Source organism: Rhamphochromis longiceps, linkage group LG5, assembly GCF_057381845.1.
Source record: "Rhamphochromis longiceps isolate RC_006_pf linkage group LG5, R_longiceps_female_GT1.1, whole genome shotgun sequence".
Taxonomy (NCBI): Eukaryota; Metazoa; Chordata; class Actinopteri; order Cichliformes; family Cichlidae; genus Rhamphochromis; species Rhamphochromis longiceps.
Window position 1 is genome coordinate 38917369 of NC_140561.1, and position 71706 is coordinate 38989074.

Consider the following 71706-nt stretch of genomic DNA (forward strand, 5'->3'; position numbering starts at 1 on the left):
GTTCGATATTTTTTCGATACAAAAAAATGTTCATGCCTTTTTAATTTGTCATTTATTAAAATTATAAATATATATTTTAACTCAAAAGTACAGTTTTTAGATTTAACCCTAACCCTTGTGCGCGTTTTTTATTTTGACAGCGAATGCGCACCTGCGGACCACTTATGTGCAGCCCTGGTTATTTAGCTCGTCATATTGCAGCCACAGAAATTCTTTTGTCCATGAAACCATAAAGCTGCACTTTCTTTTTGCCTTATAGTCTGATTTGTCATAACTTCTCCGTTTTGTGGTAAGCTTTTCTTTGGCTGTCACTTCTTCACCCTGACCTGTCTTATTTGGCTCAGCAGAACTAAAATATATATCTGTCTGTGAAGGTTCTCAGTCATCCAGGTCATCGTAGTCAAATATAAATCCTGCTGCTTTTACACACGTACTCACATAAGCTCAGCGATTCTCTGCGCGATCAACCTCTCACATGTTTAAGCTGCGGGAGATTTCACTTGTCATGTTTGCATAGTAAGCTAACGATTAATAAGACGATGTCAGAGGAATTGGTGCACAAATTATCATCACTCACAGATCAGTGCTGTCATTGCAAAGTGAAAGCAAAAAAACAAGCGCAAATTCAAACGCGATTTCAATATGAGGCTCCTGAACTCTCTGCCCCCCTCTCACGGACAATAACCATATCCAACTTCTTAATAGCAATGAACTGGTCTGCATTGGTGCATCATATCTTTATTCTCTTCCCCCTCCTGCCCCCCCCTCTTTCTTAAATAGATAACTATCATATCTGATATCATATCTCACAGTACAATAATATTGAATGGGTTGCATTGTTGTATTTTGTCATGTTTCTCAGGTCTTTGTCTGAATTTCTACGAACATTATTGCTAAGGATTGTCTTATTGCATTGGAGTCACACTGGGTTAAATATGTACACTTGGGTTTTAAGGGGTATTTATTATTTTCTTCTTTTTTTGGGTTGTATGGAAGCCCCAAACGCAATTTCATTGTTCTTGACAATGACAATAAATAAATAAATACTAAATACTATGTCACATATTGACAGTGGCTCACCGATGCCAATGACATAATTACCCAGCTACATTTCTGAAAGAATGCAAAAGCATTGACATATATTTTTCCTACAATAGCCCGACGGGCAGGGCAGAGAGATTTTGGTAGCCCGACTGGAAAAATCGCTAGCTCCGGGACGTCGGGCTAGCGATTTTGCAAGCCCTGTATCTGATTGAGGAATCACTCATCTTTGGAAAAGAGAGTTTATTACAGAGAAATGTCTCTTTCCAAAATAAAAGCTATACTATCCGCTTCTTCTGGGCTATATTCTCAGCAGCATAAGAAGAATCACGTGCTAACAGCTGTCTAAATGACTCGGCTAAAGTTAGTAGCATGCTTGTTGTTTTTGTCTTTGCACTAGGATGATGTCGGCGTAAATGTGCAGTCATATTCGTTGTGTTCCCACTAGTGCTTTCAGGTTAATCTCGTTGAAATGACCTTAACGCCACAACACGGCAAATCTCCGTTAACGAGCTACCGCCGATCGCCCCGTGCATGGGGCTAGACGGCCAACACGTTAACGAGCTAACTGCGCTAACACACTAGTTCACACCAATGTAATTAAGCATTGCATGGCACATCCAACATACTGTTTTACTTTAGTCCATGACTCGCTTACCTTCAGGGTCATACGTCACATGAAAACCAAAATAATTCCAAACGCCAGATCTGAATGAGGGTGGGGGAGGTCCATCTTGCAAGGAGAGCTTAACTTCTGTCTCGCTAGCTTGCCCTGCGCTCTTCCTCCTGACTATGCTGTCTGTGTTGAGCGCTCAGTGGATCTGCGCTCGACAGTGCAGCCTAGGCGGAGTAGTCGAACACAGATTCACTGAGCGCTCAACACAGACAGCATCGTCAGAAGGAAAGTTGATAAAATAAATTACAAATGTTGTATTGTTCGATACATATGCGTACCGAACCGAAAGCACTGTATCGAACGGTTCAATATCGATACGAATATCGTTGCACCCCTACTAACTACAGTAACACTACTTTTCTAATTTAATAGTAAGATAAATGCCAGTATAAATATACACAGTATACTGCCATCACTACAATATACATGTTTTACACACTCCTTTTGTTGTTGACATTTACAGGCTGTGTGCCACACTCTTCAAATTCATGCCAACTAATATTTTTAGGTCCAGTAGATGTCCTACTAGAGCAAATGAAGCTTCCAGAAGCTTTGCGCAGGGATGAACCAATTGGATGAAGTGCTTTATGAAGCTTCATCTGCCCATCACTACCTAAAATGCAGGCAAAAGACTGATGATATGAATGAACGTTTATTTACAAAGTGGCAGAATAACAAAAACAGGCAATGAGGCATGAGAAGTTAGTGAAGAAAACTAAAGAGCAAACCTGAAATAATAACGTGACGGGCAGAGAGATGCAGCCTAAGGAACAAACACCCCAATGAAACGCAGACGAGCAGAACGCACCCACTATATATACACACACAAGGAAATCAGGTAATGACACACAGGAGGGGAGCACAGCTGATCCCAATTCACAAGATGACAGGAAGAGACAAGCTAACACAGTGGAGTAAAACAGGAAATTCACAAACACAAACTCAGGGACATGAACGAAGCACCAGGAGAATGACACAGGAAATAAACCAAGAACTGGAAACCCTGAGAATGAAACCTACATACTAATAAGATAACCATGAAGAAATTAAACATCAAATCAGTAATAATAATAAACATAATGCCAAACACAAAACGCTGGGTCAACGACCCAGCACCATGACAATTACATATTTGTATGTAATATGAAGAATTACACTATAAGGGTAAAGGGATTTTGAAAAAGCTTGCAAATCATTCAAATCATGTCAAAATAATAAGAATTATTAATCAGATGTTAAATGTTTTTGATGAATGTTTTTGTCAACTGCATAAATCTTTGACAGAAACTTAAAGAATCCCACCAGTGATGCAACTTGATCAAAGTGGTTGGTTGAATGAAAGACCAAGAAATAACTGGATCATTAATATTTAGGGTATCAGCATCATTAACATTATTAGCTTTGCATCATTAGACGTACAAAAACTTATGTTCCAAACTTTAAATATGTGTTTGCAGTTTCAGTTATAGTTAAAAATGAAATATATAAGGTAAGTTAACAAGATGTGGTACCTTAAGTTGAGCAGGGTTTTAAGCCGTATGGAAGTAGTGATGTTATGATCTTTCTTTATGTTCACAGACGGTACAACACTACTAACACGGACAGATGACTTGTACGTGTTATTGTTCTTTACTCTGCTTTGGGTTGCACCTCTGTTTGCTTCTGCTTCTTTATTGTTATTTAGTATTTTTAAAACAACATTTGCTTCCTTAACAATGCTCTCAAGACTTTTTTTAAGCAAACACTGTAGCAATCAGACCTGAATTCTTAGCCCCACTCTCGGCTGGAGTACCAGCTTACCTTTGCTGGGCGCCACACCCACCTCCCTGGAGAGGCCTTCACAGAAGTGAAGTCTGAGTGGTGTTCCAGAAACGATGTGGGCTTCATAGATAATTGGCAAACCTTCTGGGTGAAACCTGGTCTTGTTAGGAGAGACGGCATCCATCCCACTTTGGATGGAGCAGCTCTCATTTCTAGAAATATGGACAAATTTATTAAACCCCCCAAAATTTGACTATCCAGAGTTGGGACCAGGAAGCAGAGTTGCAGTCTTACACGCCTCTCTGCAGCTTCTCTCCTCCTGCTACCCCCCCCCCCCCCCCCCCCCAAAAAAAACCCCATCTCCACACAGACTGTGTCAGCTCCCAAACAGACAAAAAACAAACTAAAAACCAGCAACAAACAACTTAAACATAAACAATTACAAAGAAAGAACAATACAGTATCCACATCTGAACCAAAGAGTAACACAGTGAAATGTGGATTATTAAACATTAGGTCTCTCTCCTCCAAGTCTCTGTTAGTACATGACTTAATAATTGATCAACAAATTGATTTACTCTGCCTTACAGAAACCTGGTTGCAGCAGGATGATTATGTTAGTTTAAATGAATCAACACCCCCGAGTCATTCTAACTACTAGAAACCTCGAAGCACAGGCCGAGGGGGCGGTGTGGCAGCAAGTTTTCACACCAGCCTATTAATTAATGAAAGACCAAGACAGACTTTTAATTCATTTGAAAGCCTGATGCTTAGCCTCAGAAACCAGTCTTACTTGTTATCATCTATCGTCCACCTGGGCCTTACACAGAGTTTCTGTCTGATTTCTCAGACTTTATATCTAATTTAGTTCTGAGCTCAGATAAAATAATTATTGTGGGTGATTTCAACATTCATGTAGATGCTAAAAATGACAGCCTCAACATGGCATTTAATCTGTTATTAGACTCAACTGGCTTCTCTCAAAATGTAAAAGAACCCACCCACCACTTTAATCACACTCTAGACCTTGTTTTAACATATGGCATAGAAACTGAACATTTAACAGTGTTTCCTGAAAACCCTCTCCTGTCTGATCATTTCCTGATAACATTTACATTTACAATAATTGATTACACAGCGGTGGAGAGTAGACTTTATCAAAGTAGATGTCTTTCTGAAAGCGCTGTAAGTAAGTTTAAGAATATAATCCACCCACTGTTATCATCTTCAATGCCCTGTACCAACACAGAGCAGAGCAGCTATCTGAACGCTACTCCAACAGAGGTTGATTATCTTGTTAATAATTTTACCTCCTCACTACGTACGACTCTGGATACTGTAGCTCCAAGGAAAACTAAGGCTTCAAATCAGAAGTACCTGACTCCGTGGTATAATTCTCTTTAAACACAAGAACACAAGAAAGTTGCATTTTCATTGCTGTTTTATTTAAAGTGAGTATGTTCAGTAGGGTGTACATATTGTGCAGCACACTCCTGTTAAAAGTGAGTTCTTTTGTCCCACCCTGGCCAAGTGCTACTCATAACATGAAGCAACTTGTGAATTAGGTTCTTTTTATTGAACATATTTTCTGTGAGTGAATGATATCCAAAAACATTACCTTGAGCTAATGGCCAGAAAGGTTCTGAAACTAAGTAATACTACTCAACAAACTGTGAATATTAAAAGCATAAAGCTTTCTTATTGAAGACCAAGCCAAATCATTAAAATAGAGTTAATAAAATTAAACTACTGACTTAAAATGCAAAATCAGAAGTTAAATGGCCTGTATTTGTATAGCGTTTTACTAGTCCCGAAGGACCCCAAAGCGCTTTACACATCCAGTCATCCACCCATCCACACACAGGTGATGGCAGCTACATTGTAGCCACAGCCACCCTGGGGCGCACTGACAGAGGTGAGGCTGCCGGACACTGGCGCCACCGGGCCCTCTGACCACCACCAGTAGGCAACGGGAGAAGTGTCTTGCCCAAGGACACAACAATCGAGACTGTCTAAGCCAGGGCTCGAACCGGCAACCTTCCGATTACAAGGCGAACTCCCAACTCTTGAGCAACGATCGTTAAGTTAAAAGGTTCCTTGAGACATGAAAACAAAATACAACCAACATACAAACACTAAGCTACAAAGAGAGTAAAGAGGATGGAAAACAATGTTTGCGTGTGAGACCAAATTTTTTTCATGTATAAAAATCAAAGCTTCACACACACTACCTTCCTCAACAACGTCCTCAAGAATCATTTTGGCAAACACTGTGACATTACACTGTTTCCTTCCTGTCATATTTTCAAGGGAAGACTGTGCAGCAACAATGGCAACAAAGTGACTCATGACACTTGATTTCTTCCTGGCTTCTGTTTGGCCACAGCAATGTGTGGTACTCATATAAAATGTTGTGATATGGATAGGTAGTGTGAGTATTGTAATTTCACAAAACATATAATCATACGGAAGTGTATTTCTGTCAATACAGTTAACGCTTAAATTTAAAAAACAAAAAACAAACACTAAAATAGAACCAAATCAAACATGCTGATCTACCTGCTATGGTGACCCGTCAGAATAATCCCTCACAAAATATGTGGGTATTCTTAAACTTCAGTAGAAACTCAATTATTCAAGTACAGTCGATTTACAAATAAAGGACTAGTCATAAGTGGCACTCATACATCTGTTTTCTCGAGTACCCCAGCCTGCCCATGGTTATTGTAAAAACTAAAAACAGCAAGAATTGGTTTTGTCATGGCTAGACGGTCCTCACTGATCGTCTTGCCAATTTGTTGTGGTGTTTGTGTGTACTGTGTCGTGTTCTCCTCTCCATCCTGTGCATGTGTTTTTCTGCTGGAACATGTACTTCCGGAAGCCGTGGCACGGAACGGCAGTTGACCGGAGGGGAGTGTCCTGAGCTAGAATCATCGCACCTGTGCAGAATTACCTTGCCAGCGCAGACCTTTTTAACGGGGCGGTTGAGTCACAACCAACGCTGGAACGTTGAACTAAACCGGGTAGCGTAGTCATGATTAGCATACCCGGTTTGTGAAGGAGAGGACGTTTTCGTTATTGAGCGTGTGTTTTTTCTCATCTGCCTCCAGGGTTCAGGGATTGGAGGAGGAGCCGGTCAACACCGGCACCAGGAGTTGTTGTGGATTATTACTGCACTGTCACCGTGAGGAGAGGTCGCCGTATCACTGCACTGCCCTTTTTGGATTATAGACTCGAACTGTTAACTCACCTTTTCACTGTAAATAAATCCACTGTCATTCTGCAAGGAGTCTCGCACCTGAGTCCTTTAATCCAATTCACCATGACAGGTTTAATGTAAACAGTCATTTAATTGCATCAAATATGAAAAAAACAGTCCATCATTATTCAACTGGTGGAACAAAATATGCTTCAATCCCTCCATTCCTGGTTATTCAGGCAGATTCTCAATTTAACAGCTGAAATGAATCTGCAAATATTTTCCCAAACAAAACATTTATTCACTTATCAGCATGCTCTTCAACAATTTATGGTCATTTCCATTATTAAAAATGTTAATACATTTTATTTCCTGCTAATGCCCTTAGCTCAGAAGTAAAATATTTATACATACGTTCCCACTCTAAATAGCAAAATAGCCCAAGGTAGACCCTGTGGGGTATGCTATCTATACAGTGACCAAGAGAAACCAAAATAAGTTCATGTTTACCATGGAAGGTGTCTGGAAAACATATAATAAAACAACAATTATTTCTTACATAGTCTAACCTAATTTCCATGTAGTACTAATATCTTTACACTCATTTGTCTTTTCCACAGTAAATTCAGTAAAGAAGACAAACAGAGTTATTTTTTTTATCACGTTGAACCACCTGATGTGGTTTTCTGTTAAATCTGAAGAAAAACTGAGTTTAAAAATTAACTGGAGTAACCCAAATTTTAAAAATTAATAGCAAGATTGTTAAAGTTTAACACTAAACAGCCCGACGTCCTCTCTTGGTTGGCATGTTGGATGCTTGTCCTTGCTTTCTTTTTTGCTCCTGTCGTCCTGTTGTTAATATTAGAAAGAGGAAATACAATGGGTAAAATAAGTACTGCACATGTCAACAATTTTCTAAGTTAATATATTTCTAAACGTGCTGTTGTCATGAAATTCTCACCAGATGTCAGTAACAACCCATTAAAGTTATGTGTAATAAAGAGAAATGACAAACGAAAAGGTATTGAACACATGAACAAAGGAACAGGCAAAAAGACGCTTTTAGTTTTCTTACTGTCCTTCTTCCCTGCTGTTTTTCTTTCCCTCCCCTTTTCTTGAACTTGTCTACATCTTTCCCTTTTCTATCCCCTAGCCCTGTCTGTTCCAATTGTAATAAGTTGTAAAAGTAAAAAAATAAATAAATAATAAAGCTCAATCAAGTGGACCAGTATGGCAAAGCCACAATGATCCACTTGTTTTGCATTTTAATTGGCCTTCAGACAATAATTCTGATTACTGCAGCGCCAAACGGGACAGGAATGAAAAAAAAAAAAAGCCATTTAGTGCAAATTAAAATCAGCTGGTTTAGTCTCAACTAATGGCTTATAGAACCATGTTTCATTACTAAGGTGTCACACAGGAAACATCTCATGAAGGATGAAGCCAATGAGCAAATTCTACACCTTTGCAGCCTTGTTGTTGCAAAACATACTGATAACACTGGTTACCGAAGAATTTCTAAACCACTGAAGGTTCCAGTTCAGGATTTGAAGACTGGGTGTCTGAAAGAATGGGACAAAATCACACCTGCACCCAATGCATGTGACTAGTTTCTCCGTGCAGTAGGCATCTTGATGCCGTTATCACCAACAAAGGGTTTTGTTCAAAGCATGAAATAAAATTCAGTGAGCATGTTGAAAACATTTTCCCCGTGTCATTTTAGACATAAATTATGGACATGTATACTTTGATTTCATTGAATGTGTGCATTGGATGGGCTGTTACTGACATCTGGTGAGAATTTTATGTCAATAGCACCTTTAGAAATATATTTCCTTAATTCAGTTTTATTTATACAGGGTCAAATCACAACAACAGTCACTTCAAGGTGCTTTATATTGTAAGGTAGACCCTGTAGGGTACATACAGAGAAAAACCCAACAATCATATGACCCCCTATGAGCAAGCACTTTGGCGAAAGTGGGAAGGAAAAACTTCCTTTTAACAGGAAGAAACCTCCAGCAGAACCAGGCTCAGGGAGGGGCGGGGCCATCTGCTGCGAGCGGTTGGGGTGAGTTTGAAAATCATAAAAAGTGTTCAATAGAGTGATGTTAAAGCTGACTGAATGCCGATCCCAGCCCAATAGCCAGTCCCTGATCTGCCACAGGTAACAAAAGCAGTGATGAGTAGTCAGGATGTAGCTTCCACTTCTCCTGGTTCATGTTCCTACAGTAGACTCACGTGGCGATTGTTTTAAAGTGTCTTTGGTCTGGTTTTCATCTTTGCTTTGTGTTGCAGGCTTTGTGTTCATACCTAAAAAGCAAATACCAGCACTGTATGTGTGTCCTCATTAGGATAGGGATTTATGCTGGTTCGTGGGATTGTAGCCTCAGGTTTATCCTGTTACATTGAGCTTACCACTTCTCAAATATCACTGTGTGTCTCCTATATGATATATTTAACTGACATTTTTTATTGTAACAACCAACGATTTACACAGGAAAATAATGACTATTAACAAGGTTGCCAAACTTTTGCATCCCACTGTATGTGGTATTTATGAGACATTTTGTTGAAGGTAATTTTATAGAAAAAAGAAATGTAATGTGTAGTATAAGTACTTAGTTTCTCCTGGAAGTAATGGTAGTAATGTACTGCATTACTTTTAATAAGAGTGTTCTGTGTAATATGTGTAATATGTTACTCTTTTGAGTTATGACCTCAATGCTGATCATAGCATTGAGGTCAGCATGTAACCTTTGACCACACAGCGTGTAATTAATTTGCACAAATATATTCCTTTAGAGACGGTGGTGACCCTTAAAGCGGAGCCAATGAGAACTCAATGATATCAATAATGGCATCAGAATCACTAAATTCTTATCAATCTCCATTCCTGCTGTCAAATATAAATAAAGTAAGAGTCAGAGATGAAAAAATAACCTTTTTTCTTAGATTGTCCTTCCCCAGACGCATCTTTGGTCTTCAGCTCCACCTCCACAGGGTAATGGTCACTGATGCCCAGGGCCTTAAAAAGTTGAATGACAACACTTATGGTGTCCTTTAAAATGCTAAAACCTGTCAAATCATTTGTATCTTGAGCTTAGAAAAAACTCACCTCCTCATCGGTCAGGTCAAACTCCTGCTGGAAGTTGAAGGACTTGGCCGAGTTGGGTACGATGGCGTTCAGCATGGTCTGTCCATACACAACAATTCTGTTTGACAAAGAGGAGACGCATTTCTTTTAAACAGTTAAGAACTTCATTTCTGTCTGTCTACTTTATAGCGTGAAGCGCCAATAGTTTTATTTCTCCATTTTCTGTCTCAAATTGAAAGTCACTGATGCCAATATTATTTCTTATGTGAGAGGCACTCTGAGAAAAAAATCTTTAAAACATTAAGAGTCTGGGACTACATGCCTCCACTACAGCTATACTGATTTATTTCCTGAATTCCTGCACTTTTTTCACACAAATTTAATGTACACACAGGTAGATTTAATCAGAATTCGTGAGTCATCCAGCCTCATGTGCACGTTCCCAATACAGACAAAACAGACAAACTCTAACAAACAAATAACAACTAACTCTTATTTCCTTTTGGTCATTATGCACAATTTTTCAAAACACCAGAAGCAAAGAAATAGAAATTAGAAATATCCCAAAAGGTCGTGCCATTATATAGTGATTATATAAAAAGTTTTTTAAACTCGGGCATAGAAAGTGCTATATGTGTGTCACCTGTCGTAGGTGTTATCATTTTTGTTGCTAGCTGTGGTGTCGACATTGTCATCAATGAGCCAGTTGTAGGAAGAAGAGCAGATGCGAATCTTTTCCTTCTTCTTCTTGGAGAGATATCGTCCATCAGCATTAAAGTCCCCCAAAAGCATTATATTCTGCCAAAAAATGCCAAAAGAGAGCAGAACTCACTTAGTACAATGACAGATGTTTGTTACAGCCAGTATGTGACACTCTAATGTCTAATGGTATTAATGTATTCTTTAAATAACAGCACAGAGATTTATATGGTAGGATATATTCATTATTATGCGATCCCGTGAAGAGCTGTCATTTATTGAGCATCACTTCACTGTAGGATACAAAGATTTATGCACTTGTGTTTTTAAAGTTTTCTTTTCATTTGTTAATGAGCAAAGCAGCTTGAAGACTTCCTTCCTTATCGGTCTGTCTAAAGGATGACAAAATCAAGTAGTTAAAAATATATTATAATCTGAGTCACTATATGGATTAACAAGGTGAGATATTCAGGATCTGCTTTAAAACAAAGGTCAGATAAAGTTATTTATTAAGATTCTGAATGAAGGGAGTTTGATCTGTGTCCTGTTTTGGAGCTTAGTTCACAGTTTGTTGTTTATTCGCTGCTTGGTTAGGTTTAGAAACTAAAAGTAATTGTTTAGTTTTAGAAAGATATTGTAGTATTTCAGCTTGAAGATTTCTGCTGTAAGAGAAAATATTCAGCTATATTCTACAAATATTCTAAAAGGCAACAAATCCCAGGTAATTTCATGGTCATACGTGTCACACACCAGGCCGCATAGTCAAGAACTTAACCTTGCTATAAGGTATGTAGTCAGTATAATCACTAGCAACACCTGACCAGGTGCAGTGTTGCTTATTTGAAATAAGCCAAACCCTCTCTTTATTGCAGAAACAAACTGTGACACAAGCAGGCTGGGGGAAAGGCAGGGTGGAGTGGGTCATCATGCATTTTTTTTTAATTTACTATAACGCCCCTTGAAACAACTGTTGTGTTGAATTGGCTCTATACAAATACAACTGAATTGGTCTGAATTTTTTAATCAAAACATAAAACTTACATCAGTTTTCCATTTCTTCCTGATGTCTTCAACTACATCATGCAGCTCGTCCAGCTCCTTCAGAGAGTCCTCTGGCTTTGTGTGGACTGGGATCAGGACCAGATCGTCCATAACTGAAATACAGTTTTTTATATTTAGATGAGAAGGTGGAGTGCTACACTATCAGGCATCACTGTCAGGCTCAGGTAACAGGCTCCCTCTGTTTGACTATACTGCCAAGGTTGTTAGTGTGAAAAATATGAAGTAAGAATCTAAAGGACAGAAATGGCTAATACAGGGTATAACCTGTGTTTATTGGGCACTAAATAAAGTTATAGTTTTTACACAGCTGAACAAACATCAAGCAGACAGCTGATTATCAGAAGTGTGAGATTCTCGAGAATTTACTCCGGTGTCCTGTTATATTTTAGATAGCAAGGAGTTTATTAAACTTCACCGAAACAATCTGCAGATTTCATTAAACTTTAATAAACTATCATCTTGTCTTTATTTTTAGTTAGCACATACCTGAAACACTTCAAGCTGTAAGCTAATGATAGTTATATAAGAGCAGATGCTGCTGGTGCAATAAGCAGTACGTTTTACGTCCAATGGATGATGATCTGATTAGTCGACTAATCGCAAAAATAATCGGTGACTAGTCGACTATCAAAATAATCGTTTGTGGCAGCCCTAGTGGCAGGTAATTTTAAATGCAGCGCTTCTATCTGCTCAACACATCAGCACGTACACAAACTGTTTGTGTGCACTGTGTCGCTAGTTAAAGATCCAGCAGCTCTGTTTCAAAGGGAGAGAAAAGAAAGAGAGCTAACTTCACTCAGAGATGGAGAAAGGTAAGAAAGACAAGACAGGAGAGGAAGAAGAGAGCTTAGATTTAAAGGTAATGATGTTCAGTGGTGCTTGATAAACTGCAAATTTAAAGCTTGCGTGTAATAATAATGGATTGGATTTATATAGCGCTTTTCAAGGCACCCAAAGCGCTTTACAACGCCACTATTCATTCACTCTCACATTCACACACTGGTGGAGGCAGCTACGGTTGTAGCCACAGCTGCCCTGGGGCAGACTGACAGAAGCGAGGCTGCCATATCGCGCCATCGGCCCCTCTGGCCAACACCAGTAGGCAAGTAGGGTAAAGTGTCTTGCCCAGGGACACAACGACCAGGACAGAGAGCCTGGGGATGGAACCGGCGACCTTCCGGTTACAGATACGCTTCCCAACCCCCTGAGCCACGGTCGCCCCATGTAATATCATTTTAATCAAATATTGGATTAGTGTATTTTGATACTGGGAAACATCCAGCAAAACAAACTAAGCTATACTAATATTGTGTTATTCAAATGTTACATGAAAATATTAGGTAGTGCTTTGATTCCAAGAAATGTTGTGGTTTGTGATCGCATGCCACCTGTTTTGATGTGTGGCTCCTCCCATTGGTGTGTGTGTTTTTGGCTGTATCCCAATTCAGGGTCTGCAGCCTTAAAGGCCGCATTTTAAGGCCGATTACGTCACATCAACGCGACGAAGGCTGTCCCAATTCAAAGGCTGCTCAAAATGCAGCCTCAAATGTGTCCTTCATTTCCCTGAATTTTAAGGATGGGTCGGCGTATCCTTCATGGCCCAACATATCCCAGACTTCCTAGTGCGGCGGTGGGTGTGGATAATTTTGCCAAAAAAAACGGCGGAAGCGGGGCAGCCAAGGAGTAAACTTTCAAATGTAAGTACTGAATATTATGTAACTTATTTATGTGCAAATGTTTAATAATGAAGAACATTAAAACATTACTGTTGGCCACATGTCGGCAAAGTTTTGTGACATTAGCGATGTTTCAATTCAATTCAATTTTATTCATATGGCGCCAAATCACAACAAAAGTCGCCTCAAGGCGCTTTATATTGTAGATACAGAGAAAAACCCAACAATCATATGACCCCCTATGAGCAAGTTCTACTTACTTGGTTTTAAAGCCTTTAAAATATACGCTGTTCAATAGTTCTTACAGAGAATGTGACGATTTTATGGATAATTAAATTACATAATACACAATGATTGTTGTGTAAAACATGATTACACAACAATCATGTTTTACAGTTCTGTGGTCTCAGCCTCAGATACTTACAAATCACACAAAGCTCGTGTAGAAACAAACAAATGAACAAAATGTTCTCTTTCATTTCTGTATGACATGTTTATTAAAATAATCAAATTACAGCGTTTGCATTTATGTTAGATTACTTTTAATTAACTGCTTTAGCCCACTTACAATGAAAATGTGAAAGAATCTTGTTCACGACCTGTGTAGTATGTTAACACCATTGGAAGTAAAAATAAAGTAAAAGTAAAATAGTTTTTTTTATAAAGCTCTGACTTGTATTATGAGTCTGTGGTCTAGGAGAGAGTCCTGTAACTCTCTGTCTGCAAAATACAGTAAATAATGACCAATGCTGGGCAATTATTTATATAGTTACTTAAAAGTTACTGAGTTTTGCAAACAACAAAGTTTTTTGCAGCTGTTTACCTAAAAATGCAGCCAAGTGCGGTTTTTTAAATAAACATTTCAAACTATTTACAGAACAATCAGCTGTTCTGCATCAAATCTGATGCCACACAGATTATTTGTGCCGCTCCAAAAAATAATTTGTCCACTATGAGATAAAGGAGAACAACAGCCTGATACCTGCAGGCCTGACAACAGCAGATGTATCACTGCTGTAACACCTGTAACATTCAGCAGTCGCCTCATTGTTCTGACACACAACAAAACTATTGACTACACTCACACTAACTACACAAGACAACACACTAACTTTAGACTCCAAACACAAAACGTCGCGAATCTCTCACATCTCAAAACACCGCTGTGACTCCTAAAACTAAGGGACGATTGGTGAAAAGTAGCAATAGCTATAAACCTATGTGCGTTACATCAGCTTTATGTTTTGTACTTGGACTAAGTAAAACTGCACTCTCCCTTTTAAACCCCCCCCCCCCCCCATAAAACGTATAAAACGCTGATTTTACCGTTTCTTCCCACAGTAAAAATGAACAACGATAGTATTCAGGAAGAAAACCAAACATTGCAGATATTTTTATCATAGCTCTGGTCTTACGTGGCCTATCAACACAATTTAAAAACTGGTATAAAGTCCACACTTTTCCCGTCAGTTGTTCCGTCTGTCCTGCTCACATCTCCAATGGTTGTACACGTTGTCATTAACGTGGCTTCACTCCACATCAGCCGCTTTGCCAACTAAAACAGCGGTGTCGGCACATAAGGACGCTGTCATAGCCTGTCGAGGTTGATTAGCTGCGTATATACGAACGTGAATCGCATCATGGAGCAGTCACCGGTCACTCACTGACTCACACTGCGAAACAACATGAATTTTAACTTATTTATTTACATTTTAGTTCCGGTTAGATTTTTTTGTGCGCAACGATTGCGCACGCGTGCAGCTTAGATGGAACGTCGCCCCGAGGCCGGGTCGTAACAGCAGCTTTGTCCAGGATAATAAGGTTAGGTTGAGTTAATGTGGATTCACAGCAAAGCTCTGTGTTGGACTGGTGCACAGTGACTGTAGTGCTCGTGGTCAGATTTAGGTGAAACTTAAACTGATGATGTTTAGATCCATTCACTAAATTCTGACTTTATACCAGCTTTATACCCACCATCACCTCCGTCATCAAGAAAGCCCAGCAGAGGATGTACTTCCTGAGGCAGCTGAAGAAATTCAACCTGCCAACACGGACGATGATGCAATTCTACACTGCAATCATCGAGTCCATCCTCACCTCCTCCATCACCGTGTGGTACGCTGGAGCCACTATCAGGGACAAACAGAGACTGCAGCGTGTTGTGCGCTCTGCTGAGAAGGTGATTGGCTGCAGACTCCCATCTCTGCAGGACCTGTACACCTCCAGGACACTGCGGCGTGCAGCCCGGATCTCAGCTGACCCTTCTCACCCTGGACACAGTCTGTTTGACCTGCTCCCCTCAGGCAGGAGGCTCCGGTCCATTCGCACCAGAACCTCTCGCCATAAGAACAGTTTCTTCCCCTCTGCTGTTGGACACATGAACAATAACCACATGATTGTCCCCGCCACTAACACATGACCCTACGCTGTGTCACTGCATCATTTCATGTTTGGCACTGATCACCACCTGCACTCATGTATATATCTTTCTACGTAGCACTCATAATTCTTATTCTCATGTATATATCTCATGTATATCTCATGCACATATCTTTCTTTCTACATAGCACTTTAATTCTTATTGTCTGCACTGAAGCACCGCAGCAATTTCCTAATGTTGTAAACCTCAACATCTGGCAATAAACCCATTCTGATTCTGATAATAAACAGTGTAGTGTCAATGCAGGGGATAGACATCAGCCATTATAGCTTGTCAAACTGTGTACATCTTATTGAATTCAGTTCTGTAAATCCACAAAGAGCAGCAGGTCAGCTGATCACAGCAAATACACTAAGAAAATTAGAAATGATTGTGAGCTGTGATTCTTTCCCCTTTGCTGAGCCAATACACAGATCTCAGGGTGTTTGGCACTTCCACTTGTTTTGTTTTGTAACTTAAAGCGTTACTCAAACACAGTAAAAAGCACAAACCTGTAGTTGGACAATCAAACCGCAGGATGAAGGGCTCTCTGGCAAAGGCATCTTCATCTCCAGCCTGATTATCTTCATACTGGTGTGAGTCCTTCAGCGTCACTTCATCTGGTCTGAGAGATAAACACAAATAGTCAGACATCAGTGTGGCTGGCCATGAATCTCACAAATTAAAGTCTGATTAATAACCACTGAGATGTTGTATTCGAGTGAACTTAGACTCACACACCTGTAGAAACAGACATACTGCTCCTTGTAGGTGTCTCGTCCCAGTTGTTTGCTGGCAGTTTTTTTGTAGGGGTGTTTTCTGTTAGTGCCGAGGAAAACAGAAGCAACTTAAACATGCAGTTTTCTACATAAAAATGTTGTAAATAAAATAATTAAATACACACACTATCACTGCAGGGAACTCACTCAGTTTTGTTGAGTTCTTGAAGTAACGTTTCCATGGCTTTGCCGCTCTTATCCACCACCTCCAGCAGGACAATCACACTGTACCGAGATATGATCTGGAGGAAACACATCATTTAAGTGTTACACATTTTGTCATTGATGTTGTATTTAAAGCTTTCTGTTGTAAAGGTAAAATTATTATCACCTTGGTGAGGTGTTTGACGACAGACTTGTCATGGACTTTCTTATGTCCCAGGTTCTTGCCATTAAAGGCTGCTATCTTCATTCTGACTTGATTCTGCAAGAGATCAACTCTGTTTTAGACGACCAACACACAGTGTGTGACGTATTGTTCAAACGTCTGCTGAATCAAAACAGAGGAAGAAAATGGAGAAGCGTGGCAGAAAAAAGAAGAAACCAAAGCAAAGGGAAGAAAGAGAAACTAAAACTTAAACACTGAAAAAACTGTGGTTGGTTATTTTGCATCATGAATATACTAAAATAAGTCACTGATGACTTTCAAGCTACAACTTCCCAGGTGAAGGCCTCTACTTAACAGCACAGGAGCAACATTTGGAATTGAAAATGGAGAAGTTCCTGGCACTCCAGTTCCTCTAATGCGGTTTCTCATTACAGTAACATTTTTAAAAGTAATTAAATTCAGAGAGCAGGGATAATATATTTTTAGGTTTTACACTTGTTTTTGAAAAAGAAATTCTACTATCACACAGTATCGTGTCCAATGTAGCTAAAACATGAAAGCCTATTATTATTATATAATATGTGATGACTGTTAAACTGTATTCTCACTGCTATATCTAAAAAACTTCATCTGAACTACCGTTTTCAAACTACAACATTAACTAAAACATAAAATCACTTATTCCAAACTAGTCTGGGCCTTCAAAGCAGTGTGAGGAGGTCGTGTGTGGTTGGGTCCTGCTCAGAATAAATGGATTCTAGTTGGTCTTTCTGTACATTATTTATTAGCTCATGGGTGCAACTATAATGTTGTTACTTTGATGTATTGCTTTTTTCACCTTACTAGTGTTACTGATCTCTCAAAGTGCTTTTAACTACAAGTCACACTCAAAGGCAAATGGAGAACATTCAAACCTCACACTGAAAGGCCCGGCTCGAGTTAGCTCAATGTAGCAAAAGTAAAAATATTGCTTATGCAGCGTGGAACATTTTAATGGTTTTGAATGACAGAAATAGTTTCGTATCAATAATGCATATGCAGTATTCTGAACTACTCTAAACACTTTCAGAAGTGCAGCTCATACTACTTTCAAATAATGGATATCTTATGAGTAAGATCAAATACTTAAAAGTTATTTAGTGCCTTTTATTTCACTTGAATAAAAACTTTTTAACTGAGGGATTCCCTGAATGCACATTAATTAACTGGCAGGATGTAACATCTTCAGCTCTTTGTTCAGTCACAGACACTGTGGGTGTTCGAGCATTACAGCGGCACAAACAGCAGTACTCAGGTTTCATTTTGATTCCCCGTATAATGAAAGCAAAAACGCTGTTACTGATTTTAAAAGCGAGTAATTCTAACTAATGCAGATACGTATTCACTTTATAAAAGTAGTAAAACGAAAAATTTTAAAATAATACTCACGAGTGTGGCTAAAACAGCAGAATGAAAAATGAAAGAAGCGGCTAATCTGCCAGCAAACACACTGACGCTGACTTCTGCAAAGACAAACTGTCTAAGCAGCAGGAAGTTCTCAACCACACACACACACAAACACACACGCACACACATACATACAGCATATGGAAACCACACCACGCCCGTCTGTCTTTTATCAGCAGCTGTGTTTCCTGTGTTTGCATACAGCTGAGGGGTTTATAGTCTTTGTCCTGAGTCTCGTGACCGAGTGCTTATGTTTTTAATTATGTGAATTTTTTCTTTCAGTTAGATTTTGGTGATTTCTAGTTCTTTGGTATTGTTCTTTGCCTAACCTGTGTTAGAAGTTTCTTGTATTTCTGTTACAATGTTCTCCTGAGGGGCTTACTCTCTCTATTTTCAAAATGTTTTTGAACTTATCTAAATTGGTTGCAATTGCATTTTTTCTTAATCAACTTCCTGTCGGTACTGACTGCTCTTCTGCATTTGGGGGCAGTGACGAGTCCATTAACATTTAATGCACTATGCAAAACGAGACAGAATATAGCACTGCTGTTCTTGCGATCATCCTTTAAACCATTACTGGGGAACAAGTTACAGGGAGCCCTTCATCAGAGCCCCTAATCAACAGACTCCAACGTGAAGAAAAGCAAAATTTGTAGCTGCTCCATCCACCACTGTTTGTTTTACACAGAAAACAAAATCAGCAGTAATCAGACGTTGTATTAAAATATACAGATAAACTGTCAACTTAGTCTGATACCATGTTTAAGCCTGCTGAAGTTAATCAAATGCTGCCATCCCATTTCACATGAAGGCGATTTCTGCAGCAAACTGGTGAATCTTAACATTTTTCAGATTAAAAGAAATAAAATAAAATACTGTGTTAATTCAATTATATTAATATTTAAAAGAAACACTTTTTTCACAAACCAATAGACATGTACATGGACCAGCAAACCTCAGAGGCAGAGTGAAGCTCAATTTTGATGCCTTAGTTTAGATTTAGTATATAATTTTATTTATTACTTTTTTGCCTTTGCCTATTGACTGTGTGAGATTATTTGTATGTTTATTTTATAAGGCAATGTTTATTTAATATTGCACGGTCTTCAGAGTGCCCAATGACAGGAGAGAAGAAAAGGAGAGCGACCGTCCTGCCTGACATCACTGACCGCACTTTAGACGCTCCGATTCTCCGACCAGAGTTCGTATCTAAGCCAGTGGCCATCTCTGTCTCTGTGCATCTCTCTGCAGCAGCAACAGGAGGCAGATCCTTCTCCGCCTTCTCTCACCTCACCTGCATCCTTCTCAGTTCTTTTTTTTGAAAAGGCTTCTTACATGCATTATAGAAGTGTTTTAGGTAACTTAATCCCAACCAGATCCACCTGTTTTATAGCACAGCTGCTGGAGTCCCGCGCACTGTTGAATCCAGTTTGTTGGACCAATCAGCACAGCACTGATGTTAGGCAGGTGTGCACACTAGAGATCAACAGGCGTGAAATCACCGCCCACTCTCCTGTCAGTTCTTTGAAAAAACAAAACAAAACATCACTATTCCTGGAAGATCCCTCGGAGCTGTTTGTGCAGACAGCATTTAAAGTTCTCCAGTAGTTTTCCGTGAGGATTAGTAGGAAATTGTTAGCGGCCACTTTAGTTTGTTTTCTGTGAACTCCAAGCAACAGTTTTTTTAAATATAGTATGATATAGTAGCTCTTTCACGGTCTTATAGATCAAAGCGTTTAAATTCAGTGTTGTGGGTAACTGTTGAAACCTCATTAATTTAACTGGAGCAGCTGTGTTGCATTCATTCTGTATTATGCGTGTAACATCTTTGTATTATTTCTATAATTATAGTTTACTCTTCCATCCTTACTCATCCAGTAACTGCTGGTACATCAGTCAGTGCGATTGGTCAGATGTTACCTGCATGTTAGGGTGATGCAGATAAAGGAAAAAATACCCTGGCTTTGTTGAACTGTGTACAGGGTCCTGGATTCATTTGACAGGTTTTAGCTTGACAATTCCTTTTTCGTGTTCAGACATGACCTCTGGAACTGCCGCTGTTCTTATGTAGCCTACTACTCGCTTACAAAAACTACACAACTATGCATCAGGTGTTTACATTCCTCCATCCATTTTCTTATGCTTATCTGGGCCAGCAGCCTAAGAATGGAATTGGAATTGATTAGAATTGAATTACTTTATATTCTAAAATAGTGGATCATTGTCTTAACTTCACCAAATCACAAATTAAGTCATAATAAAATACTGGTAGTTATTATCCCACATTCTTACAAAAACATGCATATGAAAAACATCAATAGAACTATTGTATCTTATTATTTAGTATGCTGTATCATGTAGCTACATGTCCTTTACATAAACAAAATAACAATGATGAAAGAACACACGCTCGAGAGGCTCCAGACTAACAAATGTGGGTTGCATACCACATTATAACTGTTTTAAATGTTGCCATAATATCAGCCAAGAATCCTTGTAGAACGAGTTGGACAGTCAACATATTGTTGTAAGATCAGAAAGTATAAACAGTATGTTGAAGTCTCAAAAAAAAAAAAAATCCTGGGTGATCAGTTGATTGTGCCTGCACAGAATTGTATGTGTCCAATATATGAACTTACTGTAGGGACCTGAGGCATACACCACCATGACTGCAAGCTGTCTAAATCCACTGTCTGAAGATTTTTTGTACAGGTCTGCTCGTTGCTGACTTTCCTGTTTATATTTCATCTCTGACAGCTCAGATTAAATGCACACAGTTCCAAAGTCTGATTACAGTTTAGCCACATTTCAGTGAAGCAGATCACGTTGTTGCAACTATAATCCTGTTCGCATTTGATGTGTAGTATTGGCTCATTAATTTAACTCTTGAGAGCTCACATTTGATAGAGTGATTATTGGAAGCGGATGCCCTCTTCCTCATCTCCTTAGCCGGTGTCTGATACTTCATCGAGAGCCTTGCTTTTTTCCTTTTAGTTTCTTCTTGCATTATAATATCTTCCAGTGGAAGACAATGTTCACCTCCATCATTAATCCTGAGGGCAAGCATTCTCTCTTGAGTAAGTAAGCAATCATTTGTGTTGGAAACCAGTTTACTTGGTTTCCACGTGCCACACCATTATGGGTGTTTCCTCTCAGTACCCATATGAAGATGATTTAAAAAAAAAAAACCCTCCTGAGGCATTTATCATAACAAGAATCTTAAGAATTACATAAGAAGAATTTTTAAATTACTGGCTGTATAGCAGTGCAATTCAAACCTGCATAAAACACACACACACACACACACACACACACACACACACACACACACACACACACACACACACACACACACACACACACACACACACACACACACACACACAGAGTCAGTAGCAGACACCCCCAGTAATATTTAGGATCATTACTAGCAGATCTGCACTGGGACAAAAAAACAAAAATCATCAGCATTTTTGGTCCAGGCGGCCCACTGTGCTCATTCAAAGCAGCACACAGTGTAAATATTTGTACAGTTCCACAAAGCAGTGGTAAAGCTGAATAGTACAAGCAAAAAATTGAAATAGAATAAAAAAAAAACTGTCATATAATATTCAAATTCTACTTCGAAAACCTGGCTCGATTAGACAGAAAGAAACAGGACTGATGTCAATTAAATGTTTTATTCCCTGAAAAACAAAAGAAAAAATAGTTAAACCTAATTAACTAATAGTCACTTAATGCTTTATTCTCTCTAATTACACTTTCCGTCTTTTTCTTGCTCTGTTGGTGGAAGTATGTGTTGAATCGTGGGGAAACAAGTGTATCAGCATATCAGGCAAATGACAGATTACCAGTTCAGCCCTGTATGTAAGGCAAGGCAAGGCAAATTTATTTGTATAGCACAATTCAACAACAAGGTGATTCAAAGTGCTTTACAGAGACATTAGAAACAAAAACAAATAAAAAGCATGATTTAAAATTGATTAAAACAAGCAAACAAACTAACTAACTAAACACACACATTTCACACCTGTTCGCGTGATCTGAACCCTTATCGTAAGGGGAGCTACCAGTCCTTCTGTGGACGAGCTACTTTCTATTTTAAATTCCCTGAATACTCTCTAGTATGTAGGCCAGAAAGTACAAATGGGTGCTGTGCTGCTTATTTAAAAATATAAAATTGTTACTCAGATGATAACGTTGCCTCTAAGTATTTTCACGCTAGTGGAAAAACTTCAGACGCTCCTTCTGTCTGCACAAAGAGCTGGAGGGTTTTTCCAGGAATTGTGATGGGGTTTTTTCGGAGAACTGACAGAACAGTGGGCGGTGACTTCATGCCTGTTGATCTTTAATGTGCATAAGATACTGTGGGATGGACCGCGGCAAGAAATGAAACACTTTAGCCGAAAATTTCGAAGTTACCCGGATCCGACGAAATCCTGGTTCCTGGTAGAGGTCTCAGGCGCAGGTGTGCCACAGGATAAACTGGTTGGACTGTCACCGTGTCAAAGAGTAACAACAGACTAACGTCTACTCCAACAGTCCAGCAGATATAAAGTGTATGAATTATTTGTAGGGCTGACCATCCCTAAATCATCTGTAAATATTTACCAAAGCAAGCAAGAGCAAAGAAATGCATTTTAAAGATATCAAATATTGAGCGCGTTTATTTCTATACAGCTGTTTGACCACCAGTTAGGCCAGTTATAAAACGATGTTCAAACCAAAAATGATGAGTTCAGAAGTTACATACCGGTCCGGCGTCTTCACAGAGGAGGCAGTCTCTACAACAGGCGGCTTATACAAAAGGAACAGCGTATCAAACGAGACATACCTGTAACAGCTATGCGCAAGGAGGAGAATGTTTTTGTTAGCCGAGAATGCGATTGGCTACCAATCAGGCAGTTAAAGGAAACGCCCAGGTTAAAAAAAAAAAAAGACATGGACTGTCTGCCACACGGAAAAAGCAGAGAACAGGTCGGCAGGTAAACTGTGACTGACGGGAGAGTCTCTGCATCCCAACAGGAAACTTCTGCTAAACAGCGGTGCGCACGGTGGAGCATTTAGCAGATAAATAGCTACATATTTCCCCCAGGATCGGTAAAAACAAACAGAGCTGGAAGAGAATAAGTGTTCTTGGCTGTAGCTCAGGTGGTAGCGCAGGTCAGCTACTAACTGGAAGGTTCCTGGTTCGATCCCAGACTCCTCTGGTGTGCTTGCCAAATATCCTTGGGCAAGATACTAACCTCATGTTAGTCTCCGATGCATCCATCGGAGTTTGAATGATAGATAGCAAGCATTTAACAACTTGGAAACGGTGAATGAATTAGTTGTATGAAGCGCTTTGAGTGCTCATATAAGAGTAGAAAAGCGCCATATAAGAACAAGTCCATTTACCATTCTGTAGGTGGAAACAAACTTTCTTTTTACTGGATACACACACACACGCACGCACGCACACACACACGCATTAACGCGGATCGCCCCGTGCGTGGGGCTGGACGGCGCTAACGTTGACGCCGTGCATTTTTACGGCATCTGGGAAAAATATCCGGACTAAAATCTGAGCCAAATCGAACATGCTGATCTACCTCCATTGGTGACCCCTCAGCTGTGGCTTAGGGTCATTGCATTAACAAGAAGGCCAGGAGTTCGATCCCTGACTCAGCATTACCGAGTGTTCTTGATCAAGATACTAAACTACAAGTTGACCCAGATACATCAAAAGGTGTGAATGTTTAGCAAAAAAGCTATTTATGAATGTGTGTTAATGAATGAGACCTGTAGTAAGAGTATGTTAGTAGAAAAGGACTCTTTTGCCCAGCCATGGTTATTATATAAATGAAAAAAAGACATTAAAATTGTTTTAATATTAAACAGTTATTTAATTACATCAAACATGAAAAAAAAAAATCAATGGATTCTGATTATACACCTGGAGAAAAACGATCGCTCCATTCATGGTTGTTAAGGCAGATTATTCATTTAACAGCTGAAAAGAGTCTGCAAACATTTTACCAAATAAAACATTTATCCACTTATCATTAAATGTAAATCCAAACCAGGCAGTCAAGTCATGTTTTGTTTCACTATGAGAACATGAGAGTTTGTTTTAGGTGTGAAGGTGGGCTCACCTGCTTTGTTTTTATAGTTTTCTTGGTTCACCCAAAGCCAATTTGAGTGAACTAGTAATTAGAATAAAGTGTTGAAAGTCAGGACGACTGCCCCTGAGGATGCTGGGAGCATTAAGGGTGATGGTAATTTTGTTCTCCAGCAGTGGAGGTGGAATATTTCTGGAGCAGAGCAGGAAGAACTAAACTTTGATGAAGCTAAAGACTAAACAAACAAAGTTGTGTCCGGATTTCTAAACGTTAAAGTAAAAATACAGAGAGCGATGATTCTTTGAGTTGTAATGGTTTCTTTCCCTATAATAAATTCTCCTTGTTGATTTTCAGCAGGCACCCAACTCATGCTGAAGCCTAAAACTCAGATTATAGACCAGGCTTCATCACTGTGGGCGTCTTGTTTTCAGTCCAAATGTCCAGCATGTTTATTCTTTCATCTCTGAAGGCTGAGGGTCATCATCGAAGGGTCAGGGGTCACGGAATGGGTGTGTGTGTTTTAATTCGAGGGTCACTGCTCATTCTGCTGTGTGTCTGTGATGGTGGAGACTGCGCCCTGGCCTTTGCTGACATCACTGATACACGCCCACTGACTATCCATCGACTCCTTCCACAGCGTTACCTGAAAAGTTCATAAATAGTTTAATAAATAAACTATAAATAAAATCAGAGTCAGCGCTCAAATCTAATTCAACTTATTCTTTAGAGTTAAATATTAGCTTTGAGAAACAGCCATAATATCCTGAATCAATAAGGTTAAAAAAAATAAGGGCAGAGCTCACTGCAGGTTGATAAAACCATATCAATAAAATATATTCTTCCAGACTGTGGCATGTTTAGTTTGCATATAACCAAGTCAGACAGAAGGAAATCAAATGATATCTATAATTTTATGTGGATTTGGTGTAAATGTGTATTTTCTACCTTGTTGTCTCCTCCTGAAACAGCCAGTATATTTCCAGTGATCGACCAGCTGACGTGCCACACCACATCGTTGAACTTGTGGAGCAGTTTGGCCGTCCAGGTGTTGCCTGCAGGGTCGTCACACGTCCAGATAAATACTCGTCCATCCTGGAAGAATGGAAAACAATTTCCCACATAACCCCAGTGGAAGAAAAACAGGAATGGTTTGATTTTATTCAAATACTTTTTTGCAAGCTGCCAATAACACTTGCTTTTATATGATACCACATTTTATGAAGCACTACAGATTAATGTAACCCGCTTATGAACTGGTGGATCTTTAATCTCACACTTGACTGAACCGGAGGCACACTCTGGCTCCATCTAGTGGTGAAAAACTTGTACCTAAGTTATCAAAACTTTATTTATAATGTCTGAATGAACACTTTATGTTTTAGGTGCTGGAAAGCAGAATAAATTGCATGTTCTGCATGTGTAATCACATCAAATCTCACCTGAGAACAGCTGGCAATGGTGCTGGTGGGAAGACCAATAGATGGAGCCCAGCCAACATCTCTCACCCAATCACTGTGAGCCTCCAGCTTCTGATCCTCCTTCCACTGCCCATCCTCCTCTCTGCAGGCAGGAAATATCAATCAGTGACAATTAGGTTTAAGAAAAAAACCAAAAACAAAACAAGAAAATGCTTCAGACCACAAGCCACCCTGAACCACACACTCATGCAGAGCTTTATTGTCTATACTTCAAGCAAGAAATGTATCTTCCTTGGATTCAGCCAATTAGGATAACCAACTAACCCAGTGTGTCTTGTGGTATGTGGGAGGAAGGAGGAGTACCCACAAGGGTACTGAAAGAACATGCAAACTAGGCACAGGAAGGCTCTAGCCACGTTTTTAAACCAGAAGCCTTTCTGCTGCGAGGTTCCACTCACCACTACCACACTTGTCACACAAGGATCACCGTGTTTGTGCTGTGGTGACATTAAATATCAAGATCAGTGAACTTTCCCCAGAGAACCGAAACTTTCTGAAGAGCGAACATCTGATTTATGTTCCACTGAAATATGTTTGTACTCCTCAGGTTTCTTTTGTAGTGTTCAATGCTTCTGATTGGTCAAGTGTTCATGTCTTACACAACTATGTTATAATAATAATAATTTCTTAAATGCTTCTGAAACTTTGAGTGTGTTGCAGGAACACTGCCAGTGCTACCCATCAACCTCCTGGTATGCACCTATAGTATAAATTTGAAAATCCTTTGTGGGTTTCAGAAAAGTTGACCTTTGACCTTTTTACTGAGATTAGAACGTGTCCAAAAGTTTTAGTAGATGCACCTATGGTATGAACTGTAATTTCCTTCAGAGATTTTCAGAAAACATGAGCACTTACTTCCAGAGTTTGACCAGGTTGTCGCAGCCTCCGGAGACGAAGCGCTTGACGTAGTTTGGCTTCTGTCCCGATGGCTGATCAATCAAGCTGCCTGGAACTATAGCGGGAGCCCAGCTTACAGCGTTGCAGCCAATCTGCAGCAGAATCACAACAGTGTGTTACATCCAATGCAGGATGCTGCTAAAGTGACATTTCAAACATTCAGAGCAGTTTGTAAGTCTCACAGTGTGAGCATTGCTGATCTTCTTGACATCCCACTGCTGATCTCCAGTGAACGTGAGAAGGGAAATTGCTCCGTCTGAACTGCCACAGGCCAGGATTAGACCAAACTCATATGGACCCCAGCAGACTGAGTTCACTGTGGAAACACAGGAGGAGGCTCAATGAGACAGAGGCCTGAGGAGTCTATCAAATCTTAATGCAATAAATTGTGCTTCATTATTTTGTGAGCTGACACACCAAACTGATCTGTTAAACTTCTAATTCTACCGAGGACACAATCTACAACACCGGATTTCTGAGGAAGGGACAAAAAGAAACAAATAAAAGAGTACAAGGAGGGGAAAAAACAGCCAGAGGGACTCCAGATCAAAACACACTAACCTACTGAGAAAAATTCTCATAATCACTACAATAAAATTGAGCAATTAAAAAGGAAACATAACATGCAAGATGCCACTATAAGGTAAAGTGGCTGACAGGTAGAGCCACACCCCCCCCAAAACCCACAGTGAGGCATCTGATAAAAGACACTGTGGTGAAGGGCAATTACAAAGTGGAGCTACAGAAATGAGGAACTAGAAAATGATGGTTAAAAACCATAACACTGATACACCACAAATAACAAAAAAGGTCAGTCAATACACAGACAGTGATGGCTGGATCTTCTGTAAAAACACATTGCCCAACCCAGATTTTGTGTTTACACCTAAAGCAAAGTGATTTTCTTTGTGGTGAGAACAATAATGTGAATACAGGAAAATCCACTAAAAGTTAAAAATATTTAAATATATTTCATATATATTCGACAAGTTAGTAAAATTATTACATATACTTCAACTTTGGTGGCATTTTGCTATGAGGTTGGTTAAAAACCTAAAGTTTGAGATTCAGACTTTTTCCTTCTACCATTTAGAAAGACTGTTATCAACCTCTGAGGGCAGGTGGCAGCTGTTTTTTTTTATGTGCATTAAAGTTATATAAAAATTTTACCGTGCAAATGCAAATTCCTTGCTGACAGTTTAACCAAAAGGCATTTCCAGTGGAAACTGGCCGACATATCCTCAGCATAACCATGTATAGATTTCATTTTATTTATCGTTGCCCAACATTATACCGGTATTACCATGAATGGTATGATATGGCCCAGCCCTGTTATACCGACACAAAAATGTGGCAGGTTGAATAAGGAAAATGAATCAGAAGCCTTTTTGGTTAATTTCTGAAAAGCCTTGGACTGAGCACCCTGGATTTATTCTTGTATCCGTGGAGATCCAGTAAATGTCCTAAGTGTTCAATAAAAGATATTAAATGTATAGTGTTGTAATTGTAAATACAAAGAACATGAATTAAATAATCTGTGAGGATCTGATCTTTTCTTGTGTGAAGCCACCTGCATGTATAAGACAAGAATTGAGATTAAACTTGTATCAAACCCACCTGACGACTCGTGTCCGGTGTACTCGTACATCTTGTCCCAGGATCCGTTCTCTTCTTTCCAAATAATGACTTTTCGGTCGTAGGAACAGGAAGCCAGGATGTTGCCGAACATTGGATGAGCCCACGCTACCTGCCACACGGGACCCTCGTGGCTACAAAACACAAGAGATGCAAATTAGTTCTGTTTTTCACTGAGTACCTGGATTTGTCACCTGGCAATTAAATTACAGCAGACAAAAGTGCCAACAAGTTATATTTCATCACCACAAGTGATACAAGTTCATTTTTTAGCTTTAGACTCTTGGTTTGCTCAACAAACTGAGGCTTCATAGTAGAGCAGGGCGATATGACCAAAAATATTTATTACGATATACATTCGAAAATTTCGATAACGATATAACTGACGATATAATTGACACTAGACAAAATATTAAAGCGATATAAAAAAATTTTACCGTGCAAATGCAAATTCCTCGCTGACAGTTTAACCAAAAGGCATTTCCAGTGGAAACTGGCTGACATATCCTCAGCATAACCATGTATAATATCCACAAAACTTAAACAGAGGTTAAACACACACAGTATGGTAACATTATGTTGAAGCTCAGCACGTATCACTCCGCGAGGCTCCTGCCTACGATAGCCGTAATGCTCCGACAATCCATCAAGCGGTGCGGCTTCGTAGCTTAGCAAAGTCGTACTAAAACATTTAACAGATTTTCGAGCGCCGTGCACATAAAATCGTTTTGAGGTCAGTAAACACAACCAGAGTTCATACATAAGGCACACGGGATTATAAGGGGCTCTGTTGATTGTCAGAAAAATCAAAGAATTGATTTTAAGTGCGCCGTATTTTCCAAAAAACACGGTAATAACGACGACCCGCTAGCATGCTCTGCCAAAAATAGTGCTTTGTTGTGTATCTGAGGGACAAAAGCCAAACCAGTTACACACCAGTGAAGCTGCAGCATTTTTACAAACTAGTTCTGGTTCATCTGTTTCATTCAACGATCAGCTTTCGCCCTTCTCATTCTCTGCCGCCGCCATGCTTTTTCCACCATGTGAATATGAAAACAAAGGCACTGCGCATGCACGTTTATAGAATAGAATAGAATTCAACTTTATTGTCATTGCACATGCACAGGGCAACGAAATGCAGTTATCCATAGTCTATAACAATATTTCATTTTCTTATTGTTGCCCAACATTATACCGGTATTACCGTGAATGGTATGATATGGGCCAGCCCTACTTCTTACCCTCTGAGGTCTGCCACAAGGATCTGCCCTCCGTTTCTGACGTCAAAGATCTTGACGGTGCGGTCAGAAGAACAGGTGGCGAGCCGAGTCCCGTAGTAGTCCATCTGGGCATCGTGCTGAAACAGACAGAGCAAAATGTAAAAACCTGAGTGAGAACCTCCACCTCTACCTTTCAATTTAAAGAATATTTTATACATTTTCAGCAACAAGTCAAAGTCAAAAGTAAAATGAACTTAAAAATGCTCATGGTGATTGTTCTGTGATAGTTTAAACATCATCTAACTGAAAATAAAAAGGATAAATGCTGCAACAATGATTTAGTCAAAAGAAAATACTTTATTCTCTTAAAAGGGATAGTTCGGATACTGAGGAGCTTTTGCACATCTTCCTTTGCTGGAGAATCAGCCTTAAATCTAAATAATGTGCTTTCTGTGGCTGTAGTCAGCAGCCAAAAGTAAACACAATAAATCAGTTTGCAACATTAAGAGTATTTTCACAGCTGCCATCAGACTGTTCTTTCCAACAGGGAAATGAAGCCATATCTATGAATGCACTGTATTCAAAACCGGCTTTGACACAAACATTGTCGTTACCTCATTGAACATGTTGGTCTACCACTGCCCTCTTAAGTTAGTTAATGTTATTGTGTCCCTTTCATGTTTTTGAGGGGTTACTTCAGATAAACGTGTAAAACACAAAAGTCCTACAGCAGACGTACAGGTTACAGTTTATAACAAACGTACAGCTAAGTCAAGTTCAAATGTATCTGTGGCAACAGTCACAGGGTATCAGTGGCAAGTTGTTAATGATTTGTTTCTGAAATTATTATTTTAATAGCCTTTGCCAAAGATGGAGCTCAGCTCAATGTGCTTCATCATGTATGACTTAATGATCACAATCAACAGTGAAAATCACTGTTTGTGTGAATTAACACAAAACAGGTTCAGAGTGGGCTGATGATGTTCTGCTGTGTGTCGTCACCCACTGACAATCCTGGTTTTATTGTTAATTTAATCAACTCAAATGTTCTTTTATATGTAATTTAGTTTAGTAGTCTGGACTTTATGAAACATAGTGACATATAGACATGTGAAAAAAGTCAGTTTAAAAAAAACTTTAAGTAGATCTTTGAAATAAACTTAGTACACCCTATTGTTTCTATGAAACGCTACATGTATTGGTCAGTATGTGAAATGCACAAGAGAGTACAACTGAACAAGTCTGGTTTGTTTGGAGAAAGCCTCGTCTCTCCCTAAAGAACATGGTAGCACTTCTGGAATAATGTTCTTTGGACAGACAAGATCAGGTGTAGAAGTCTAGTGAAAACCAAACTCAGCGTACTAGCACAAACATCTCTGACCAACTGTCAGCACAATGGTTAAGAGGTGCTGATTTGGGCTTGCTGTGCAGCCACTGCACATGGAAACCCTGCAGTTACAAGTCGACCATAAACTCCTCTGTATACCAAAGTATTCTATTTATTATTTATTTATTTATAAAGCACATTTAATAACAACAGAGAGTTGACCAAAGCGCTGCACAACGTAATAATTAAACAGTGGCATTAACAGCAACAACAGGTAAGAAAATTAAAAGAAAATTAGGATAAAAAGAATTGGTAACTCTCGTGCAGTATAAAAAGCCAAAGCGAAAATATATGTTTCAAAATGGGATTTAAAAGGATTGACAGTTGGGGCTTTTGTAATGTGGAGAGGTAGATCGTTCCACGTTTTCGGTGCCACAACCGCAAATGCCCAATTCCCTCTATGAACCATCCTAGACTTGTGTAAGGTAAGGAGTAAATGATCACTTGATCAAAGGCCTCTAGAGGACATATAAAGCTGCAAAAGGTCAGACAAATAGTCTGGTGCCTGACAATTTAGCGATTATTAAGTCAAAAGTAAGATTTTAAATTTTATTTTAATTTTGCACTGGAAGCCAATGAAGGGAAGCAAGCACCAGGGTAAAATGTTGGTGTCTCTTCACAGGAGTCAAAAGACGGCTGCAGCATTTTGTACAAGTGTCCTGCCAAACTGGACTGACTGACACCAACATAAAGTGAATTACAGTAATCCAGCTGAAATAAGGCAAACGCATGGATTGCTCGTTCCAAGTTTTTAAAGGATAAAAATAATCTCACCTTGGATATGAGCCTTAATTTAAAACAAGGACCGCTGAACAACTGAATTAATTTGTTTCTCAAATCTAATTTTGTTATCCAAGAAAACCCCCAGATATTTTTTATTCTGGAGTCAAATGTGAAGTCATCAGTCCGACAGCTAAAACTTGACTGAAACAGGGTCATGAATTAGGACAATGATCCTAACAGAACAGTATCAGTCTCTGATGATCAGCTAGCAGTGTCAGATCGCAGCAATATCAGTTTGTTACAACTGGGTTTAAGGACAATGGATAACACGTTACAGTGATAATATTTACTGACGTTTCATTGTACACATGTTTCTATCTCTAGTTATCACGCGTAAAAGCTCACTTACAGGTACTTAAAACAAGAAGGCTAACATCAGCTGTGATTAGCAGCTAGTTTCGGTTAAATGAAAAAGGGAAAAAAATGGAAAACTTACAATCATGTCCTCGTGAGAGGTGTCCACGGTATTAATAACAGAAACCTGAAATGAGCAAACATTATATAATCACAAATACTGCACATGAATTAAAATGTTCATTGATTTTCCTGCTACTACTAGCCACTTTGCTAAGGAGCTACTTGGACTTGGGCACGTCAGCAGCTAACGGTAACCGGGAAAATGCCACAAATGTCAGCGAACAGCTTCACCGGTGGCCTAAATGCAAAGTTATCAAACTCACCATGACCGTGACTGACACAGAAACCCCGAACAACACGAGTAATCCTCCTTTTTTAAAAGAAACCGGCTTCACCGACTACTCCGACGTGGCAACAAGTAAGATAACCGCTTCCCACAGAGTCCAACTGCACTTCATACCGGCGGAAACAACAACCAGTAAACAAGTGTTCCGCATAAGCGTTTAGACGAGATCACCTTAACCTTGTTTAGAAGCTAAATATGAACACATTCTAAATAAATTAAAATCCGATCCCTCCCAGATTAGTGAAAATATTTAAAAAAGCTACATTTTCTCTTTTTGAACTGATTTTTAAACATACAAATATCTCTTTCATTAAATATGGGCAGTTTCTTGTCATAATTTTGTCTTTTTTTGTCAAGTGACTCTGTTTTTGTTTCCACTCAAACCTCACCCAAACTTCGATATAATAATAATAATTTGTTAATTATTATTATTATTATTATTATTATTATTATTATTATTATTATTATTATTATAATTATTGTATTATATAATAATAATAATTATTATTGTTGTTATTGTTATTATTACATGGTTACGTGAAGAACACAGTTAACCCAAACTGTGCTGCATGTGTGAGTTATCAATAAAGTTGAGGAGAAAAAAATCTAAACGGCTACTGTAATTGTTGTTGAATTTGTTTATCAATAAAGTTGGGATAAAACTCCAAACGGTTAATGCTAACCGATAACCGTCGGCATTTTTTTCGGCAAATTAGCGTAAAAATAAGACTTGAAACTCGGTTTATCGGCACATTACCGCCTCCGTATGGCCGGTTGGACTCCGTGTGTCCACACGGCGGCGCCACAAAGCTGAACCACTTTCCCTTGCCGTCTATTTTTGGCCGGGCACGCCGAGTGTCGGGTTCCATCAGGCCGTCAGCTCTCCTCTCTGCCCCCCCTAGCCTCGCCATGTTGTCGGCTTAAATCTGGTGGCCAGTTTTCTGAGTTTACCGTTGGAAAAAAACTTTTTCTCAGCCTGAGTGACAGCCTAAACAGTGGAAAGATGTCGAGTGTGTCCTACCACATCTCCAACCTGTTGGAGAAAATGACCTCCACTGACAAAGACTTCAGGTAAGAAACAGTGAGCAGCTCTCACAGTGAGATGACACTTTTTTAAAACCCCCACTTGTGTGTGCCATTTTACCACAGAGGAGACAATAGTGCCCTCTATACAGTCTTAATTACTTTTATTTAATCGACACATCATTTATTAGTTTTCTCTACCTGAAAACAAAAAATAGATGTAACAATTTTACCTAACCAAGGTTACGTTTTCATAAAAAACTCCAAATATTATATTAATATTATTGACTAATTTAATCATTATCAAAATATGTTTGTAAATATCTGTGTCGGCTGTGATTTTTTTTAAAGTACTCAATTACAGAAATTGGAAGTAGGGATTTTTTGCTAACATGATAAATTCATGATCTAAATAGTTTTATATTTTGATAAAGTGAGTCGTTGTTGTCCAGGTAGATAGCAGTAGGTTCAAGAATGTTGGAGATTTTTGTTATTTTATTTTGTCTTAAAAATCTTTTAATACATTGCAAAATATCTTTGGAGATGTTTTTAACACTGGAGAACACATATTGGGTTTACTGCCATGTATGACCAAGAAAAGTATATTCTGCAACTGTTTTACATGTTTTGATAACTCTTTGAGTGTTATAAACACATCTATAAGCCAACAACAACACAAGTATAGATTTGAATTACTTAATAATACCAACCTCTACCTCTCTCTTTGTTGTCATTGAATTGATGAGCTAAATATTTATTGGACAAGTAATGTGCACATCTTTACTGAAAGACCACAATTGTAACAGAAGTGTCGAAAAAGCATCTAATTAAAGAATAAATAGACATCTAAACAAATCTAGACACTTAATTCATTATTTGACCCTTTTTTGAGGCAGTAATGAAAAGAAGGATTACTGAAAGGATTCACAGATCAGTTTATTAACTTTGGTCTCTATGTGTGTGTGTGTGTGTGTGTGTGTGTGTGTGTGTGTGTGTGTGTGTGTGTGTGTGTGTGTGTGTGTGTGCAGGTTCATGGCCACCAATGACCTGATGCTGGAGCTGCAGAAGGACAGCATTAAGCTGGACGAGGACAGCGAGAGAAGAGTTGTGACCATGCTGCTCAAACTGCTGGAAGACAAGAATGGGGAGGTGCAGAACCTGGCTGTGAAATGGTAAAAATCTCACTCGTACGCACAGTGTGAACCGGTGCCAGAAGTCAGTGTCCTGGTGTGTTTTCTTTCCTTAACTCCACAGTCTGGTCAGGGGTCAAAGGTTAGCTTCAACCACGGGCCCTTTAGTTCATGTAAACTGTATTTTATTTATTATTTGGATTCCTAGAAAGGTGCTCTTTGTAACTATCCTCTGTAGAAGGGTTAACTAGGTTTAACCACCAGAGGGCTGCATTATCCCCAACCCTTGAGTTATAGACTATTTTAAGTTTTACTGTATCATCTACTCCCATTTACTCGAAAGTCTGTTTCTGGAAACTTTTGTCTTTTGAATAAAGGTAATGGAAAGTGACAGCATTATATCAGAGTTCAGCGGGGAGCCTCCCACTGTTACCAAAGTGCTTGCTCATAGGGGGTCATATGATTGTTGGGTTTTTCTCTGTAAGTATTATTGTAGGGTCTACCTTACACTATAAAGCACCTTGAGGTGACTGTTGTTGTGATTTGGCGCTGTATAAATAAAACAGAATTGACCTGAATTGAATTAAATAAGGATAAGAGTGTTAATATGTCTGTGAAGGTTCTCAGTCATCCAGGTCATCGTAGGCTAAGGAGCTTGGAAAGAAAAGCGTCTGGACTTGTTTAAGTTGCTTGAAGACGTTTCACCTCTCATCCGAGAAGCTTCTTCAGTTCTAAGGTCAAATGGTGGAGAGTCCCAGATTTAAACCCAGTGGGAGTTTCCCCCCAAAGAGGGACAAAGGACCCCCTGACGAGCCTCTACCTAATCACATGAGCCAAGGTGTGAAAGCGGGTGTGGGTCCCAATCAGCCAGGGTTTCGGGTGAGCTCATTCTGAAACCTGGCCCCACCCTATCATGTGATTTCCTGAGGTCAGATGGCCCACTTCCTCCATGTAAAGGTTGGCTACAAAAGGTGACACGGGGGAGCCCATGGCGCAGCCATGTTTTTGTCTGTAGAAACCCTCGTTATATTTGAAATATGTAGTGGTGAGGCAGAGGTCTAACAGTGTGCAAATCTGATCGGGTGTGAAGTTGGTCCTGTCCTCCAAGGAGCTGTCTTCTTGTAGTTGTTTTCTGACAGTCTCCACTGCCTCCGTGGTGGGTATGCAAGTGAAGAGGGAGACTACATCAAAGGACACCATGGTTTCATCTGGGTCCAGGGTAAGTTTCTGGACCTTGTCGGTGAAGTCGGTGGAGTTCTTGATGTGATGTGGGGTGTTCCCCACAAGAGGTGCTAGGACAGTAGCAAGGTGTTTCGAGATGTTGTAAGTGGCTGAGTTTATGCTACTGACAATGGGTCTGAGTGGGACAGCTTCCTTGTGGATCTTAGGAAGTCCGTAAATGCAGGGTATGGCATCCCCTGGGTAAAGGCGGTGATATGTAAGGCGGTCAATGATTTTGTCCCTTTCAAGGTCTTGAAGGCAAGCTATAAGAGTGTTAATGCACTAAAATGAGAGTGGTACCTTCATTTCTGCTGGACTTAAAGTATTGATGGTGTCTGTGTAGCAGGCTGTGTGTTAGATAGCCACCTTTTTGTTTTTGCAAAGTGCTTGGTTAGATACTACAGGTCATATTTCTATCACATAATTATTTAAACAAATAGTGGTTTGAAACAAAATTATGACATTTTTTAACTTGGTGTGTTTGTTTTTAAGCCTGGCGCCTCTGGTGAGCAAAGTGAAGGAGCCCCAGGTGGAGACGATGGTGGACGTGCTGTGTTCAAACATGACGTCGGACAAAGAGCAGCTGAGGGACATTTCCAGCATGGGACTGAAGACCGTGATCGCAGAGCTGCCACTCACATCCTCAGGTGAGCGCTCACTGTCCTCCCACCTGTCTCCTCGTCGTGATGATCAGCTTTTAATGGTGGATTTCCATCTCATGTTAAAGGGGCAACTTCGAGAGTATGAAGAGCATCAATAATACATGGCATAGAAGCAAAGCTTACATTGTAGACAGTCATTCATATTTTACTTTAATAAGTTTGTAATTTTCCTGGGACTGCATGTAAAAGTGTCTGAAATTACCTACACAGCTACAACATGCCATATTTGTGTTTTCACTAAATAATAACCAATAATTGTAAATTGTCACTTTTTCACCATTAATTTTTGCACACTTTCGCTGCCATCTGGGCTTAATTGTCACAATTATTCAGCAACTACAGTCCTTAATGTGAGCTGAAATCAGGATGTCTGATCATTTGAAGGCAGTGAAAGCTCAAAGTTCTTTAAACATCCTTGTTTTGGGTTGGATCCACAGGTTTGACTCTGACAGGCAGCGTGTGTAAGAAGATTACCTCCCAGCTGATTGGTGCCATGGGGAAACACGATGATGTGTCTGTGCAGTTAGAGGCCCTGGACATCCTGTCGGACATGTTGGGAAGGTAAAAACAAGATCTCGGTCCAAACGTGATGACTGTCCCACATTAGAAAAGTACCAGCTCAAACACACACACACACACACACACACACACACACACACACACACACACACACACACACACACACACACACACACACACACACGGTACACGTTGCTGAACTTTTAAGCTTTTCACTGTTTGCTTTTTTTCCACAGGCTGAGTGGTGCACTGGTCAGTTTCCACAGCTCTCTGCTCTCCAGCCTGCTGCCTCAGGTGAGAAACACTCAGCCGCTCAAATGTTAACTGTGGTTTTACAGTGTAGTGCTACCATGACAACCCAAAAAATCACTGTCATCTGTTTTTAGACATAATTATTAGTATACTTAAGATAGCAGGATATTTTTCATATTATTATAAGAAACCCGTTTTTATAAGAATCGTGCACATCACTTTCTCTCATTTCACGTTGCTTTCAGTATATTTACTGTATGCTTTAACAGCTTTATGATGACTTTCATTCATTTTGTTGTACAGTTTATTTGATTGTATTTTTACTCATTTGTCCCTTTATCTGCTCGTTAATGTTTCTTCATTCATTCGTCATTTGGATGCTGCAGTTAACCAGCCCCAGAATGGCGGTCAGGAAGCGCTCCATCTTAGCTCTCGGTCACCTGGTGCCCTGCTGCAGCCCTGCCCTCTTCTCCCAGCTGACAGAACACCTGATGAAAGAGCTGGCCAAGGGTCCGCCCACATCAATGACAAGAACATACATCCAGTGCCTGGCAACCATTAGTCGTCAGGGCGGCCATCGAGTCGGTGAGCTGATGCTGTGTTTATGCCGCCTTCAGTGCTGAATGGGGAAACAAACTAGTAGGACAGTGACCGGTCTTCTGAAAGGTTTCAGATGTTGATAGTCCAGCGCTCCTGTATTCTGACTGTTTTTTATAGAATACATCTTCTTAGTTTCACTAATGTAGCAAATGTTCCACACTCAGACATGTAAATGCCTTTCAGATGATCTAGAATTCAATTTAGCACTGATAGCTAAGATGATGACTTTCCTCCAACTTTCCCTGTAGGGGGAAGTCGGCTCTTGGCCCTTCATCTGGTGCCCTTGCACTGTATGAAGCCCCCACATGGCTGCAGACTCGTGGATCTTTTTAAAATTTGGTTCTTCATGCATTTTTTGTGTCATTTAGTGAAGAAAAACATCTAAAGTGTAGATTCTTTTCCCATTCTTTGTGGTTTGTAGGTGAACATTTAGAGAAGTTGATCCCAATGGTGGTAAAGTTCACCGGAGTAGAAGATGATGAGCTGAGAGAGTATTGTTTCCAGGCCTTTGAAGCTTTTATACGCAGGTACAAACAAAGTCATGTTTCCATCACTTTAGGGGACAATATTTTCACGCTGATTTCCCACAGAGTTACACTGACTATAACCAGAAGCTCTACAGACCTAACCCTGTTCTAATTGTTACCTTGAAGCAAGTCTTTATATACATTCACTATAGCAGTGTTTCCCAAACTTTTTTTGCTAAGCCCCCCTTTGCTTTACAAGAAAAATGCCCCCCCCCCCTTCTCATGCACACGCACAAACACATCCTCCAACCACACACGCCCATATTTTGCTCCCTTTCACACCTCAAACATTTAGTAAACAATTAAGGAAATACAAGTAAACTGCAATAAATTACAGGTAGTAATAAAATAAGCTACTAACTCTTTTACACTACATCCACACCTACACGGGTATTTTTGAACACGCAGCTGTTTCGTCCACACGTAAACGGCGTTTGGAATCACCTAAAACGGAGATTTTTTAAAACTCCTTTTTTGCGTTTACGTGTGGACGAGGAATACAGACTTCGTCACGCAATGTCAAAGGTATGAGCCTTTTTTCACGTCACGCTGTGCGCCACGTTATTGTTTACATGAGATGAATTGCAGAATGGCAGATAGAGACAAAATACTGTTAATCTGACTGTCTGCAGTTTTTACACACTTACATACACACACGCAGTTACTGTCTCTCTATTTAGAAAGGCAGAGGCGTCACCGTGTGATTATTTTACGTGTAGTTGTTTTTTTTTTCATGTGTAATAATATTCAACATTGCTATCAATACATTTTTCAAAAAATGCCTCTCTGTGCAAAATGGATTTAAAAGCATTAACAGCTGTGGGATACTGTTAGTCCGTGATTTGAACAGCCCAGCGCTGCTCCCGACGCAGGGAAAACCAACCCTGCAGGGAGACCTACCTCAGCACTTGTGCAGGTGAAGCCAAAGAGCAGATATGCTTCACCATATTTTCAAGTCTTTGGCTTAGAATGAAGTTGGTTTGGAAACATATTCAGCGATGCTTCATCTCCTGCTTTGCGTTCGTGGAGGCGCCCCGTGCTAGCAGTGTCCAAGCGTTTTGTTTTTTTCCCCCCCTTTTCATACGCCCCCCCCTGTAATGGCTCTGCACCCCCCCCCCCCCCCCCCCCCCCCCCCCCCCCATAGGGGGGCGGGCCCCACACTTTGGTAAGGTCTGCACTATTGGGACCTCTGTTCAGTCCATGTTGTAAACAGGTCATTGTCCCCTCAGCATGACCCACAGGCGTACATACCCACACTCCGTGTCCTTACTGTGGCTCTTTCTGTTACTTCCTGATTGGCAGGTGTCCAAAGGAGATGTCGCCTCACATTGCCACAGTGACTCAGCTTTGTCTTAAGTATATGACCTTTGACCCCAACTACAACTATGATGACAACGAGGAGGAGGATGAAGATAGAATGGACATAGATGATGAGCTTGAGGAAGGTGTGTGAGATCTGTGTGTCTGTGAATAGAAATTTAGCAGAAAAACTATTAACAGGAAGCAAATAACAGGAACATACAGAACATGATGGTAATCAATCATCATGTTTTAGGTGTCTAGTTTTGAATTAATCCAGCGATTACGATCTGTACATCCATGGTTACATTCCAAATGGCCAAATGATAACTGATCATTTGTCCGTTTTCAGTGGCGTGAAAATGTGAACAAATGAGAGCTCAGAGAGAACAACAGTCCTTACCTGCAGCTGACACCACAGCAGGACAACCTTTATTCTTTAATGCTGTTTTCTTGGTTCCCAAATAGGCCTCTGTGTTGGTGTTTACATTTTCATATGTATTTTAAAACATAAATATCAGTCTTTAAAGCAGGTCTTTATAACTGACATTGAAGCATGAAATGTTCGTATGAACACAGACTACATTAAAAACACTGAAGTTAAAGACATTTAGGCTGCATATGGATGATTTTTGTACCTGTATTCTTTAAGTGAGTTTATCTGATTTAGAAAGAACTTTTCAACAAAAGCGGCTGTTTTTGTTCAGATTGAGTCTGTCGATTCTTAAAACTATTACAAACTTCACACAACAAAATGTGAGATCTTTTGAGTTTTGCTGTCTTCCATCCGTCACCTGTATGAAGCAAATCGAGTTTATTCTCGTTTCACGACTTCACTCAGAGTCAGACGACGAGTACAGTGATGACGATGACATGAGCTGGAAGGTGCGGCGCTCTTCCATCAAGTGTCTGGAGGCGTTGATCAGCACGCGTCTGGACCTCCTGCTCTCCTTCTACTCCTCCATCTGCCCCGCTCTGCTGGCACGATTCAAGGAGCGCGAGGAGAACGTCAGGGCCGACGTCTTCACTGCTTTTTCAACGTTGCTGAGACAAACACGGGTGGCATCGAGTCGCCACAGCCTCATCGTGTCTGGTTCAGATCCCGGGGTGAGAAGAGAGGAGGAGCCGGCAGTCGCCTTGCTGAAAAAACAGGTGCTGAGAAGTTTTTGGATGGAGTTTAATTGAGTTTCACAAGTAGAGCTGAAAAGTAGATAAATTTAAATTACATTTTTAAAGGTGTCATTGACTTACCTAAAATTCAAAGATGTTTGGTATTTAAATTTAAAAGGCAGGCTACAGAGTCGAGACTACCTAACAGTCCAGGCAAATCAGCTGATCTTTGCTCATTTCTAGCATCATCTTTTTATTCTTGGACTCCATCAGAGTAGCTCTCTATGATTTACAATTCCAAATGCCTGCATGCTTATCCCATATATGAGCCTAAACAGACCCTTCACTTTCTGTCTGAAAAAACCTGCTTGAGCTTCTTCGCCTTTAAACAAACGTGTCCATATCTAAGATGTTGCAGTCTTCCAGTTCTGCTGAGCGTCTCGTAAATATGAATTGCAGAAATAAATTGTGCGGCGATTTGTGTGTCCAGGTGCCGGCGACTGTAAAGGCCCTCCACAGACAGCTGAAGGAGAAGAGCATCAAATCCCGACAGGGTTGCTTCTGTCTCCTCACTGAGCTGGCTCACACTGTACCGGGAGCCCTGGAAGAGCATATACCTGCCCTGATACCTGGTAGGCACACACCTACACACACACACAACCCCATTCAACTATCTTAGTGAGGTCCTTCAGTGACATAATGCTTTCCCTAGCCCCTTACCCTAACCATTAAAAATGATTGCCTAACCCTTACCCTAAACCTAACCATAACCTAATTGTAACCCAGACACTAAAACCACATTTTGAGCCCCAAAAATGCCTTTAAATGCCTTCAAATTTGTGAGGACCGGGTTGCGTGTCCTCACAAATGACTGTTGGTTCTCACAAGTATAGTAGAATGCAGATTTCGGTCCTCACAAAGATAGCTAGACAGGAACACACACACACACATGCATTACAAATTAATTCTTAACCGTCAAACTGGTCAGAAACTTTCACTCTCTTTTCAGCAAAGTCACATAGACTTTAAGGGAGATCTTTAAGATCTTTAAGATCTAAAACTCACACATTTCCTACAACCGGCTGTTCCTAAGTCTCCCAGTAGCTTTTCTCTTTCACTTCAGCTGCTGTATTTTGGCTCCTTACTCCCACTCTTTCTTTCTTTTTTTCTTTCTGTTCCTGTCCCCTCCTTCCTGCAGGCATCGTCTTCTCCCTGACAGACAAATCCACCCTGTCCACCATGAGGATCGATGCGCTCTCCTTCTTCAACGTCCTGCTCCTCTCCCACCCTCCTCAGGCCTTTCAGCCACACATGCAGGTTTCAAAAACTTCTTTTAAGGCTTTGTCTTGAAACCTGTACACTGTCTCTCATAATGACTCGGGGGATCTGCAGCTTTAAAAAGTTGAATCACTAAATTTTTCAACAATAATGAGAATGTAAAGACTAACTTGTGCTGTGACCCCTGCAGGTGCTGCTGCCCCCAGTGATTGCATGCATTGAGGACACGTTCTATAAAATCACCTCAGAGGCTCTGCTGGTCATCCAGCACCTGGTCAAAGTGATGAGACCGCAGGGACAAGCAGGAGGATTTGACCCTAAACCGTTCGTTAAAGAGGTGAAATAGCTCAGGACTGTTTTGCTTTCTGGTCTGAGGCGGTTTAATTTAATTGTGCTCCATAGCATCCTGTCTATTTATCATTTTTCATGTGTTGTGGGAGCAAAGAATTAATGAAAAACGACTGTGAATGGCAGGTTAAATACTGTGATTTGTCTAAGGAAAATGAACAAACATGACTTTGCCGGTGCTTTCCTGCTTGCCTGAATCAAAGTATTTCTACAGAATTATAGATTTTAAAAACATCTGAAACAAACTGTGATCAAAAGGTTCTGTGACTGCTCCCTCTTCATGGTCTCTGACATCGCTGGTTCATACTTTGGCACCAGGAATTTTGTGCTGCTGTGCTGGTGCCTTCACAAGGCTTTCCTGATGTGTGGAACAGGTTCTACCTTTTCTTTATAATTTTAATTTATTTATTTTTCCCAAAGGTGTTTTCTGTAACGATGAAGCGGCTCAAAGCAACAGACATCGACCAGGAAGTAAAAGAACGAGCGATTTCCTGTATGGGTCACATTGTTTGTCACCTTGGTGACCACCTGAGGGCAGAAGTTCAGGCAGTCTTGGCGATCTTTCTGGAGAGATTAAAGAATGAGATCACAAGACTAACAGCAGTTAGGACCATCACCCTCATCGCTGCCTCTCCGTTAAAGGTTTATTATGACTTTCGTTTTGTTTTTTTAATTTAATGAACACATTATTTAATTTGAAAGATTTTAGTAACTTCCTGTCCTTTTCTACAGATCGACATGTCACCCATCCTGCCAGAAGCGCTCTCTGTGCTGGGATCTTTCTTGAGGAAGAATCAGCGGGCGTTGAAGCTCGGGACGCTGGCGTGTCTGACGGCGCTGGTCACTCATCACGCTGCCAGCATTAAACCTGCAGCCCTGGAGCCCGTGCTGAGCGAACTTCCTACTCTGGTGGATGAGAGTGACATGCATGTTTCACAGGTACAGGCACTGAACCGAACATGCACATGAATCAGGTCAAGAATTAAATCTATAGAATATAATTTTTTTTCATAAATGAATCAACGTGCATGTGCATGACATTTGAACTTAGACAGACAGTGACAGGAAGTTTTACTTTTTGAGATTGCCTTTTAGAAAGCAGTAATGTGCCTATTTTATGTCGTATTATGGTAAAAAATGTGTAATTGCAGATTTTTGGAGGTGGTTCTTTTTGTTCCATCATATAGTTCACACCAAGAAAAACATATACATTTAGGAAGTGGGTTAAGGAATATCAAACATAAAGTTTAGGGCTCAGATTACATGTGTTGGTGGAAAGCGGGGATCTTATTCTGCTCATTTTGATTTTTATTTAGATTTTTTCTCCTTGTTCTCTGTTAGCGTAGCTGCATGACTCAAAAGTTCACAGGCCGCTGAGTCAGCTTTCCTTAAAACAGGATGTTGCCTGCAGACATTGTTGGACACATGAAACATGTTGTGGTTGAATCTACCTGTAGTTTGCCTTTGTTTAGGTGTCCATCACTTTGCTCACCGGTATGGCCAAAGCCTACCCCTCGACTCTGGCTAAGATCAGCTCGTCTGTTCTGCCGGGAGTCTTCAGACTCATCCATTCACCGCTCCTGCAGGGTAGCACTCTGGAAGCAATACTCGAGTACTTGCAAGCACTGGTGCTGTCCAAAACCAGTAATCTGAGCTACAGGTGAGATAGGATGTGGTTGTGAATCTCTTTGGGTCATTTATCCTAATAACACTGGACAGATCAACAGTTTTGGAGTGGGAAAGCTGTTTAGTGCTGAGGATTATTGCTAATGGCTTATTTATAATGTTTTCGTTAAACTATAATGAATTTTAATCACTGATATGAATCAAATGTTTTTAAATAGTTGTTGGAAAGCCTCTAATTTAGCCCACATTTTTAAAAGAGCAGCAGTGCATCATTCCAGTGTTTCCCTCAGGCATGTAAACAGTAGTTATCTCATCAAATGCCATGAAAACCTTCCAAAAGCCACAGTTCAAATGTGTTTAAGTGATTAGAAGTCATTATTTTATATTATTAGACAGCAAGAATATGAAACAGCGCATTGAAACACCATCAGATTCCCAGGAGTCCACATTAAATCACATCCCCTGGGTGTAGACGTCAGTGTGAGTGTTATCTCCAAGAAATGAATATTCATGTAATTACCATCTGCAGGGGAACTCCAAAGTTTTTACAGATAAATATCAGTTCAGTATTCGGAGGGAGGAATACTCAGTCTGTTGTGTAATGTCTTCTCTGGCTTTGGAGAAGTTTGTCTGGTCTGAGAAAATAAGCATGAGTCAGTTTGTTCTGTGTTGACTTTGAGATAATTAAACCAAACCAGGAGAATGACACAACCTGATAACATCTTCTATTTAAAGTGGCAGTAAAGCAAGTCTTTCCCCTGAAGGTTTGTCAGATAAGAGTCAGACTCTGCACTCACAAGCTGCTAAAGTCTTGTTTAAAACATGTTAATCATGACCACAAGTGACCTGGTTAGCCTCAACTAACCCACATTGCATCAGCAAGTCATGTTGATGTTCCTGTACTGCCGATTAACATATGAGCAAGATGTATAGTGTGTCTTCCTCCGACTGTGTGTATATTTCAGTCCATGTGACCTTCATCAGATTAATTATATTCTATCATTTGTGTACATACTGTCCATATACCTGAAAATGCTTTTTGTTCAGGCAAAGCTTGATCTTGGATCCAGACCAGACGAACATTCAGTTGGGGTGAAATGCCTCAATCACTGCAGTACACTTATTTTCGTGTATGATATATTTTTTACAGAATAATATAATAATGGTCAGCGCAAATGCTTGGTTGGATTCTACTCTGACAGGTCTACGTTTTCCGTCTGCACTCTTCCTGTTTGCTCAAGATTTTTTATTTCTATCTGTAATTTTTCTTAAAGATCTTTAATTATATTGTTTGATATGAATCAGAACATTTTTCCCAGCACCTTTGTTAAACTATAACTGGAAGATTTAATCAGATCAGTCCATTTAGTTTTAGCAACATATCAACACAAATACTACACCCGGGATTATAATCCTCTCCTCTCCTCTCCTCTCCTCTCCTCTCCTCTCAGTCAGTTGCTGAAGTCTCTCATGGAGCCGTTTCACAGATCTCAGTCTTCTGCAGATGGCAGCATTGTCCATAGGCAGTCCTACCACTCAGTCGCTCACTGTGTGGCTGCTCTGTCCTCTGCTTCTCCCAAAGAGACTCCTGGCACTGTGGCCGGCTTCATACAGCAGGTGTGAGAGTCTGGCATTTGTACTCTGCTTTAGCTTCAATGGAGGTTTCCTCTAAGAATGTGACACAAACAGACATGAGATATAAATTTGTTAGACAAATTTCGTGTTTGTTTGTTTTATAAAATTTGATCTGAAACTGTCCTCTTAGAAGCCACCTTTGTTTTCTTTGCTGTTATTACTTTAACACTTACCTCATTGAAATTCTGCCCTCTCCTCTCCTCAGGTGAAGAATCCCGGCTCTCCAGAGGCTGCTCGTGTCCTCGCCCTGTTGTGTCTGGGGGAGGTGGGGAGGAAGGGCAGTCTGGGAGGAAGTAAGGAGGTGCAGGGAGTCATCTTGGAGGCTTTCTCTTCCACCAGTGAAGAGGTAGGACACACTATCCACATCTGAATATTTAAATTTTTCATTCACAATGAATAAATTTATCTTTTAGTTAAAAGAAGAGCTTCTCCAAATCCGATTGTTTATTTTCCACAAAGGAAAACTGATTGTTTCCCCCACATCACAGTTACATTTCCTTGATATTGAAACCTAATTAGTCAAAAAGTCCGTTTTGTTTTTTACCCTTTTACTGCTTTGATATCAGTGCCAGTTGTTTGTTTTACTACTTATTAGGTAAGTGCTTCTTCAGTGTCTGATAGTTGTTTCACAACGGCCAGAAACAGGAGGTGTGAAAACAGAGCTTAAAGAAGATTTAGAGATCTGACAATCAGTAAAAAAGATCCTTCAGAATGAGATGTTGCTTTAGCTCTGTGGAGCAAACTGTGTGGAGAGTAGAGTGGGTTAGTTCAGTCGATGAATTAATGCGACAAAGGTTAAATAAGCTCAGACAGCCGACTGTGTGGACATCTTGTTTGTGATTTCAGGTGAAGACGGCAGCCTCCTGCGCTTTAGGCAGCATGGCCGTCGGCTGCCTGAGCGATTACCTGCCCTTCCTCCTGAAGGAGATCTCAGCCCAGCCACGGAGACAGTACCTGCTCCTTCACTCCCTCAAAGAAGTCATCAGGTGTGTGTTCTGTTGAATGTTTGGCTAAATGTGTGTGTGTGCATTTAATTCACCATAATCTGTTGTTGTTCTCTGAAGCAGGTGATCATTGAAAAGCATCATTTATGAGTTCACTGCAGTTTAAGTGTGAATTTTGCAGTAACAGTTTAATATTTAAGCTGATAAAAATGATAGATTTTGCCAAAAAACTTTGCAAAGCTTTGCAACAAAATTTGCATGACATATGTTGAATAAAATAAGTTTAAAGTTTTCTTAAAGTTTCCTTCCTCCTCTCTCTCTTTGTTCAGTGTCTGTCCAGCCTCCAGTCTCTCGCCCCATGTAGAGTCTGTGTGGGCCTTGCTGTTTCAGAACTGCGAGTGTCAGGAGGAGGGCACCAGGAACCTGGTGGCTGAATGTTTGGGAAAACTCACTTTAGTCAATCCGGCAGCACTTCTGCCTCGACTTAAACAACAACTTAAAACTGGTAGGATGATATTTAAGAACTGTTTTATATTTTTGTTTTTTATGTCAGATGCAACAAATAATGCAGAATTAACATCTTCATGGTCAATCTCTGTTTCTGTACATGGTCTTGACATTTTGTATTAATATGGCTTCAATATGAATGAGAAAAAAATATATACAAAAATCTTTATTTTTGTTACATTGTCTCCACAGGTTCTCCTTTAGCTCGCAGCACCGTGGTAACAGCCATCAAGTTCACTATTGTTGACCACCCGGCACCTATAGATTCACTGCTGAAAGACTGCATAGGTAAATGTTTGCATCCCATGTTACATCATTACTCTTCATCTTTTTACAGTAAAGTGGGAACATTTTTCTAAGATTCAGTTTCATGGTGAAACGTTAATGGCTCACATATGCAGATTTGCAGAGGTAGCCGAGCAATTCTGGTGTTTCCCTTTGGAAAAGGCTGTGTGAAAGCAAGTTCTAAACCTAAAACTTTAATTGCTGACCTGGTCCAACGGGTAGACTGGAACACTTGTAGATGGTGATGGTGCGATGAAGCTCCATGAATGTGTCGAATCTTTCCGAACAATTGCTCATTTTGAAGTAATGACATCTACTGTTCATTCGATGTACAGCAGCCCAGCTGTGATAATACATGTGGGGTGCATACCAGCGGATATCAGGTTCTGTATTTTATTTTTGCTATACACACAGACACCTCTAACCAACCATCCTCTCTGAGATTGATTTGAGAAGATGTGTGTCATTATTAGGAGATATCATGTCTAAATGCTCCCTAACTGCGGATATTTTTCACCTTGTTGGCTCCATAATGTTCTTATAATCTCCTTGCAAGCTTGTGATGATCCTCAGAGTCACGCCAGATCCAGTTCACACAGAAAATTAAAATTCCTGCATCTTTTCAACAGCTCGAGGCACATCACGAAGCAGTGATCTCATGTCAGAGAAACAAGCCTCATTTTGTCAATGCTGTCAGATGTAACATCACTCATTGTAGATGTATGCTCTCCCTTTCAATTCCTGAAGAATCACACTGCATTGAAATACAGGCTTGTACCGGTAGTATCATTACACATAGTATAACATGTCTCATAATCAGATTGACTCGCCTTTCAAGCAGAATCAGAATACTTTATTAATCCCTGAGGAAATTATGTGGTTACAGTGTCCCCAAGACAATAAGAACAGCATAGAATAAGTTGTTCCTCAGCCTGCTGTCCCAGCATGCAACGGCATAGAGGATGGCGCTGGCCACTCTGGTAGAGTGTAGTGGTGTTTTTAACCCAGTCCAGCTTATTATCAACGTTTATTCTGAGGTATTTATAGTCCTCCACTTTGTCCTCCTGGATTGAAACAGGTTTCCTGATCCCCATAAAGTCCACAATCAATTCTTTGGTTTTTGTCACGTTGAGCTGCAGAGGATTCTGCACAATTGAGCAGGTAGATGAATAGGGTCCTCTGCTCCGACGCAGGGCTGGTAAGCAAAATGAAGGGGATCCTGATGTGGCCTGACTGTAGCTCATAGCAGGTCAAGGATGAGACTTTCCAAGGGTCTGTAGTCCTGGGGGCCACTGGGACAGATGTCTTCCACAGCACCAGGACTGTCTGCAAACTCAAACTCATCAGGAACAGTTTATACACAGGCCTTGAGAACACGAGGACTCACCCTGTCTGGTCCAGCAGACTTGCCTGAGTGGAGTCTTCTCACTTGTCTCAAACCTGTGTGGCCATTATAGGAACTGCAGTTTTCCCCCTTCTTTGTTGGTAGCATTTTTCAGCCCCACAGATTGATGCTTGGATGTGTAGACAGATAAGTGATACACTGACTACAGATAAGTTCCTCATATGATCCCACTTAAAAACCAAAACAAATGTTCATTTAATCTTAAATATAAACTGAAGTCTAATGCTGACTCAAATATAAAAACCCAGATGAGGCTCTGAAAAATAAAAAGCTGTGATGTCATCTCTGTGTGACAGGTGACTTCCTGAAGACCCTGCAGGATGAGGACATCAATGTGCGACGTATCGCCTTGGTAATGTTTAACTCAGCAGCTCATAACAAACCGTCTCTGATCCGCGGTCTCCTGGGAAGAGTGCTGCCTCACCTCTACAAGGAGACCCAGATCAGGAAGGACCTCATCAGAGAAGTGAGTTAGCTGATTTAGAAGCAGCAGGCGTTTCTGTTCATGCTCTGTGCAGACGTTTTACTGTTTGTGTGCTGCAGGTGGAGATGGGTCCGTTCAAGCACACTGTTGATGATGGGTTGGATGTGCGTAAAGCTGCATTTGAGTGTATGTACAGTCTTCTGGACAGCTGCCTGGAGGGGCTGGACATCCTGCAGTTCCTGGATCATGTAGAGGAAGGACTCAAAGACCACTATGATATCAGAGTGGGTGGAAAAATAGTTAAAGTAAAAATGATCCACCTCTTTACCTTCTGTCCTGTGGAATGATTTCTGGGGTGTTCAGTAGCACCAGCAATCAGAAAATAATGATTTATTTTTGATCATTTTCTCCTTGTTTTTAATATCACTGTGCAGATGTTGACCTTCCTGATGCTGGCCAGACTGGTCTCTCTGTGTCCTGCTGCTGTTCTCCAGAGACTGGACAGGCTGGTGGAACCACTTAAAGCGACCGTCACCACCAAAGTACTCAAACAGACACACAGTCTTAGAAATCAACACTTCATTAAAACATTATGATTCAGAAAATAAAAAAAAACTGCATGGATTGGAGTTGATGGTCTCTTAAACACAACTTACCAGAAATTATTTATAAAAACCGCATCCTTACTCTCTATGAACCTTTTTTTATAGTTTAAAGGTAAAATACACAGAGATCTTTACAAACCTGGAGTTGTAACCTTGAGTTTCCCTCTGCCTTGAAATGAAGTCTCCGTCTCCTTCCTCCACCTGCAGGTGAAGGCCGGTTCTGTGAAGCAGGAGTTTGAAAAGCAGGAGGAGCTGCGGCGCTCGGCCATGCGTGCTGTCGCCGCCCTGCTGGCTGTACCTGAGGTGGAAAGAAGCCCCAGCATGGCCGAATTTGCCAATCAAATCAAAACCAGCACTGACATGGCGTCTATCTACCAGAGCATCAAGGGAGGGGAGGGTGGGGGTATAGGAGCCACAGAGAGCATGGATATGAGCTAGAAACATGCTGGAGATGTTCATGAGAATGTTTTTATCGATGAGCTTTAGGCACAGCACATTAAACTGATCTGTGTTTGTACAGTGTCAGGTTTCATTTTCAGTTATTTTGTTCTTCATATTTTGTTCCTTCCAGCAGGAGTTCGGTTTAAATTAGTTCACATGAATTAAAGTTGTAGCAGCAGCCTCCTGGGTCTTTCAGATTTTCTCATGGATTTGTTCAGGATCTAAAAAAACATACATTTGGTTTTATGCTATATGAAAATGGGACATCACAACACCACAGCAGACATCTGTGTTTCACTCACGAAGGAAATTTGTTCACTAAGTGTGACGTGCTTTTCAGTCAGCTGTCTGTGTGAAGTGCAGACTTTTCCCTAGTTTTGTAAGATTTATAAATAAATTGGTATATTAAAGTAAAACTGAGCATGATTACATCCTTTACAGGTTATTCGAGCTGGTTCTTTTAGATGTTTATAAACAAAATTTGTATTTTTCACATAAATAAACAACTGTGACAAATCAAATTTGTATTATGTTTTTATTATATTTATATTATGTTTGTATTTAGAGTTCTGGGGTAACACGTAGCACAAACAACAGAGCGTATAAGGACGTCATACAACTAATGCATTGTTTGCATTTTGCATTGTTATAACATTGTCTGGATTAATGTAATATCAATGGAAAAGTGTAGAAATATATAGAATCTTTTTTTTTTGTATTTTTTACGTTATAGGACAATAAAATTGTGAAAAAAACATGAAGGATTTGTTTTCAATGGAGCTGAGGACTGAATGGTTCAACAGAGTAATGTGAGCCTCAGCTTTTAAACATGACAGGAAATAACCAGCAACATTCATGATCTATACTTCAGTGACACATTATTAGAAAAGAACTAGTAATTAATTGTCCTATAAGGCAGCGGTCCTCAACCACCAGGCCACGGACCCGTCTGTGAGTCATTTGCTACCAGGCCGCGAGAGTTGAGCCTTGGGTGTGAAATTTATGGTTTTCTAAATTTCTTTTTTTTTGCAACTGCACTGTAAGAAATGTATGTAAAAATTACCCTAGAAAACTGTAAAATGGCAACGGTAAATTACCATTAAATCAAAAAGAGTAAATGATGATGATTGACAAACGGTGATTTGCTTTTATTTTTACACTACTAATATGTTGAAAATATATTAATTTACAGTAATATGGCACACTGTCTTAGAAAACAACAGGAAAAATCTGTAACATTATCTACAATTAATCACCCTACAATTTACATAATAACTCTGTATGAATGACAATCTTTGCTGCTTTTTTCATTTGAATTTACAAGTTACAACTGTATGTTAATTACTCGAAACATACCGTGCTTTTAATTTTTACCAAAATAGGATACCGTTTTGTGTTCTACATTTACAGTTCATCTTTCACCGTGAAATTCTGGCAACCACAGCTGCCAGTAATTCTCTGTAAATTCCGGTCTGTGGCGCAAAAAAGCTCGTGTACTTTGAGACTTGTAGAAGTTTGTCCAGGCTGTACGCTACGACTGCTAGAATTTCACTCAGAAAAGTGAAGTGTTAGCCACTTTGAGCTCTCCACAAACTGAAGTCAATCTGATGTAATCCCACCTCAGATGGTTAAATGAGGCCCTAAAAAACCCCAAACACACACACAAATAAAAGCTCCAATGTAATGAAAAAAAGAGGAGTTAATTTATTAATAAAAATCCATTTTGTACATTATGAAAGGACGCACAAATGAATTGCTCCATGATGTGTGAAATAATGTCACACAGAAAAACAATATTTAAGAAGAAACTAAAGCCAGTGACTCACAGACTAAAATAAATGTGTGTTCACATTTTATAATATTCATTTTTTAAAACAGCAAGTGTTGCTGACAAAAGCCTATATTTACTACATGTTTTAGATCTGTTGGCTTTTCACTTCTTATTAAGGTGTAAAGTGTGTTGCTCTGAAGTAAATTACAGGTTTTAAATAAAACTTGTCAATTAAATGTAAAAACTGTTTAGCAAGTTTTCGAGACAACAGAAGGACCACCTGTGCTGCAGGCCTCGCTAACTATCCACAGAAATACTTGTCAAACATATTTCTAATTTAAATGTTATTAATCTTCAGCAGTTAAATGTTGGATCTAAGATGTTCGTCTGCCTCTTTGAACAGTACTAGTAGCAGCGACATCTTTCTCTCAGATGAAAGTTGTGTTAACTGGCATCTCTCTGCTTTTTAACTAATGAAATGATTTATGTAAATGCTAGTTTCATATAATCAGGGCCAGAGCAATACATAAACACATACTGAACATGCTTAAAGGCAACGTACAAGTAAAAAGGGAATAGAAAAAAATGTGTTAAAGGTAACATTAAGCTGTGGCGACCATGACCATGGTCTCCATCTTCTGCCATAAAGTTGAGAGGTTTAACACAGGAGTCTATTTGGAGAAAACCTGAATTAGTCATTAGAGGAGCTGCAGCTTTTGGTACTTGTGTTGGCTTAACTTTTCAGCCTTGGATGGTGAATTTTCACTGAGTGTGGTACTGTGCTGTGCTTTTTTGTGTAGATATTATGTAGTACAATTTTATGCTACACACTAGCTCATTTATTTTCCTTTGTGCTCCATTCCTCTTCAGACACATTAAAAAAAGAAAGGTTTTATCATTGTATTTTAATGATTTTGGCCACAAATCCTCATTTCTATTTAGCATGAACCATGCAATAATTTCTGCATTTTATGTTTTTGATTTTGTGATTGTATGTAAAATAAAATGAGAAAGATCTTATTATAAATGATTTTCCGAAATTGAAAAAATGTCAGAGATATCTGAAGACAAACCATGTGATGACTATAAGCAGCAACATCAGCACATGCAGACAGTGAACCACAACTGAAATCACAGACCCCGGGTCTGTGGACAAAACCAGAAATAGAAATCAATCCATATTTAATCAATCTATCATCAATACTCTGCTTTGAAGGAGATGCATTTTGCTCCATATTTTAAAAATTATGCAGATATATTCTAGTAGAGCATGTTTTACAGATCAAATTCAAATACCCTCAGCTTGGGTAGAGGCCCCGGCCTTCTGAGACCCTGAATACGTAGTTTTAGAAACTGAATGGATGAATGTAATCAGTCTGTTTACAGTGCTGCTTATGGAGACTTGATTTAGTTTATGCTCTATCTGAAAGAAACTATTTAGCTCCTCCCCCTTTAAGACAGCTTTCCTTTTAAGGAAGTCTTGAACTGTTAGTGGGTGGGGCTTCTGTGCATCAGAGGCGAGACAGATCATGTTTTTCAGATTTCTGTTCCCTTTTGGACTAACTGGGTAAACAAAAGCATGCCTTCTACACTTCCACTCACACTTTACTACATTAGGAATGAAAACTCTGTGACATGCTGCTCCAATATTAGAAAATAAACCCTCCTAAAACAGTTTGTAGAACAGTCTGAGACCTGAACCTTCTCATTATTTAAAACGCTGGCAGTGTTTATTATGAACATGCACCAGTTTAAAAGTAGATTCATACTATTGTTTAAACTTTGGTCATATATCTAATGCAATATTAGTCTTTAGGCCTCAAAAACAATCAACAGTTGACTCTGTGCCAGCTGATGAGGTTGTGCAGTGAACTGTTGATTTGGTTGGTTACTCCAAAACTAAACGACCAGAATGGTATTCAAGAGCATACATGTTTACATGTATGTGAAAAAAGTCACAAAAACATATAACAGATCCACTTTAGCTGGTAAACCTGATGAAATGTTTGTAATAGAGATTTCTGAGAGCTGAAGACCAGGGCTGTGTTCCAGAAAGCAGCTTCAACAAATTGTAAGTGTAAATTTAAACTTGAGGAAGTCAAAAGATGGTAACTCTGAGTTTCAGTTTTTAGTTCCAGAAAGGATGATCCGAATTCTTTCAGCGAGCTCTGACTGATTACACTAAGCGAAAGGTTTTCATTATATTGGAACTGTTTATTGTTCTTTTTAGCTACTAAAGAATAGTTAAACACCACATGTACTGCTACTATCACTACTACTACTTCTTCTTAACAACATCCACACATTTCTTACCAGGTTCCAATAACATGTTCTTAATGACAGGACATAAGTTTGATCTTTGATAAAATACATTTGTAGTACCCACGACCTGCCTGTTCAAGATGTTTAATGACCACCTTGAGATTTTTTATTTTTTTTTCATGTTACAGAGAAAATCCTGTATTTTCTGACACATCCTTCTGTGAGCTTGCTAAGGTTGTTCTGCTGGGAATAAATGTATCAATATAATCATATTTTTTTATTTGTTTTTGGTTATCTGCAGCTGAATTGAACCCATGATGCTGCATATGCAGCCACTTCAAAGAAGGCCTCATAACCTGCAGAGCAAAGAGAAATGTGATGTACAGTTATTGAATTTGTGTGTCTGAGAACTTCAGTTGGTTGTAGACGTCCTTCTTATACAGATAGGACTTGTAGAGTTCAGACACTGAAATATAGTAAACATATATATGCATATACAGGATCTTTAGTGATCCTGTCATCAGAGAGACGACGAGTCGCAGGAACTTCATCGTGTTGGTTTTGGAAGTCTGCAGTTAGTTTCCTTTGGTCACTTTGTCTCTTCAGTCTGTCGCTCGCCAGTGTTGTTTCGTAAATTTCTCTCAATTGTTCTTAATTTTCTTTTGAACGCAACTCTTTTCTCATCATACTTTGCATCCTCTCATTGTATACATGATGTGGTGTATGAGAGAAAGAAAATAACAGGAAGTCTATGACACACTGGTTATGCAATCTTTTTTCACAACATCCCACTGTGTTGCAGTTTCTTCTGAAAACACTCTAACTGTGCCTGGTTCTTTGCTTTGAGGTTAGATGAACAGAGGGTTAAAGTAGAATGTGGTCTAACTCTGGAAGAAGGCAGTGTTGGAGAGGTAGCTGCAACAACGATGACTTCATTTCGAACTAAAAGATGAACTGCAAATACCTTAAATTATTCCATAATTACAGACACAAGCATGTGATAGAAAGAAAAATCAAAATTCAAGAGGACAGATACAGAATTTTTAAACAAATGCATTCACTTGTTTAGAACATTTATTCTGAATGCAGCGAGAGATGGTAACAAAAGGCTGCATATGCTGTACATTTTAGAGCAGTCACACACACACACACACACACACACACACACACACACACACACACACACACACACACACACACACACACACACACACACACACACACGCACACTTTTTTATAAATCCACATGCAGCCAGTTGTGTATAAGTTGGCATAAGTGATTACTTATACCTAGAGCTGGGTGGTTAGCTTGCTACCAAGATGCTGATGATGAACAACAAGCTTAAAATAAAATGTTTTGTTGAAAAAACGCAAAAGCTGACAGTTTGTCTTCGAGGAGCTTCAGCAGAACACAAAACGCCTGCTGTGGGCCGTGCTAATTATCATCAGAAATACTGTTATAGTATATTAAATATTTCAGTTGTATTAATCTTCCTTGAGTATCATTCTCAATGTGACATTAGCAAACAAAACATCTTTATTTCTTCTGTGAAGTTGAGTGTTTTAACACAGACGTCTTTGGTGACCAATCTCTATCTAGACAACGTCAGGTGGTCATTAGAGGAACTGCAGTTTTTGGTTCTTCATCACTGGCTTGAATTTATGCAGCGTAGAGCAAATGTGATTTGAATGTTGCATGACATAGATGAATATGAGTAGTCATGCATTCAGATTTTATAAATGCACAGCGACATACTAACATAACACATAACAACAAAACAGATTTTTCTTCATGATCCATTGCTCCTTTTCTCCCAGTCAGTAAGAGTAAATAAAGATGTCAACTCAATAACAGTTTAATAACAGCTTAGCTGACTTGTTGTAGCACGATTTGTTTGAAGTGACTTGAAACAGTAACAACACCATCACATACAAACAGGGAGCCACAGCAGGAATGACCCTGTCATGAATCTGTGGTTCAAAAGCAAAAAACCAAATGACATTCATCTTAAAAAATCTATTATGTAAAGCAGAGGTGTCAAAAAGAAATATGAAGAAGCATACGCTCACTTAATCCCACCCTGTCCAACTAAAATCAATCTATCTATCTATCTATCTATCTATCTATCTATCTATCTATCTATCTATCTATCTATTAGGGGTGCAACAATACTCGTATCGATATTGAACCGTTCGATACAGTGCTTTTGGTTCGGTACGCATATGTATCGAACAATGCAATTTTTTTTATTTATTTTATCAACTTTTCTTCTGACAATGCTGTCTGTGTTGAGCGCTCAGTGGATCTGCGTTCGACTACTTTGCCTAGGCTGCACTGTCAAGTGCAGATCCACTGAGCGCAGCGCAAACTAGCAAGACAGATCATCATCTCACGACCCAACCAGAAACCGTCGATTACTGCGGAAGTGCGTGCACTTCTGAGGACCCGAGACTCTGCCTTCAAAGCGGGAGATAAGGTGGCGCTTAGAAGAGCTAGGGCCGAACTTTCTCGGGCCATCAGAGAGGCGAAGCGTGTATACGTCCAGAGAATCCACAACCACTTCAAGGACAGCGGCGACACACGGTGCATGTGGCAGGGCTTACAAGTCATCACTAACTACAGGATGACATCACCTGCCTGTGACGGTGACGGCTCCCTCCCAGATGCGCTGAACAGCTTCTACGCTCGGTTCGACAGGCAGAACGACGTGGCGGCGAGGAAGTCCACCTCTCCTCCGAACGACCAGGTAAAGCTGCTGGACCAGACAACATCCCAGGCAGAGTGCTCAGAGAATGTGCTGAACAGCTAGCAGATGTTCTCACCGACATCTTCAACATCTCTCTGAGCAGTGCTGTCGTTCCCACGTGCTTCAAGGCCACCACCATCGTCCCCGTGCCCAAGAAGTCTTCTGTGTCCTGTCTCAACGACTACCGTCCTGTTGCACTTACACCCACCATCATGAAGTGCTTCGAGCGGCTCGTCATGAGACACATCAAGACCCTGCTGCCCCCCTCACTGGACCCACTGCAATTTGCGTACCGCCATAACCGCTCAATGGACGACGCCATCTCTACTGCACTCCATCTTGCCCTCACACACTTGGAAAAGAAGGATACACATGTTCGAATGCTGTACATAGATTTCAGCTCAGCATTCAACACGATCATCCCCCAACAACTGATCGGAAAGCTGAGCCTGTTGGGCCTGAACACCTCCCTCTGCAACTGGATCCTGGACTTTCTGACCGGAAGGCCTCAGTCAGTACGGATCGGGAACTGCACCTCCAGCACCACCACACTGAGCACTGGGGCCCCACAAGGCTGTGTGCTCAGTCCTCTGCTGTTCACACTGCTGACTCATGACTGTGTAGCAACACACAGTTCGAATTACATCATTAAGTTCGCTGATGACACGACCGTGGTGGGTCTCATTAGCAAGAACGACGAGTCAGCGTACAGAGAGGAAGTGCAGAGGCTAACGGACTGGTGTAAAGACAACAATCTGTCTCTGAATGTTGACAAGACAAAAGAGATGGTTGTTGACTTTAGGAAGACACGAGGCGACCACTCACCGCTGAGCATCAACGGCTCCTCTGTGAAGATCGTCGACAGCAACAAATTCCTGGGTGTCCACCTGGAGAAGGACCTCAGCTGGTCCCTCAACACCAGCTCCCTGCACAAGAAAGCCCAACAGCGTCTCTTCTTTCTGAGAAGACTGAGAAGGGCCCAGCTTCCACCACCAATCCTGACAACCTTCTATAGAGGAACTATCGAGAGTATCCTGAGTGGCTGTATCAATGTCTGGTTTGGGAACTGTGCCGCAAGACCCTACAGCGGATAGTGGGAACAGTAGAGAAGATCATCGGGGTCTCTCTCCCCTCTATTGAGGACATCTACACTACACGCTGTATTCGCAAAGCCACCAGCATTGTGGCTGATCGGACACACCCCTCTCACACACTCTTCACACTCCTACCATCTGTGTTGGGTCCGTCTAGCACAGGCCCACCGCTGGAACGAGACAATTAAAAAACACAGCAAAAGCATTGAACACCAAGTAGGCAAAGTTCTTCTTGTTACTCATGCATGAGGGAGACCTGCCTGGAGCCAAGTGTCGTTCCACCACTTGACCTCCGTCAGACTCTCAGCCAGGTTCCCCATAGCACTCCTTTTATTGTGGTTACATGAACATGCATAGGGTCATTAACATATAACATCTTACATAGGTATACATGTGAACAAAGAACACTGTGTGTGTGTGTGTGTGTGTGTGTGTGTGTGTGTGTGTGTGTGTGTGTGTGTGTGTGTGTGTGTGTGTGTGTGGGGGGTCAGAGTGTGACCCCATAAACAACTTCCCTTAACCTGCTGGTCTGGAAAATCCAACAGTTCATCTATATGTAAAAGGCACTTAGACTCAACTACGTTAATCCTACCATAAAACAATAAAACAAGGTACGACCTCTTCCCATGCTCCCAGGATGTAGGTGTGCATTCCAGTGTGGAATACACACCAAGCCTTTGCAGCCTGCTAAAGATCACACATCCTATCACTACACAATTGATTATACACCTCTAAGCATATATGGTTAAATATTTCTAAGCATAAATTACAATCAACAATACAAAACCTAAAAATCTGGAAAAAGGTACCGAAGCATTCGGGCACACACATCCAGACTGTGCAACAGCTTTTTTCCACAAGCCATCCGTCTCCTCAACAAAAAGGGACTGGACTGATAAACACACACACACACACACACACACACACACACACACACACACACACACACACACACACACACACACACACACACACACACACACACACAACATTATCACTCAGCTTAACTACCTCAAGCATTGAGTCTAGACTGACTAATCAAAATAATAATTAAAAAGTCATGAACATTTTTTTGTATCAAAAAAATATCGAACCGTGACACCAAAGTATCGAACCGAACCATGAATTTTGTGTATTGTTGCACCCCTACTATCTATCTATCTATCTATCTATCGCAGTCAGTCAAAACCTCTCTCTCCTCGTGGTTATACGCGGTTTTTGCAGCTACATAGTTTTACAGTTTGTTTTACTAACTCTTCATTCTGAACCAAATTTTCAACATCCTAAGACAAGTTGCTGAACCCCTGAGTCATATTTAACGTTATTTAATCATAACATCACATTAACACATTTTCACTAAAACTAATTCTACAAGTTGGATGTATAATGCTGAAATCATCTAGAAATTCCTGACAGAGCTGATCTTATTTTCGTATTTGCTCTAGCTCATTGACTGCTGAGTAGAGATTCTCCTCTGCTGGTCTGGATGCTTGAGTGATGGTTGAGTTATCTGGACGTTTTCTGAAATCCACAGTAGAATATTCACAGGCAGACGTGCTGGGATTCACTTCCTCACCACCAGCTTCCCGAGAGTGGCTCTGAAAGTTGATGGTAGAGTAATGTACTGAGGTGACATCTGTGTGCATGCCGGCAGTGACATAAATCGAATCCACTGCATTTCCTGGCGTCTGGAGGCGCTCCTGGATTTCCTCATAGGCAGAGTCCTGCAATTGAATGCGATGAAAAATTAAGTTAAAAAACAACACATAGCATCCGAAAAATTAACAATATACATGCAAATTATACTCAGAATGGCTAATAAGATAAAAAGTCATCAGTTTTATATATATATATATATATATATAAAATTATTATGTCATTTAGCAAATTCAAACTGTAGTTTAAATATTTTCTGAAATTATTCTCAAAGAAGTTCAGTTGTGATGTGTTGAGTTGCTGTTATTAATTTAATTGTCATTCAGATGTATTAAAGCATTTTTTTCTTTCTTGCAATAATGTGAAAAACATTTGAAGCTTTATAAGAGACGCCTGACTAGAACACTTTTGTAAGCCGACATCTGCGTGTGTGCAGCTCTGTTCAATTATCCATGATTGCTGGGTCAGACTCTGTGCACCAGTTATATTAAAGACATTTTCACACTAACCTCTTTGACGTGCTGCAGCGATGCACTAATTCCTTTGTTTTTTGTACATGAAACTCCTGGCAGAAACAAGTAAGAAAAATTAGGGAACAAGCAAAATCACATGTTGAGTATTTTCTAGTAATTTGGTTTTGTTCAGTGTGATTTAAATAGAAATTTTCAAACTATTATTAACTTGAAATTTTAGCAGTAGACATTACAAATAGAGAAGTACATGGGTGTGTTTATGTGGGTAAAAATAGCCTGTATATAGTTGTGTTTCATGATGTGCAATAATGCATGTTCTCACGTTTGTAAATAAGGAAGAAACCGATCAGAAACACAGCCACGCCAATGATCACAGCAGTGGTAATCCCAAAGATGACTGCAACACAAAACCAGAATAAACATTTCCATCATAAACGTCTCAAACTGTCTTTGTTGAACAATTGAAAGAAAATAGTATAAAAACAATGTGAATGTTTTATACGTGTGACCATCTTGAAACTTCCCCATTTCTTATGAACAGCAGAATTTTCAGGGTGTATCACACATCTCACAACGACTTGCAGCAGAGCCTTTGGTTCATGTTACATATGATAGAATTCATAAATTAAATGTAAAACACGCACATGTATCATAACTTTATGTCCTGAGGAAATAAATGAGTTTTACAGATGTTAAAAGGTAAAACTAAACAACGTGGACATCTTCAGACTTACCATCTGTCTCCAGCTCTACTGTCACACCATGACTCTCAGCAGTTGTGGTGGTTGTTGTAGTTAAAGGGGTAGCGGATGAAGGTGGTGCTGGTTGTACTGAAAGCAAAAAATAAAAAATATCTGTTGAAGTTTGCAAATTAAAAGTGTTTTTTCTTGTGTTTGTTATTTTGATTTCTTCTTGTGTTGTGATCTCTGGTGGGATGGTTTTGTTAATAAATTGACACTCTTGCTTAAATGTCACAGCTTTTTAAAAATTCATCTTGGTAATTTTTTAAAACGTTGTGCTTTGTTGCTGAGAGTAAAAAACAGTTATTATTATTATTTTCCTATCTTAAAGCTCAAACAGCTTCCTGTCATATAAAACTTTTGTATGTTACTATGTTTGTGTAAGTAAGCAGTTTAAGGGTTCATACAGTTTATTTCTAGTTATTATGAATAATGTATAATAAAATAGGTAAAAAAAACATATGTCTGTCTTGTGCTTAATGACCACGGGTCAGATGACAGCCACAGAATAAAACAGCACGTCTCACCTGTCAGGGACAGTCTGTTGAAGAACTTGTTGCTGCGTTGTTGTTTTGTTTCCGCTCCACACCAGTACGTCCCGCTGTCTGCTGATGTTACTTCTCTCACTGTTATCGTGATGTTTTTCTCTTTTATGTTATCAGTCATGAAAAACCTGTTGTTCATACCAGGCTGGCTGGTGTTTATGAGAGCTTGACATATGGATGGATCTTCTCCCTTACAGATGAACTTTGTTGTTGAGGAGACAGTCTGGTTGTATTTACACCAGTAAGTGAAGTTCTGTCCAACAACTGGGCTTCTTTTGAAATTTTTAATCTCTAAAGAAAGAATTTGCCAGCAGACAGTATTTTAGTTGTGCCATTTCCTAAAATTTAGACCTCGGGGGCTGAACATGTGAATTTACTCACCTTCGACTTTCAATTTTACTTTTGTTAGTGCGACATGATGATTGTTCTCAGTGAACTTTACTCCACACCAGTAGGCACCCTTGTCCTCACTGGACACATTACTGATGGAGACACTGTATGTGTTTGTGTGAAAGGATATTCTGTCTGATAAAATGTTGTTACAGACAGAAGATTTCTCTTTGCAGAAAAACCACAACTCAGGTTTATTTTCAGGATGATCGCATCTGATGGTGGCTTTAGCTGTTTTGTATGCAGTTTGATTGAATTGCTTTGGACAGCCATTTTCTTCTGCAAAGAAAACAACAAAGAAAAACGTAAACAATTCTAACAAAATGGTTGTAGGAAATGAGTAAGTAAGTAAATAAAATGTCTCTAAAAAAATAAATAGTGCATTAATAATAAGTGTAATTTCTTGAATTGGCAGATAAAATTTTTACTATTGGAAGCTTTTTTGTTTGTCTTTTTCATTGTTGATGGTTCTTATAAAAATATTGTTTTATACAGTAAAAACAAACAAACAACAAATAAAAACACTTGAATTTTAAAGCGAGTCTCTTACCAAGTTTAAATTGCAGTTCTTTTTTGTCATCATTCTTTTTGGGGTCCTTGTTCTCATCTTGTTTGAGGATTACTCTGAGAGTCTTTTTTTCAGTTTTTGAGCTACGATCAGCTACATGGACCATTTGACATTTTCCAGGTGTTTTTTGACAGTTGCAGGTGAATTCGGTCCATTCTGATGTGAATCTCTTCGTTTCTGACTCACAATCTAAAGACAAACACTCACATCATGTCAGTCATTGTAAGATAATCACAGGGGTTGATGCAATCATCTTAAAGACATCATCATCATCAATCATCTTTTTTTATATAAATGTAACAAAAAAAATCCAGAATATAAATACTAAACGTTTCTTCTATTTCTGGTCATATGAGTTGCGTGAGTTCTGGGCCGTGCACTGTTACGCGAGTTGATCACACCCAAAGTATCTTTCTTTATTTAGAATTATTGACCCTACATTGGCAATCAAGACAAGCAGTGACACAAAGCTGTTTAACAGCTTAAAGTAACAATTTGGTTACTTTGGTTTGTTACTATAATTTAAAAGAACTGAAAATAGCTTCTAAATTATAGTAATAAACTTAGTGCATTTAAATCCAGAACAGAAAGCTGCTGCGTGAATTAAAATATTTATCAATATCAAAACTCAATCATTACGAAACTGGAGAATCTGATTGATTATACTCGAGTATTTCATCAGTTTCTGCTGCAGTCTTGTGGTGTTTAAAGCTCTGAGAGTAAAGACTAAAGATAAAAACAGAGTCGAAGCAGAAGAGGCTTGGCCTGCAGGCAAATTCCACAGAAGGAGGATCGTATATTAATGGTAATTGTTCGAGGCAATGATGCAAAAGAGATTAAAAATGCATAACATAACAATTTACAACATAGTTATTATTATTGCATCATATGTATTCTGATCTCCTCACCTGATATAAGTAGGAGGATGAGCATTAGCAGTAACTTCATCGTGTTGGTTTGGGTTTGAAGGCTTATTTATCTGCAGTTAGTTTGTCTCTCTGGTCTGTTGGTCAAAATTTAGTCTTCCGACTTTCTGTCTGTACTTCCCCTTTGCACTTTCTAAGCATACACTCCTCCTCTTATACATTACATCTTTTAGCACCAAACAGGAAATAAGTGGTCTGTGAAACAGAACCACTCTTGACATGCAATAGTTTTCCAATAGTTAGACACAATTTGCAAATATTATTGAATCTTTTTGCAAAACTCTAACCACTCTCCCACAGTGAAGCATATTTTCCCCAATGATTTACATGTGGTGAATAATTCTAAAGACAGAAGGCAGAAGTAAGGCAGGAGCACAAAAAGCCCCTCTTCTTTGGAACCAGCTCCCAGTTTGGATTTGCAAGACAGTTTTATGACCCAGGTTATAATTTTGTGCATTTCTTTCACTGCTCCACACCTCAGGGTGGTGGTGTTCATTTGTTCTTCTGTGTTATCAGTAGCGGTTTTTGATACGGGCGACACGGGCGGTTGCCCGGGGCGGCATCGTGGCGGGGGGCGGCATCATGGTCATCGGCAAAATAAAAAATTGCTCGTACTTATGCTGCTCCAACATCAGCCAGCGCATATTGGGAATGGCATAGGCACCGATCGGTTTTCTGTCGCCCATTTGCTGGGAGTAAGGGCGCCCTCCGTTTGTGAGGTGCGCCTGCGGCTTGCTGCACAGAGAGGAGAGGGCGGGGCGGCGGGGGCAGCATCTAATAACCAACTTGCAAAATAAAACAAAATAAAAACAAACCAACAAACACGAAAACACCAGACATCATGATACAGACTTATAATTTGCACCGATGTTTTCTCGAAATTCTATACACGAAAAGTGAGCGCAAGAGCCCTCGGTGCGCGTGCTCGCTGCTGAAGTCACAGTAAACTTTATTGTCATCTCTGCTACATACAATCCAGTATATAGAGAGACGAGACGACGAGGCTCCAGTTACAGCAGTGCAAGTAAACAAACAATAAATATAAGAAGCGTAAGAAAATAAATATACTCTTTAGGACTCGGGGTAAAGGCATCAATAACAATTTAAAATTTATAATTTACAGTTTGATGATTTAAAGTCTCACACAGGGGAGGGGGGGCGGCTGCTTCCAAATAGAGCAAATTTCATTCATAATGATGTAAATCCAAGCCCATTATGTATTCATGATTTGAATCCTGGGTTGTGTGAAATCCCAGAAATACACCTTAGACAAAGTGAATCTGTGAACTAAGCTGTAGGTGTCATGGATCGCTGTGTGGCAAGCAGGAGGAGGACCCAAATGCATAACTCACAGACACGGGGATGAACTCGAGAAACACAGCTTTAATGCTGGCACGGCAGAACACAGGAAATACAAAACTAAACTGGGGAAAAGTAAACTAACACTCGCAGGTAGACACAGGAAGATCCACACAACATGAGGGAGAACGCGACGCCGAACAGAGGGAGACGCAGACAGAAATACACAGAGGGTTAACGAGGAAAGTGGGAACACACGGGGAACACAGCTGACACAGATAACCATAACGAGACAGGGCGGGGTGAACATAACACTGACGGGAGACAGGCAGAGTCAAACAGGAAGTACAGAGGTTCAAACAGGAGGAGAGAGAGCACGGGGAAAAACACAGACATAACGGGCTGAGGAAGACATGGAATAAAACACGAGGGCTCACAGTTACACAGGGGCACACAGGAGGTAACCAAATAAGGAACATCTTAACAGAAGAACCTAGGAACCAAGGCATGACTAGGGGATGAAATACAAAACATACAAAAACCGAGAATACCGGGCCCACATGGCCCGGGTCCATGACAGTAGGTCTATTAGGTTATGTTGTGGTGATCCTGGAGTTGGGGGACTTGTGTTCATACTGGAGTGCGAAATTAAAACCAATGGAAGATGGACAAGACAAGTTCAAAGTCATCAGGTGCTCAGTTTAGAAAAAAGAGAAAAGAAGAGGAGGAGAAACGAGCAAAAGATGCAAGCAGATGTGTCAATGGATAATGGCAGCTCATCCTGAAACAATCAGAATCAGAATACTTTAATATTAATCCCTAAATAATGTGCGTTACAGTTGCGCCAAGAAGAAATGGTAAATATAGCAACAGTAACAGACTAAACTCCAAACATTATGATTTTAATATTAATTAGTCCTTGTCAATTGTTGATTTGTCCTGTTCTCATTCTATGATGTATTATGATGGCTGTTTGGTAGCCGTTTGCATACAATGCATACACATATGTACTTCATGTGTGTGTGTGGTTCCGACAACAGTTTTATGTTAATGTACAATCCAGGGAGCCAAACAGGCTAGGACCGCCACTGTGTGTTATGATTGCTTAAGCTCCAGCTGGCTGCTGACCATTTGTTAGAAACCGAAGAAGTTCATGAAGTCATTACTAGTTAACGTTAAAGGGATGGTTGGCTCAAAAGAGCTCTGACTTTTTGTCAGCCTGGCTACAGAGCTGAAGAGAAACCTGGGGTTGTTCTTATTTTCTTCAATCAGTGATGAATAGTAAGATGTTCTGGCTTTGCGGAGGGCTTTCTTATAAAGCAGCAAACTATTTCTCCAGGCTAAATGATGATCCTCTAAATTTGTGACACGCCATTTCCTCTCCAGATTACGATCATCTGCTTTAGGGTACGTGTTTCAGAATTATACCACAGAGTCATGTACTTCTGATTAGAGACCTTAGTTTTCACAGGAGCTACAGTATCCAGAGTCGTACGTAGTGAGGAGGTGAAATTATTAACAAGATAATCGACCTCTGTTGGAGTAGCGTTCAGATAGCTGCTCTGCTCTGTGTTGGTACAGGGCATTGAAGATGATAACAGTGGGTGGATTATATTCTTAAACTTACTTACAGCGCTTTCAGAAAGACATCTACTGTGATAAAGTCTACTCTCCACCGCTGTGTAATCAATTATTGTAAATGTAAATGTTATCAGGAAATGATCAGACAGGAGAGGGTTTTCAGGAAACACTGTTAAATGTTCAGTTTCTATGCCATATATTAAAACAAGGTCTAGAGTGTGATTAAAGTGGTGGGTGGGTTCTTTTACATTTTGAGAGAAACCAATTGAGTCTAATAACAGATTAAATGCCATGTTGAGGCTGTCATTTTTAGCATCTACATGGATGTTAAAATCACCCACAATAATTATTTTATCTGAGCTCAGAACTAAATTAGATATAAAGTCTGAGACATCAGACAGAAACTCTGTGTAAGGCCCAGGTGGACGATAGATGATAACAAGTAAGACTGGTTTCTGAGGCTAAGCTTTCAGGCTTTCAAGTGAATTAAAAGTCTGTCTTGGTCTTTCATTAATTAATAGGCTGGTGTGAAAAATTGCTGCCACACCGCCCCCTCGGCCTGTGCTTCGAGGTTTCTGGTAGTTAGAATGACTCGGGGGTGTTGATTCATTTAAACTAACATAATCATCCTGCTGCAACCAGGTTTCTGTAAGGCAGAGTAAATCGATTTGTTGATCAATTATTAAGTCATGTACTAACAGAGACTTGGAGGAGAGAGACCTAATATTTAATAATCCACATTTCACTGTTTTTTTATTCTTTGGTTCAGATGTGGATACTGTATTGTTCTTTCTTTGTAATTGTTTATGTTTAAGTTGTTTGTTGCTGGTTTTTAGTTTGTTTTTTGTCTTTTTGGAAGCTGACACAGTATCTATGGAGATGGGTTTTTGGGTGGGTAGCAGGAGGAGAGATGCTGCAGAGAGGCATGTAAGACTGCAACTCTGCTTCCTGGTCCCAACTCTGGATAGTCATATTTTGGGGGGTTTAATAAATTTGTCCATTTTTCTAGAAATGAGAGCTGCTCCATCCAAAGTGGGATGGATGCGGTCTCTCCTAACAAGACCAGGTTCCCTCCAGAAGGTTTGCCAATTATCTATGAAGCCCACATCGTTTCTGGGACACCACTCAGACAGCCAGCAATTTAAGAAGAATATCCGTCTAACATGTCACTCCTGGTCTGATTGGGGAGGGGACCAGAGAAAACTACAGAGTCCAACATTGTTTTGGCAAAGTTGCACACCGATTCAATATTGATTTTAGTGACCTCCGATTGGCGTAACCGGGTGTCATTACTGCCGACGTGAATTATGATTTTACTGAATTTACGTTTACCCTTAGCCAGCAGTTTTAAATTTCCTTCAATGTCGCCTGCTCTGGCCCCTGGAAGACAATTGACTATGGTTGCTGGTGTCTCTAGCTTCACATGTCTGAGAACAGAATCACCAATTACCAGAGTTTGACCCCCGGCGGGTGTGTCGCCGAGTGGGGAAAAACGGTTAGACACGAGACGACGATGGTGGTGTACCTGGGGCTTCTGTTTAGGACTATGCTTCCTCCTCACCGTCACCCACCCTCTTTCCCCAGCTGCTTGGCGTCTGCCGGGGAACAGCTAGCGGGGCCTATGCTATCTTCGGCTGCACCAGCTACAGGGGCCTGGCTAGCTATGGGTGAATGAAGAGTGCGAAGCCGAGTCTCCAATTCAGTAATCCTGGCCTCCAGAGCTGCAAATATGCTACATTTGTTACAGATATCATTATTGCTAAAGGAGGCCGAGGAGTAACTAAACATCTGACACAATGAGCAGGAAAGTGCAGGAGGGACAGGTGAAGTAGCCATGGTGCTAATGAGTTGGCTACGAGCTAAGCTAAGCTAGCGAAACAGTACAGAGAAAGTGAGTGAATACTTTGGCTATAAATTAGGTAGTGAGTACACAGAAAGTGTGCTTCGGATGAAGCACGTGAAGATTATATTATGAAAAAGAATGTATTTAAAAGTTGTTAATTAAATTGCTAAGCAAATAAGCTACTCAGAAACACCACTGTGTTTGAGCAGGAACAGGAAGTGATACTCTACCGCAGAGCGAGCAAACACCAAGTGACAGCGCCACCAAGAGTTATTAATCTCTGTTTCTCTTCCACAGCATGTCTTTATCCTGTTTTCCTTCTCTCACCCCAACTGGTCATAGCAGATGGCCCCGCCCCTCCCTGAGCCTGGTTCTGCTGGAGGTTTCTTCCTGTTAACTCATTCACTGCCATTGACGTCTATAGACGTCAATTGAAAAACTTACGTTGACTGCCATTGACGTCTATAGACGTCAATTAAGTTTTTCAATGGGAGGGGCCAGAATACAACCTCGGGCAGCTTGTCAGTGAATTTTATTTTTTCATATATTTGTAAATAAATTGTTTTGATAAAACATAACCTTTCTCAGTGTTATTTCTGTTTTATAGAAGTGAAAAACTATTTTATATGTTAGAGGTGTCACAAAGCAAGAAATATTAGTGTCAAAGGCACTTTTCTGCTTGAAATGTATTTTTCACAAAAAGCTCGTTTTCTCCCTTTTTTTGGTCAAAACAGGCATTTTTGGTGGAACCCACCTCTCTTCTACAGCTGATTACTAAAGAATGGAAAATGGTAGAAACAAGCTTTTTTTTTGGATGAAAGAAGAGAGTCTGTTCTTCATTTTGGTAGGTTCAGCGTTTATATGATCATAACACACAGTTTTCTGTGGCTCTTCAAAAATGAGTAAAAATGCTCAAAAAGCCTGGCAGTGGGGAGTTGCCTGATTTGAAAATGGCTGGCAGTGAATGAGTTAAAAGGGAGTTTTTCCTTCCCACTGTCGCCAAAGTGCTTGCTCATAGGGGGTCACATGATTGTTGGGTTTTTCTCTGTATCTATAATTGTACAATAATAGAAGGACTATTGTACAATACAATATTGTATCTACTGTGCAATATAAAGTGCCTTGAGGTGACTGCTGCTGTGATTTGTGTTCCTGGTAGACTAATGCTTAAAATAAAACTTCCTTCACTGTCCCCACTTCCTAAACACAATACAAACAAACTTTGTAACTTAAGAGGTAATGTATTATTATTTGCCTTGAACATAATTAATAATGTCTGTAATTTCACCAAATCTTCTAATTTCAGCAATTTCAATTTTATAAACAGTTAATTTGTATGATCTCTGTATTTAACATTATGAACCATTCGTACCGCTTTCTTCTGAAACAAGTATAAAGGTTTTATATTACTTATATATGTATTCCCCCACACTTCAACACAATAATTGAGATTGGGGGAAATTAGTGAGAAATATAAAATACGCATTGCCTTATAATCTAGTATCTCTGACATTACTCGAAATATAAATATTTTTAACCATCTTTTTTCTAACATGTTCAATATGACATTTCCATCTTAATTCATCATCCAATATTACCACCCCCCAAAATGAAGTTCAGTAACTCTGGTGACAGCATAATTACTGAATGGGTTTCAGCTGCCCTGCACAGATCTTAAATGCTGATCAGTGGTAACGGCAGGAAGCTACGAGTTTTTCTAATTACTGTGGAACATGGCAACAGCAGTGGTGACAATACACAGGCACGTGAACTACATGATGTATTCCTGTTTTTTCTTTTTAAAGCAACTTCACATTTAGGCTACATAAGAAAGTAGGATGTGACATTAAACCCAGCACAATACACAGAAGCAAAGAAAAAGGAAAACACAACATGAAATGTAAATATGAACAATGGCTTTCATGACCATTTAAAACATGCATTATTATAAAATATTTTTGTAGCAAATCTCGGCCTCTGTGACACAAACGTACACTTAGATGATGATTGTATATGAATGTTAGACAGAAAACGCTTTGAGTATTCAGAAAGAGTAGGTGCTATATAAGAACCAGACCATTTATCATTACCATTTAACTGCCCACTCCAGATACTGTCCCTCCCTCTGTCCACCTGCACAGTTCTGCAGGTTGAACATAAGCTGCTGAAATTCCTGGCCTCAGGCAAAGTATTCAGGCCAAGCAACTTTTCCTTGAGCTTGGGTTTTACTCTAAGTTTTCCTTAAGTAGGTCCAACACACAGTCTCCTGCCAAACAACAATTCAAAGTAAGAAAGATTCAGTGGAGGCCCAATTACATTAATCCTGGTGGATGAACTTATAAATCGTGGACTTTAAAGTCTAATTTCGGTGCTCCTGGAGGTGGTACACACTAGTCCGAATAATTTGTACAGCTCTTTAAAATGCGAGGTCGGATTTAAGTTAAGACTGAATGAGCGACAGGTCAATGAACACCAGAGGGAGGAGAGCAGGGATGTTGGAGTTAAGGAGTTAGCCAAGGTGTGTAAGGCTTTTGAGCGGGGTTTTTCTGCAGAGCACTGGAGCGTTATCAGGAGCAAGAAATCCTTCCATGGCGAGTATCGCTTTGCCATCATCTTTGCTTATATTCAGCAGCAGTTAACCAGCTGGCACATTATAAACTGCCCAGATTTGTTTGTAATTACATGTTAATCTATGGATATTAATGAGTACAACATTTGTTTACATTAAATAACCTCAAAAATGACTAAGTGGCAGAGCTGTCCTTATGTCTATTATTGCTCAGGCTCATTGACTGCTGAGTGGTGTTTCTGCTCTGTTGGTCTGGATGGTTGAGAGACAGTTGGTTGGTTGGAAATTTGCTTAATTTAAGATTGTAATATATATTTACAGGCAGAGGAGCCGGGTTTCAGTGCTCACTACCAGAGCAGCTTTGAAAGTTGATGCTAGCATAATGTGGTGAGGCAGCAACACCTGTGGGAATGCTGGGAGTGACACAAATTGAGTTTGCTGCATCTTCTGGCTGCTGGAGGCGCTCCTGTATCTCCTTGGACACACAGTCCTTCAACAAGAGAACGAAAAATGTTGTTGAAATAGTTGATTCATAATCCTAATAATAAATGCTATTCAGACAAATTGGACTTAAAACTGCAAATAAGGTAAAACATTTTTACCTAAAACTTTTACTACTGAATTTCTAGCTCAACAACACATAATAACCATCACACACATTATTGCTGTCACACAATTACAATTTGACAGAGATTAATGAACATTCTCACGTTTGAAGATAAGGATTGAAACTCCCAGAAGCACCAGCACAGTTATACACTTCATTACAGTAATGAGCAGCTCGAAGACACCTGCAAAATAAACAAAAGGGTGTAAACTTTAGACACCGATGGAAAAATGTCTGTTCCAGCTGGCATCATGTTTCAAACTATGTGAAGATGAGTCTGAAATCACTTTAAGATTCTTAACGGGACTAAATATAGTTTTTAATTGTCTTTAGAGAGTTACTGATTCAAACTCAGCATTTACTTTTATAATATGTTCACATGTTGAAACAAAATAAAATAAAAATGT

The 71706-nt window shown here is 39.9% G+C and overlaps 4 protein-coding genes across 5 annotated transcripts in view; 1 reads left to right on the forward strand and 3 right to left on the reverse strand.

Annotated features, from left to right (window-relative positions):
- Positions 1-6789: 6789 nt before the first annotated feature.
- On the reverse strand, positions 6790-23903 carry LOC146670600 (deoxyribonuclease-1-like). Of its 2 annotated transcripts, none has more exons than XM_085407611.1 (10): positions 22937-23903; positions 16741-16833; positions 16557-16651; positions 16372-16449; positions 16143-16255; positions 11515-11627; positions 10418-10572; positions 9796-9892; positions 9621-9705; positions 6790-7526 (listed from the first exon to the last, which is right to left on the reverse strand). In XM_085407611.1, exons 2-10 carry the CDS (start codon positions 16819-16821, stop codon positions 7453-7455), a joined length of 891 nt encoding a protein of 296 aa, XP_085263737.1. In that variant the 5' UTR covers positions 16822-16833; positions 22937-23903; the 3' UTR covers positions 6790-7452. The 2 variants fall into 2 exon arrangements, with proteins under 2 accessions (XP_085263737.1, XP_085263736.1); XM_085407610.1 differs by lacking the exon at positions 22937-23903 and adding an exon at positions 18166-18322 and having other exon boundaries at positions 6791-7526.
- A 141-nt stretch (positions 23904-24044) lies between these two features.
- sec13 (SEC13 homolog, nuclear pore and COPII coat complex component) lies at positions 24045-32518 on the reverse strand. Its single transcript, XM_085407612.1, has 9 exons — positions 32365-32518; positions 32121-32165; positions 29536-29651; positions 28277-28428; positions 26842-26975; positions 26618-26751; positions 25724-25844; positions 25230-25376; positions 24045-24927 (listed from the first exon to the last, which is right to left on the reverse strand). Exons 1-9 carry the CDS (start codon positions 32365-32367, stop codon positions 24817-24819), a joined length of 963 nt encoding a protein of 320 aa, XP_085263738.1. The 5' UTR covers positions 32368-32518; the 3' UTR covers positions 24045-24816.
- Positions 32519-33240: 722 nt separating this feature from the next.
- cand2 (cullin-associated and neddylation-dissociated 2 (putative)) lies at positions 33241-50763 on the forward strand. The gene is made up of 24 exons (XM_085407613.1): positions 33241-33458; positions 34439-34582; positions 36254-36408; positions 36861-36984; positions 37179-37236; positions 37581-37779; positions 38216-38321; positions 39624-39766; positions 40462-40772; positions 41221-41362; positions 41929-42047; positions 42199-42345; positions 42777-42998; positions 43089-43295; positions 43829-44016; positions 45434-45599; positions 45823-45963; positions 46464-46603; positions 46891-47066; positions 47261-47356; positions 49055-49224; positions 49302-49466; positions 49617-49724; positions 49995-50763. The coding sequence occupies exons 1-24, from the start codon at positions 33391-33393 to the stop codon at positions 50223-50225; spliced, it is 3726 nt and encodes a 1241-aa protein (XP_085263739.1). The 5' UTR covers positions 33241-33390; the 3' UTR covers positions 50226-50763.
- A 7454-nt stretch (positions 50764-58217) lies between these two features.
- LOC146670603 (polymeric immunoglobulin receptor-like) overlaps positions 58218-71706 on the reverse strand; it is a 17404-nt gene continuing 3915 nt past the window's right edge. The window contains exons 5-11 of the mRNA XM_085408075.1: positions 62457-62663; positions 61898-62185; positions 61499-61807; positions 60966-61061; positions 60554-60628; positions 60268-60323; positions 58218-59826 (exon numbers count right to left, since the gene is read on the reverse strand). Of these exons, the coding sequence (XP_085264201.1) occupies positions 59527-59826; positions 60268-60323; positions 60554-60628; positions 60966-61061; positions 61499-61807; positions 61898-62185; positions 62457-62663 (1331 nt within the window). The 3' untranslated portion in view covers positions 58218-59526. The remainder of the gene's footprint in view (positions 59827-60267; positions 60324-60553; positions 60629-60965; positions 61062-61498; positions 61808-61897; positions 62186-62456; positions 62664-71706) is intronic.

Bases quoted from the DNA above. Each gene is read 5' to 3' on its own strand.
- LOC146670600 (XM_085407610.1), bottom strand. From the start codon at position 18,312: ATGTGTGTGCGTGTGTGTTTGTGTGTGTGTGTGGTTGAGAACTTCCTG. The intron at 16,652-16,740 runs GTGATAATAATT...TGTTTCCTCCAG, and splicing joins TCGTCAAACACCTCACCAAG to ATCATATCTCGGTACAGTGT. The intron at 9,893-10,417 runs GTGACACACATA...TTTGTCAAACAG, and splicing joins AATGATAACACCTACGACAG to AATTGTTGTGTATGGACAGA.
- cand2 (XM_085407613.1), top strand. From the start codon at position 33,391: ATGTCGAGTGTGTCCTACCACATCTCCAACCTGTTGGAGAAAATGACC. The intron at 40,773-41,220 runs GTGCTGAGAAGT...TTGTGTGTCCAG, and splicing joins TCGCCTTGCTGAAAAAACAG to GTGCCGGCGACTGTAAAGGC. The intron at 42,346-42,776 runs GTGAAATAGCTC...TTTTTCCCAAAG, and splicing joins CTAAACCGTTCGTTAAAGAG to GTGTTTTCTGTAACGATGAA.
- sec13 (XM_085407612.1), bottom strand. The intron at 26,752-26,841 runs GTGAGACTTACA...ATTCTGCTGCAG, and splicing joins AGATCAGCAATGCTCACACT to ATTGGCTGCAACGCTGTAAG. The intron at 25,845-26,617 runs GTAAGTGCTCAT...TCCTGCCTGCAG, and splicing joins AACCTGGTCAAACTCTGGAA to AGAGGAGGATGGGCAGTGGA.